The following is a 72089-nucleotide window of genomic DNA, read 5'->3' on the forward strand; positions in this document are numbered from 1 at the left end:
CAAGCCATTGCCCCTAATAAAATGCATTATTTTATGGTGTTTTCACTGATATAAGCATTTGAATGCATACTTTCCTCCAATACGTGGGTTTTTGAACAGATCATTTGGTTGGAGAACAGCATCTCAAAATTTGGGCAAGTGCAGATTTTGAAGAATAGCTTTGTTTCGGTTCGCAGATTGTTTGGGGAAATGTGAATTAAGTAAATTTGCTTTAAATTCCAAATCAAACTGAATTCCTACCCCCACCACCACCCCATGTGGTGTCATTCTTGGACCTATCTTCAAGCAAGCCTTCTGAAGCAGGTTCCAAGAGGGAAGGGAACCTTCCTGGAATCCAAAGGATTTCCCTCCGCCAACTGCTCATGTATTTCCTGTCTGCTTCTTCCCTTTCTCACATAAAGGCAGCAACATGCCTGTCTGAGCCTTTCACCCTCCTGCAGCATACATGCTGAGGGCCAAGGCAAAAAACACACACACAGCAGTGCTGAAGCAATTAAATCTCTTGCCACTGCGCTATTCTGTAAAGTGCCCTGCGAAACATCAGTTTCGTCGCTGATGGCTGCTCTAACCCTTCATTCCTTATTTCCCTTCCTACCCTTTGCCTCTGCAAAGGTCCACAAGGAGAAGCCTTTACCCCACAGTGCTTTTCAGCTCGTGACGATTGAAGTCAATTCCTCCGTTACCTCATCAAATGCTGAAGAGCGCTAAGGGCTCAGGCAAGCTACCTGAAATCTCTTCACCATGTGCTTGTCTGCAAGACAAGAGTCCACTCAAGCCTAAAGATGTGTATTGTTTGTCACTCCTCACTTCCCAGAGTTCCAAGTTCCAGGTGAAGACAGACAACATCAGTTTCTTTGTGACAGGAGAGTGCTGACGCTTCTTTTATATCATACTCTTGATTTGCAGATGTAGAAGCAGAGCAGCTGGAAGCAGGGAGGTGGTATAGATGCTCCTACCCACCCCTGCTCCAAAGCAACAGGAAACTCTTGCAGGTTCCGAAGGCTGCTTCTCATCAGCCAGCTCTCCAAACTCACAGCTCCCCAAACTCTCCCCTGCCCTCACAGGGGGCCTCTTTTAGGGGTGCTAGCAAACCTTGAGAGATGGCCATGCCCATGGCTGGCGAACCTAGAGAGAAGGCTTTGCACAAGAGAAAAGAGTAGCTATAAGATCACCACATTGCAACCCAGAATACTATGTTGTACCTCAAGGTTTCCCAATGAACTGGAAAACAGGGCATCCACGGCTCCTTCCACTGGTACTTTCCTCAGTCCAGTTGTCTACTCTTCCTTTTTGAGGCATGGCATGCCTAGATCCCAATTTCTGTCAAAAAAAAATTCTTGTTGTTCTGTTTTGTTTTCTACATGAGTACTATTTCTTTTCTTTCTTTTCTTCTTTTTGGTGCCTTATCTTACTCTGTCCACTTGTAATTATGTACTTTTTATCTTTCAAAAAAGAATAAAAAAATTAAGGTGAGAGAGGGAGAAGGCGACAGAAACAGGAAAGGGAAGTTCTGGGATGAAATCTATGTTCCTTATTTCCTACTGCATCAGGGAATCCTAGGAATCTCCAGGTTGCAATTTAGCAGCCCTAGACTATGATCCCTTCCAAATGTCCTGTTTATTAAAAAGTCATCCTGACGTGTTTGCTGATATTTCCACTTACTGAGTATTAATTCAGATTTGTTTACAGGGAAGTTAGACAATGGCCACCAATCAAGTGTTCATTCCGCACTTACCTGTGCATTATCCTGTCACTTTCCTTATCTCGAAAAGTCCAATATTTGGGGGAAGTAGATTTTTTATGCAAAACCTCCAAATCTACTTTAGTTGCACAACCTGAATTTCCCAATATATGATTGAATCTCACCTGAAAATAGCAACAGTCTGGAAGCACCCAGTAAAAAGATTACTTGTGGTATTATATATCTTCTGGTGTCTGAATCTGGTTTTTCTTATGAGTTGAATTGCCTTGTTGCAAAATTGGGATTTGAGTTCAATGCACACTACCTATGATCCACTGCTTGTACGAAAAGCTAGAATTAATACACTGCACAATTATTCCATGTTCTTCATGTACTCTGCATTTATAAAACATGAGAGAAAAGGAAGGGAAGCAAAGAGATTACAGAATTCAAGAGAATAACTGAAAAAGAAATGTGTAAATCCATAGAAGACAATGTCAAAAAAGTGCACACTGAAGGGAGGGAACTTACTTTTAATCGAGTTTAAATGGAGAAACAGGTGCCCTGATAATTCCTTTACACAAAGATTTGTTTGTAATGGCATTAGAAAACAAATTTAGCTTTCCCACAAGAGAAATAGAAAGGAACAAAAGCTTAATCCAAAATGAATTTCCTTCTTTCTGCAAAGATGAGATTCCAAAACAGCCACAAGACAATGAAATCCTATTACCGGCACATGCCACTGGGACTGGGGTAGGCCAGCACTCGGTGTGAAAACGCATTTCATGCAAATTGAAGATGTTAATATGTGGTGTGACTTGTAGCATATTCTCCATTCAATAACACACCAAAACAAAAACAAGAATGCAGGAAACTGCCTTTTGAAATCTTTGGGTCTGATCCACAGCTGGTGTAATCTGGCAGAACTCCCAAAAATCATAAATGATGAAAATAAAACACACACACACCTAGTCCATTGTTCCTCTTTCTGACCAGAAGATGAGGGGAGCAGGGGGAGGAAGGCTAAATGCAAATGGTAGATGGAAAACTCAAATATGGGGCAGTCATGTTTCTCTGAGCAACACACTAAGACTGTCACAGGATCAACACAACTTCTGCAAAGTAAGTCCCCTCCCACTCACCTTCTAGAGCCCTGTGGACATGGGGAATGTAGTAAACATTGTTTGCTTGGATTTTCAAAAAGCTTTTGACATAGCCCCTCACGAAAGACATACATACATCATTATACTTATATGCCACCTTTCCACAGTTTAAAACATGCTCAAGGCAGCTTAGTACAGTATGAAAAAAAACCCCTGTAACTCCAACACTGACTACAACTTTATCCAGGCCTTTCGCTGATTGACATCCAATACCCTCTTAAAATATGTTGTGGATGGTGGGGATTATTGGAATGTTCCTGTTTTCATTTTGTGCTTTTATACAGTGGTACCTCCGGTTACAGACGCTTCAGGGTACAGACACTTCAGGTTACAGACTCCGCTAACCCAGAAATAGTACCTCAGGTTAAGAACTTTGCTTCAGGTTGAGAACAGAAATCGTGTGGCGGCAGCAGGGGGCTCCATTAGCTAAAGTGGTACCTCAGGTTAAGAACAGTTTCAGGTTAAGAATGGACCTCCAGAACGAGTTAAGTTCTTAACCCGAGGTACTACTGTATTGTGAATTTATGTTGTGAATCACCCTGAGACCTACGGGTATAGGGCAGCATACAAATTCAATAAATAATAATAACATAGATAGCTTTTTAAAAATAATAATAATAACAAATTCCTGGAGGAGGAGGCCACTGAAGGCTACTAGTCATGGTGGCTATGCTATGCTTTTACAGTTGGAGGCAGTAATGCAGGCTTCCTCAACCTCAGCCCTCCAGATGTTTTGAAACTACAATTCCCATCATCCCTGACCACTGGTCCTGCTAGCTAGGGATCATGAGAGTTGTAGGCCAAAAACATCTGGAGGGGTGAGGCTGAGGAAGCCTGCAGTAATGCTTCTGAATACCAGTTGCTGGAAACCACAAGAGAGGAGAGTGTTCTTGTGCCCAAATCCTGCTTCTGGATTGAGCCATTGGCCTAACCCAGCAAGCTCTTCTTCTGTTCTTAGGGCCAACCCAGCCATTAGCTAGAGTGAGACAGCTGCCTCAGTCAGCAGATGGTGGAGGGGCAGAGTTGGGGAGCTGGGAGGATAGAACAGTGTGTTCTGTGCAGCCTGCCATTCATCCACTAACCTTGTTTGTAATGGAGGAGGCTGTCCTATCACTGCTGTTGAAATAAGATTCAAATGCCACCCTGGTCAATTTCTGAATGTGAAATGGAGAGTACTATTTTCCCCTTTGGCTAAATATTTTGAACCGCTCCTAGCAACAACTTATGAATCCGTTCAACGGAGTGTCCCAAATGGCCGCTGCTAAATCATCACCGTATATTTAGGCAGACCCAGTTTGTAAATATTGTGAGCCCGGCTTCTGCATGTGTGTTCTACAGTTCTGTGAACTGGCACTGGTTGATATTCAACACTAATTAGGCTGTGCTGATTTGCAGTCAGTGTGTGAATCCGCCTGACTGTTTAAAAATATTTGTGTGAGCATTTCGTTTTCCCACTTGGCACCTCTCTCTTTTTGAAAAGGCTGGGTCTACCAATGAAATCCTTGCAGAGAATATAAATGATAGCTGAAATTAAATAATCAAATGGCACCAGCACCTACCCTTGGAAACAGAACAAAATTCGCCAAAATAATGCACTCCATGAAAAATAAAGGAAAAGAGAAATGCTATCAAGTTTGTTCAGCTGGAATATCTCACCAAGAGAGCTCTGCTCCCATAATATTTGGGCCAGAACCATGTCATAAATCTTACGGCTATTAACCCAGTGTCTCATTCATCTCTGCTCAGCTATAGAAGAGCAATAACCTTGTCGCTACAGGAAGTGAGATAGAGGCTTTTAATTGCACTGAGATTACAGGAAAGCTCTTATCTTATAGTCCAATTTGTAACTCCAGATACAATTCTTTGCTCAAAGTCAGTGCCAGTCTATAGTGCCCTGTACTTAATAAATACTTCAAAAGTTTGTGTCCCCTGCAGAAAAAACTGCTACATTAAGTTCTTTTTGTAGAACCCAGTGCTAAGAGATGCCCTGTGGTCGTGCTGCTGAAGAACTCCATCACCACAGTTCTGCCAGGGGCGCAAGATCACTTAGCTATGGCTCTGGTTAGGAGCCAGAGTCAGGAGTAGGTCAGCAATAAACTAACTTCACTAGTGTCAGAAAAGTTAACTCTCTATTCAATGAAACCAAATGAAACCAAAATAGTGCAAGACTAGTGATCCCAGCATTTCTGTGCGCTGCTCTGGTTTGCCAGAAACGACTTAGTTATGCTGGCCACATGACCCGGAAGCTGTCTGCAGACAAAAGCCGGCTACCTCGGCCTATAGAGCGAGATGAGCGTGGAACCCCAGAGTTGTCCGCGACTGGATCTAATGGTCAGGGGTACCTTTACCTTTACCTTAGTGATCCCAGTAGGTCTTGCCCCAACGAGGCAGTTGTGAGGACTGAAAGTCCCTGCCCTCCCACTGCTCTCTAAGGCTCCTCCACCTGTTCCTTCCCCAGCAGCCTAAAGCTCCATCTATTCTCTCAGTGCTTTGCCCTCCTACATGTTCTGGGAGACCAGGGGGAAGAAGAACTGGTTGCAGCAGGAGGGGGAGGAGGGTCCCTGAATTCTTCAGCAACCTGCCTCATCTCTGTCTCCTGCCCCCCCCTCTTCTGCCTCTGATTCTGGACTGCTCTCTGCCACAGCCTCTCCCTGCTCACCAAACCCTGTTGCCTCTACAGCTTCTGACACGCCTCTCCTCCCAGTCCACTCCCTCTTTTCCCTTTGACCACGCATCATCATCCCACCACTAATCCCCTGGCTCTGAGCCTTCTTCCGCTGGGGGTTTCCCAGCTGGTGCCTCCCACCACTCCTCTGCGTCCAGCAATTCTGTGACAGACAGACAAGCAAATGACTCCTTGGAGCCTCTTCCACCATCTATCAGCAGCTGCCCTCTGGGAAGGATTGCAGGGGAGAGACAGGCAGGCAAAGATCACCCCAGCATCTTCTTCAGCTCGAAGGTTGTCCCCCACCCCCACATACACAGCCAGGAATCTATCACCAGTCGCCCTATGGGGAGATTCCCAATGCCAGGAAATTTTTATTGGTTTTACTGTCATGTTATGCGCAAACAACCTAGCAACAGTTATATGTTCAGGATATCATTCTGTGTCAAGATAGAGCAGGTGTCCTTAGATGTTCAGTCTCCACTGCTGGGAATCACAAGTGCGTAGGGTGGTGGTATGTCAGTTTGCATTTCTTAGTGCAGAAAGTATTGATCTGATGTGTGGAGATCTTTCTTATTCTGATTAATACAAGAGGATTCTAGAAGCTACTAGAAGCTTCTCTGTGTGAGAGAAGCAGGCAGAAAGGTCATGATTGTTTGGGTTACACCTTCTGGGAAGCTGGCTTAAACTGGTTCTCTTATCTCTTCAAATTAAGGTCTTGCGGACTATAAATATAGGCCAGAAGGAGCCTGGGTTTTACTTTCTCTTTCTATCTCTCTTCCTTCTGGTGTGGTGTTCTGTGCATAGTATGCTTAGTGCTAAGGTTAGGTCTTATTATGAGTTAAGTTTATAAATTTTATTTTGAGGGCTGCAACTGGATTTTTATGGACTGTGTAAATACTGAATGTTTTGGATTAGTGACCATTACACTCATTTGCCTTCAGCACAAATAAAGCTCTGCTGGATGAAGTACTATTGCCTCTGGTCTATTTTGGGGGAACTCTGCTACATGTTTAAGGTTTTCCTCCACACGTATGACATGGTATGCTCAGGTCCTGTGTTGTTGTTTCCCATGTGCCTCTACATTCCCGTGTGTTGGTCTACATGGGCCACTGGCCTGACCCAACCGGCTCTTTCTGTTTTCTTAGATGTCAATATAAGCTCAGCCCAAACATGTGCCAGCCTCTTCAAATATACTAAGGGATAACAAAGGCCTCCAAAAATTACATTTCCGCTGGGATCATCACATTTGTCTTAGTATTGTGTAGGATCAAGGTCACTTGGTTTGTTGATTGATATTTCCAGGGGTGTTTTTTGTATAAGCAATGGGTGCCAATATTTGGAGTGCCATTCTCTGCACCTGTAAAGAACTTTCCCAAGAGGAAAATAATGTGCTTTCACAAACGACGTGAAGAGCAAAACCCCATTTTCTTTCTTTTGTCCTGGAATAAAACTGAAACGACTGTGAAACTCTTACAGTGCAGTACTGCAGCAGCAGCAGCAGCTCAGTTGGATAATTTTAGACTCTGGACTTAATGGTCTTACAGTGGGCCTTACTTTATAGAAAGTCAGACCATTGGTCCATCCATGTCAGTATTGTCCATACTGACTGGGGGTGGTTATCCAGAGTTTTAGGCAGGGTTCTCTCCCAGCCCTTCTTGGACATGCCAAGGAAATGTGAGCATCTGCATGCAGAGCAGATGCTGTACTACTCAGCTATGACCCCTTCCTCTAAAAAGGTGCCCTCTAGTTCTTTGATTCTGCTTCAAAATGTGATAAACCAGCCCTGCATTTGGGGGGGGGGGGAGAGAAGCTCAGGCTCATTTTGCTGAGTACAGACCTGGACCTCTGCCCCAATGCCTTGCCTTGGTAGCACCACTGTACCGAGTCTAGAGATTACTGAAGACCCAAGTGACAAGCAAGCAACAAGAAGAAGAATGGCAACCCTTAAAGTATTTTATTTTAATGAGAAATAAATCAGTGTTATAAACAAGTGAAACAGGCATACAACCAATAGGTCAGCTTTGTGAAAAGCTAGTTAATTAAATTAAAAATACACACGTCAGGGGTTTTTTTTAAAAAAAGAAAAAATACATGCAAAAAGTCTTAAGGACTATGCAACAAGCCATAAATGCCTAAAAACTAAATGTCAAATGCTACTAACATAAATCCTTCCAGTATTTATTAGCATTGCTGGGCTAAAAGAATATTAAATGATTATCAGTATACATTACATGTTTCTATGCTTAATGAGACTTCTGCTATAACATAACTTGTATTTTGGTTACCCATGAGATGTGAAAGATAGCTTCCTCCATCCAATCGAGTATTTTAACACAGATGCTGGTAGTAGCTGCCATTCTGTCATTTATGTACCACTTCTGTGATCAAACTTTCTCAGTTCTTGCACCTTGACCTGCTAAATGGATGCCAAGGTGAAAACTCACCTTGCTAGCAAGTGTCACCTGCACAATAATCCTACTGGGGTTCTGGATCACTTGTAATGACTATTCAATGGATTAAGAAACCATTATATTGGAATTAGAGCAGTGCATCTTTGGATGTTGTTAGAAATAACAATGACAGAATGAGAGTTGGGCAACAGTGTATTATATTTATTATAATACAAAAACAAAAGTTTCTTAGGCCAATTTTCTTTTCTTTAACCCTGGCAGTAATGAATGACAGCAGGGTGCAATGTGACTCTTCAGTAAGACTCTGGACTGTGGGCCATCATCCCTGATCACTGGTCACGCTGGCTGAGGCTGATGGGAGTTGGGAGTCCAACAACAGCCGGAGGTTCCTCATCTCTGGGTGACATGACATGATTCTGCTCAAGGTCATGTGGCCCAGATTCCTCTGGTTGTTGGTTACTATCTTAAGGCATTGCATAGCAGTGTGATCTCATGAAAAATATGGTATGGTGCCATTGTGACAAGGCAGTTTTGCCAGCACAAATTATCAGGACTGAAATGTAAGAGTGGCAGTAAATTCTGTGCTTTGCTACAAAGTCAGAAGGATATCGCTGGTTTTCTTATGACAGATAGTGTATTCAAATATATAAAAGAAGTGTTTGCTCTAAGAAATATTTGACATATTTCTATTCTATATGAGGATTTTCTGTATAAGCTCATATGGCTGTTCAAGAGAGGATGAATTTAATGAAAGGGGAAGAAAGCAAATTGTAACTTTGTTTCCTCTGGAATTCTGTAAGCAGGTGGTGGTTATTTCAGAAATTTATATTAGATCAGTTTTACGTACTGTATGAAATTAAGTTTTTAACATTTTAAAATTTTTAATTGGCCGCTGTGTAATGGTGTTGTTTTAGCCTTGTATTTCATTTTGTTTCATCAAGGGCAACCAAACACTGAATGAAGTCTCAGTGCATGAACTTTACATGAACTCAACACTGTACGTTGCAGTAATGTTCTGGTCTTAAACATCTACTTACATCTATTAAAAGAAACAACAAAAGGTACATTAGTAAACCAATTCTTCAGCTGTCTTTGACTGCTATTATAACAAATGTAGCGGAAGGGAACAGTTCTTATGGAAGTCTTTATAATGTCAGGAACTATACACAGTCATATTAAAAGAACATTTATAAACAGCAAGCCAAACCAAAGAAAATAAGAAAACAGACTTGAGAAAGGCTTCAAGTTAGGACTTTGCTGATGCTTTGGTCTAAAACCATAGGTTTAGGAAGGGATTATACATAGTCATATTTTGAAGGATAGGAACGTCTCCCGTCATCACTTTTGATAGTATTGGTTTCAACTACTGGGACCTTCTTGGCTTCGTACCCAGTTCCAGACTTATATCCAGCGCTCTTGTAGGACACGGCCTTGTAACTGAAACAGAAATAAAACACAAAGTGGTGTCACTTTGTGGAACTGTCTAAGATAACTGACTACTCAGAATCATCTGTTCTATTCCTTGTTACTTAGTGAAGAATATAATACAATTAGGTAAGCTCCATAAATATCCATTTTCTATTTCACTACAGTAACATGTAGAACAGACTCAATCATTATGAAAGAAACCATTTTATGAAATGCTTAGTGGTTTTCTCATCATGCATGTAGGTAGGGATGGGTGAATCTGACAATTTTGGTTTCTCTCAGGTTCTCTCAGGAAGTATGATGGTAAGAGCTGTTCAACAGTGGAACAGACTCTCTCAGAAGGTGGTCTGCTCTCCTTCACTGGACGTTTTTAAGCAGTGGTTGAATGGCCATCTGTCTTGGATGCTTTAGTTGAAATTCCTGTATTGCAGGGGATTGGACAAGATGACCCTCAGGGTCCCTTCCAATTCTACAGTTTTATTATTCTATTATTTTCTCATTTCTCCAGTCTAATGTACAGTTGTCCACATTCGTTGGGGGGGGAATAAAAAGTTCTCATGAAAAATTACCAGCATTTTAGTACAAAGTTCTCCTGGTATACACATTTTTCAATGCAATTTTGCCAAATCAATGCATTTTTATGTTATTTATGTGCATTTTCCTAATATACACATGTTTCGTCTATACATTACTTGGCTAGAGAACTGTGTTCCAGTTCATGTATTGCTTTGGAAAGTTCAGTTTAGGTAAGTTCACTTTCAAAAGCAAACTGAGTCAATTGTCTCCTCCATCCCTGTGATTTAGTGTGGCCACTCTGCCACCTTTTAAGTTGGAGAATGAAGAAAAGGATCTGTCTTGCCCTTCCACATTACAACAGTTCCATGAATATGTATAGGCACTCACTGGGTCTCTTCGGGTACCAGTCCTCTGCAGGCGATGCACATCATAATGCCTCCAACCAAGGCCAAGCCTCCAGCAACCCATCCCACAAACAGGGCAGCCCCAAATGTGTATCTGGAAAACAAAGTGAGTGATGGTACTTAGTTTACTCAAGTCCACGTGTCTTATTCAAGTCAATATGTTGCTTCTTAGAAAGGATATTTAAAATGAAGTTTTGTTAAGGGATAAGCCATGTATGGGAAACCTGTATCCCTCCAATTAAGGAATGCATCACCTCTGGTATTTAAATTAAAACAAGGGTTTTGTGCAAAGGTTGGCAAATACATTTGCTCAAAAGGAGTGGGAGGGGCATATTGCAGCCATGGCCTATAGTAGAGTATGTCTCTGTCATCGCCCTGCCTCTATCCCCCTTGCCTGTTCTCCTGATCTATCTGACCAATGTACTGGCTTCTTTTGCACCATGTTTTGTAATCCCAACCTACTCATTCTGTGCCTTCCACCCACACGATGTGGACCTAGCTATCCCACATTACTGGGAGGATATCGCTCTGTGATAGAGCATATGGAGGAGGTCCCTAATTCAGTGCATATTCACACCAGACTTTTTCAACACATCCAATTCTCATTTAAAGCTCATGACGTCCTCCAGAGAATCCTGGGAAATGCTGTTTGTTGATGAAGCTGTGGATTGTAGCTCTGTAAAGGGGAAACTACACTTCTCATGATTATTATTGGGGGGGGGGTCATATGCTTTAAATGTGGATCTAGTATGCTTTGAATGTATGGTGCAGATCTGCCTTTAGTTTTCAGTATCTCCAGATTATTATTATTATTATTATTAAAAAAGATAAGGTAACAGGTGATGAAAAACACCTCTGTCTAGCACCTCATAAAACTGTGGCCAATCAGAATATATAATATTGGGCTATATGGACAAAACTGGGCTAGAGACCCAGGATAAAGTAGTTCCCTCTGTTACTGTGTGATCTATGACATTCTTTTATACACTTGACTTGGCATGCATACATTGAATATATTACCAATGAATCTAGTTAATGCTTGGCAAAGAAGATGACACTAACTTATAAAGCCAGTCTAGACTACAAAGCACATCAGTTTTGTATCAGTTTAATAGTGTTGAACCATAGAATCCTGAAAACTGTAGCTTGGTGAAGATGTTGAAAATAGCCCCTCCCAATGAATACAATTTCCAGGAGTGAAGAGTTCATTCCTCTTGTGTAGTTATGCCTTAAGTCTCATCATTATGGCTAGGCATGTCATGAATGAAGCACACAAGTGGCTGCACACACACACACACACACACACACACACCAACACTGAATGCTGTGCATGACCCAGAATTACCTTGTCTGGAGTGTCTGCATCATTCCTGGTTGATACATATTAGCTGTTGCCATCCAAAAGTTTGTAACAAGCATGTTGGCAAAAACAGATACCCCACAGATAGCACAGAGACCTGTCAGAGAGAAGAGATCATTACTTGCTGCCAGAATGGAATTCAAGGTGGTCAAGGCCAGATTTTTAAACTTAATTTTACTTACGAAACAGGAATCCATAGAATAATATCATCAATGCCCAGGTGTGTGAATGCTGCTACCTTTCACTGCAGGTGTGTATCTATACCAAGTTAAATATCTTAAACTATGTTACCCAGAAATGTAGAAAGTAGGATCAGGTGCAAGTGTCCTTGAATCAAAGTGGTAATATTAAGCTGGTGTTGCACCTAAGCAACAGAACACCCAGTTTATTGCACTACTATAGTTCAGGAGAGTCCAAGACATAACGTTTGTTTTGCTGGTTGTGATGCTAGTGCTTCTGTTCCAGTTTCTAACATTCTCATTATACTACATACTGCACCTACTGCATTGTGGAAATTGTTGGCATCCATCTATCTCAAGAGACAATGGAGTGCGCCTCCAGGGGTGAAGTCAAACAGCTGTGCTTGCAGTTCTGAAGTGACTTCCCTGGATCCACTATTGGCCTCATTTGCTCAATTCACAGGAGCCTGTCTCCACATGCAAGGGAAATCCCTAACTCACGGAAGGTTTAGGACCCATTGGCTACCCTCATCTGGTTTAGCTGGCCAGTCGAAACCATTCCTTGGGTGCGGCTGCTGTCACATCCTGACAGTTTTTAGGAACCACAGATAGAGCTGAGCACAGGGTGGGACCAAAGGTGGACAAGCTACCCCAAAGGGGCATGATATGCCCCCCACGAAAGGTACTACCCCTCCCCAACTTCCCATTTCATTACTGAAATATGGGTTTTTTAATTGATATACCACATCATACTAAATTTTAAACAGCAGGAAAGAGCTGTATGCTGGGATACAGCCCCAGATATTGTCATGTGAAAACTGTGGAAAATTACAATGCAAAACTTGTGTGGTTCTCTGTGTTAATAGATTTGCACATTGATTTATTTTTTTTCTGGAAACAATTAACATAGAAATGAGTGCTTAATTTCCACTAGATTCCACTAGAGTTCCAGAAGTGGCTTTTACATTGTGTGAAATATTACATAAAATGTGAAAAATTACAGGCAAGGAAATGTTACAGATAGGTAGCCGTGTTGGTCTGCCATAGTCAAAATAAAAAAATTCCTTCAAGTAGCACCTTAAAGACCAACTAAGTTAGTTCTTGGTATGAGCTTTCGTGTGCATGCACACTTCTTCAGATACCAAGAATCTGAAGAAACTGAAGAAGTGTGCATGCACACGAAAGCTCATACCAAGAACTAACTTAGTTGGTCTTTAAGGTGCTACTTGAAGGAATTTTTTTATTTTAGGTAAGGAAATGTCTGGAAAATGGAATGAAGTGCCATCTGAATGCACTCCAATGCCTGCTTATAAACTTTATTAGTCCCTTGTTGTAAGTTTGTTAAATGCTTTCAACCCCTTTATTTCAATTGTCTCTTCCAGAACAGAATGCACTGTGGAGCCCCAGTAAGAACCATCACTCACCAGCTACAATGCACATGATTCCAGCAGTCAGAGTCATGTTTGCTTTGGCAGAGTCTTCCATATTTCCGACCCGTAAACACTTCAGGGAAAAAATAGCCACTAGGAGGCCAAAAGCACCCAGCACAATGCCCACAATCATCAGAGCTCTCACAGCCTGGAACATCGCTGCAAAACACATGGGGGAAGGGGAGGAATCATTTAAATGAGTAGCAAAGGGATAATACTCACAATTCTTAATACAACCAAAATCAACTCTTATCAAAGGGCTGTGGTACAAAGGAACCATTGGCAAAATGTTCAGGGCAGGGGGGAAAACATGTTGCTAAATGCAGAACTAAACATAACCTCTTGGGCTCAAGCTAATGTAGGCTGTTCAAAAAAAAGAAGGGAAATGCCTGATGATTTGTGAAATAAATATTGAAAGTCCCTTTCAGAAACGTCCACATCCAAAGCTGCTCTCCATGCTTAATGTCTGTTGAGCCAACATCAAGAAGCACACATGTTCTTTTTGAGCAGAACAGGACTTCAGTTTGTTCTCTGTGGATATGGCCCTTGACATTTAGATAATGTGCCTGTGACATCTACTCTCTCATGTGTTTTGTCTTTTTTCCCCCTGCCTTGTAGAAAGCTGGCCCATTCTGACTCGAGTCAACCTTTCAAACCCTTTTCCCTCCAAGAAACATATATACTGCAAGAAGGAAGGTTACAGGAAACCAGGCAGAGGGCCTTCTCGGTAGTCATGCCAGCCCTGTGGAACAACCTCCCATCAGATGTCAAGGAAATAAATAACTATCTGACTTCTAGAAGACATCTAGGGACGCTTTAAATGTTTGGTGCCTTACTGTGTTTTAATTTGTTGGAAGCCACTCATAGTGGCTGAGGGAACCCAGTCAGATGGGCAGCATATGAATAATAATAATAATAATAATAATAATAATAATAATAATAATAATATTTTATTTATATCCCGCCCTCCCCAGCCGAAGCCAGCTCAGAACGGCTAACAACAGTAAAAATAACACAGTTTACATAAAATCACAATCAATTAATTGAAATACATTCTAAAACCAATTCATTCTAAAATCAATTCAGAGTCAAATTATTGGCAACCATTGGGCTAGAGTTCTATGAGGATTACAGAAGGAGGGGGTCAGGCTGTGCCTTGGCCACAGGCCTGGTGGAACAGCTCTGTCTTGCAGGCCCTGCGGAAAGATGTCAAGTCCCGCAGGCCCCTAGTCTCTTGTGACAGAGAGTTCCACCAGATCGGGGCCACAGCTGAAAAAGCCCTGGCTCTGGTTGAGGCCAGCCTAACCTCCCTGTGGCCCAGGATCTCCAATATGTTTTTATTTGAAGACCGTAAGGTCCTCCATGGGACATACCAGGAGAGGCGGTTCCTTAGGTACGAGGGTCCTAGGCCATATAGGGCTTTAAAGGTTAAAACCAGCACCTTAAACCTGATACTTACCTCTTTTTTGTGGTTGTGGTTTTTTTTTTTTTGTTTGTTTAATCTATTTTAGTAATTCCATGGTGAAAGGTTTCTGAACAGGAAGCGATTAACAAGTTATTTGCCATACCATCTAAAGACCCTATTACCCTGTGTTATAAGAAGTCCATTTTGCAAACGGTTACCGACTGCCATACTATCTGCTGCAGCTGGTAAATGAGTCATTCTACACATGAGGTGTGGTCTAATTTGTCAACGCATGAACACTAATATTAACAATCCAAGCATTTTCAGACCCCCATTCATCAGCTCAGGCGGTTGCCGAACAACTCCAGGCACGCCTGGAAGAAGCGGACCATTTGGATCCCTTCCAGTCGGGATTCAGGCCTCATCATGGGACTGAAACTGCCTTGGTCGCACTGGTTGATGATCTCCGGCGGGCTAGGGACAAAGGTGAGAGCTGTTTCCTAGTTCTGCTGGATCTCTCAGCGGCGTTTGATACCATCGACCATAGCATCCTTCTGGACCGTCTTGAGGGGCTGGGAGCTGGGGGCACTGTCATACAGTGGTTCCGCTCCTTCCTCCTGGGCCGTGTTCAGAAAGTGGTGGTGGGGGATGAGTGTTCAGACCCCTGGGCTCTCACTTGTGGGGTGCCTCAGGGTTCTGTCCTCTCCCCCATGCTTTTCAACATTTACATGCAGCCGCTCGGAGAGATCATCAGGAGGTTTGGGCTGGGTGTTCATCAGTATGCGGATGATACCCAGCTCTACCTCTCTTTTAAATCAGAACCAGTGAAGGCGGTGAAGGTCCTGCGTGAGTGTCTGGAGGCGGTTGGAGGATGGATGGTGGCTAACAGATTGAGGTTGAATCCTGACAAGACAGAAGTACTGTTTTTGGGGGACAGGAGACGGGCAGGTGTGGAGGATTCCCTGGTCCTGAATGGGGTAACTGTGCCCCTGAAGGACCAGGTGCGCAGCCTGGGAGTCATTTTGGACTCACAGCTGTCCATGGAGGCACAGGTCAAATCTGTGTCCAGGGCAGCTGTTTACCAGCTCCATCTGGTACGTAGGCTGAGACCCTATCTGCCTGCGGACTGTCTCGCCAGAGTGGTGCATGCTCTGGTTATCTCCCGCTTGGACTACTGCAATGCACTCTACGTGGGGCTACCTTTGAAGGTGACTCGGAAACTACAACTAATCCAGAATGCGGCAGCTAGACTGGTGACTGGGGGCGGCCGCCGAGACCATATAAAACCGGTCTTGAAAGACCTACATTGGCTCCTAGTACGTTTCCGAGCACAATTCAAAGTGTTGGTGCTGACCTTTAAAGCCCTTAACGGCCTTAGTCCAGTATACCTGAAGGAGCGTCCCCACCCCCATCATTCTGCCCGGACGCTGAGGTCCAGCGCCGAGGGCCTTCTGGCAGTTCCCTCATTGCGAGAAGCAAAGCTACAGGGAACCAGGCAGAGGGCCTTCTCGGTAGTGGCGCCCGCCCTGTGGAACGCCCTTCCAGCAGATGTCAAAGCGATAAACAACTACCTGACATTCAGAAGACATCTTAAGGCAGCCCTGTTCAGGGAAGTTTTTAACGTGTGATATTTTATTGTATTTTTGGTTTTTATGGAAGCCGCCCAGAGTGGCTGGGAAGGCCCAGCCAGATGGGTGGGGGTATAAATAATAAATTATTATTATTATTATTATTATTATTATTATTATTATTATTATTATTATTATTATCTTCACTATTACACATAGGGAAACAAGAGTTCCTGGGCGAGTGCTAACGGTACCAAAGGGTGATCACTGCATGTTTTGTGTACAGAACAGGAGGAGGCAAACAGAAAGGCAATGCATGATCTGGCTGTGTATTGTGTTCCACTTTCAGTTCCTCAAAATTCATTTCAGTGGCTCCTGTTTTACCAAGATCAGAAACTTAAAAACACATCTGAACAATAGATGAAAACCAAAAACATAATGAGAATAGATTGGCATATTTTGAAAGTTTGAGTGCTATTTTTAAAATAAAATGACTGGTGTTCTAACATATTATTTTGGCCGTAACTACATTTAATTTTCCTTTAAAAAAATATATTAAAAAAACCAAAACACCTATCCATATCTAGGACCACTTTGTATTCTTAAATCACCTTATATCCCAGCCCAATCACTGCAATCTTAGGGGGAGTCCCTGTTGGTGGTCCCCTGTGTCTCAGATGTACAGCACATAACTATTAGCTGCTGTGCATTCAGTGTCGTGGGCCAAGACTATGGAACTCCCTCTCAACTGAGATTAGACATGCACACTCCTTGAGGAACTTCAAGTACATGACTAAGACTTTTTTTGCTCCAGCAGGCATTTAAAGGTAGTGTTTGGCTTTATGATAAAAAGAAATTCTGGGCCTTGTTTTATGTACACTGCTTTTAGATGTGAATAATTAAGTGGTATATTAAGTAAGTAAGTAAGTAAGTAAGTAAGTAAATATCATGACCAATTTCACCATAAGGTCCCAGGGCAGGTTGCAGCAATTTCAAAATATAAAATTATATCAACTTAAAATCATACTACCATGGTTTCACCCTAGACATGTAAAGTCTGCTCACTTGAAAACTTTATTTCAAAAATTAGAAATGTGATTTTCAAAATGTGAAATATATATTATTCATGACATATCAGATATGTTTCATTTAATATTTTTGAATGTCTGTCTATTCCAAAGTCATTTTATGGTTGCACTTACTGTATTTGCGGCCTATTTGCACTGACCCAGATGTTGAAATCACATCCTTTCTTGATAACAGAAATTTGCCCCTATCTACTTTCCAACAGGCACACACCCTGCCAAATACACTCATTGCTTTGACCACAAAAAGTTCCACTAAAACTTCAGAAACAGAAAAAGGCCAGAATGATACCTGAAAGTTTATTATTATTGCGGCCGAACAGCATACTAAAACCAGAATTTCTGCATAGTTCTTCACAAAAACAAGAAACAACATTTTCTCCTCCCAACATGTTCAGGCCAAGTATCTATATTACTTACCAGTGGGCGGTGGAAGGAGGGATTAAACCTATTTACTGTCATGTGGGAAAATTGTTTCTTTCATTGGTGGGTGTGGACACCGATATCCAAGATATGATATCAAATCAGTTCATTCAAATAAATACACAGTGCCCAAATACACACTGAGTTAGTCTTGGTCTGGCGGGTAGAAACTGCTCTTCTCCTCCGAAAAGGAGTTTGGTTAGTTTTCACTCTGGGTTTCTGGCACCTTTCCCCATAACAATAAAATATGATCTTTTAAAATGATGTGTGCAATTTAATATCCTCTGTGTGACAGTTTTATTCACAACAATTGATTCTACATTTATAAGTACATCACTGCAGTCAATATTAGTCTCCATTTACATTAGCAAGCTGTTTAAAATATTGTTTCTTGCTAGCCTATTAAAAATCATTGGCTTTTGTCACATCTCTGGGGTAGCCTTGCTTGGCCAGCCCCTGTTCCATACCTGGAAGCCCAAGGATTGTGAAATAAGGCCGGCACTCTGTAAGACCCGAACTCTGACTGACGCAGCTCCTCCAGAGGCCTTGGTACTGGAATACAGCTGTCACTGGGTTGTCATATAAGTCCTGCGTACTCCATGCATCCATCGCTGTGGCCGCAATACAGCCAGCGAAGCCCAGGGTTGAGACTACAAAGCCCAACACTTGGCAAATTGTAGTGGACATGAGACCTCCTTTGCAGTCAGAAGCTGCTACACCACTGGCAAAGCTTAAGGAAGCTGCGAAGTCCCATTCACTGTACCAGCCAACAGTGGCTGCCCTTATCAGATGGTTTCCATTAACAGGCTTTGTTGACTCAATGTGTTTTTGCAAGATAGCGCAGTTTCAGTTCTGTTGGTTGGTGTGTGCTTTGGGGTTGGCGGGAGTGAAGACTGGTGCCTTTGTCCCTTAGAAGCCCTTGTTGGCCAAAGAGTCATTGTTGGACTAATGGAGGTCAACCTGCAAGTTGCATTGAACAATCTGTTCATAATGCACATGATCAGCCCCCCTCATTCTTACCCCTGTTATTCAGCTTTGCTTATTCCATGTACCTGACATGTTGCTGATTCCAATGAGACGAAAAGAACTGAGGACAACACCAGCATTACAAGCTATATTTTCAGTGCTTTCCAAAATGACCTGCTCTCGTCAGCATCATCAAAGTGTACTCCACTGTAAACTTTTAGTGATTGTTATATGAAGTAGGACTTTTTAAAAATATATTTTAAAATCACATTGCATTTTGTGACTGTTTGCTTCTTGCTTACTTGGAATTAGATCTCTCTCTTGAACCAGGAAAGGTGTAAAACACATTCCTTGCAAGCACTCTTAAATTGCTCTGTTTTCAGAATAGGAGAAGCGATAACGCTCCCCCTTTGGGAAAGCTATTCAAAGGGCCGTCTACTTTGCTTGAACATAGCAGGCTAGCTGAGAGGGTATCAGGCAAACTCAATGGCTCACACAGATCTGTCCTGTAATTCATTGTCTCTGATCTCTTCCCCCATCATCTGCTACCTAATGGTAGGGCTGGAATAAAATGGCTCTGATGATTTATGTGTTGTTCTTGTACTCTTGCTGTTGAGTTCATCCATTACGAAACAGGGATGAAGACAGGGCCGCTGGACTAAGGTAAAACAGTTCTTTTGCTCTATTTTAGTAGATGAGAGGTTGTACTGGTGCTGATTAACGCCGAAAGTTAATTGGGGGTGGGGTGGTAAGCCCTGCACATTTCTATAAAGCTGTTACACAACCCGATACCATGAATCATTCTACTGAATTAACAATGAGGAAGGTGTCTTGGGCTGCACCCCTAGAATAATAAATTGCTTCCTTAACCTAATCTTTACCAATGTGCAACCCCTTTATCTGTTACATTCATCTAGTACTGTGTTGACACAAGAGGAAATGCAGTAGAGGTCTGGACGCCAAGTTTGATTTTGGTTCTTTCAGGTTTAGAAGAGTTGGGAGGAGGACTGAAAGAATACCAACAAAATATGAAACATTTAAATAAATGTACAATGGTGAGCACCAACATGCCGATACCAAGGACAGAGCATAAATGTCTCCGAACCATAGTCTGAACGGAGTAAATAGTTTGGCTGGTGCCATTTCCATTCCAGTGTAAAACATACCAAATGGTGAATAGCTTAGTCAGTATGCCTGTCTAGTCCCAGGAATAACTATTGTATTTCAGAATGGCAGAACAATCTGAGATGCTACAGTACTTAACCAGGAACAATTTATTGTTACAAAGTGTCTGGAAAATCCAGGGTAAAACTAAGACTGGTGCAATCTAATCGCAAAACATTTATCTCTCATCCCAGCTCGTTTTGGGACTCTTTCCGTGTGTGCCCTGATTTGCACATGATAGTAAGCCATAAACTATGCTTTACTGCAAACAAGCAATGTGCTAGTGCATGCGTCTCGATTACAACCACCCTTCTCTACCCTGTGCCAAGCCGAGAAGAAATAAACTAGCTTAGTGTTACATGCAAACCAGCACTCAAGGTTTGTTTCTCTCTAAACAACCATGAACAGAATCTTAGGTTTGTTCTGGTTATGCCAGTGCTCTGGTTTGTTTCCATGACAGGATGGGCAGATATGATTGAGCAGCATGCACCAGCAGTAACCCGTGGTTTGTTTTAAACCACAGGTCACATGTGAACTGGACCTGAGTGAGTTTATTTCTGAATCAAATCAATTTTGTGCCAAAGAGCCACAAAGTTTCTTGAAATAAGTAATATGGGCATGAAGCCTTTTGCCATAAATGTACTACTACAAGTTACAACTGAAAACACAATAAACCTCTGTGTACAAGAGACACAAGGATGGCCTGACTATACAAACAACCCGAGTGACTGTTTTGGACAGCAACATTTTTAGAAGCCACTGTGAAGCAGCTGGCAGTCCAAAAGCATGTCCCAGGATACCTTGCAATATTTCAGTAGAACCCAGGACCTGCTCTCAGAACATGTGGTAAAGCTGTTTGGGGTTTGAAAAATGTCTAGGGATGACTTTAACAGGCAGGGAACATATAAATACACAGGAGAGGAGACTTTAGCATCCTTATGCTCACTGAGAGATCAGCCTAAAGTGACACTTGATGGCACAACTTAATTATTGGTTCAAGTGGAATAGTGACATACACAAAGAGGTCACCCATCCATAATCCTGCTTCCATTATTTCCCAGATGACCATAACAGCAGAACCTCAGCCCTAATCAAGCGCACTGTGGCTGTGTTTGAACACTTGCCCATGGCTCCATTATTATTATTATTATTATTATTATACCACCCTATACCCAGAGATTTCAGGGCAGTTCACAGAACAAAAAGCCATAGCTGATAAATCATGGATGAGTCCTATGGCCATGTGTTTCTTCATTGCCCCTCCCCTCTCTTCCCCCTGGTTTATTATCCTGTTTTGTTAACCAGCATCAATCCAGAGTTCTCTGGTTCAGACATCACAAAGAACACTGGCATAATGTAAGATGGAATCTCTGTGCCAAAGTCTGTGAGTATAGGGAGGAGTGAAGGAAAGAGAAGAAACGAGGAAGGAGTGGATGGCCATGGCTCTTCTCTAGAGCTTTATGAATCATAGTTTATCAAGTTGTGGATGAACGTACCAATGGTGGTTTCGGTTAGAAATGCCCTCATACAAGCTAAGGGAGAACAGCCGTTTTATAGGTGGTTGTTGGGAAAGGCAGAATGGCTGTAAGAATTAGGAAATTAATTTCGTTTCTCCACTGTGGTAAATGGCTCTGGGGAGCGTTATAAATTTGCCAAGCTGCTCTGCCAGATGCACGGCAGTGAGTTACAGAGGCCTTCTGGACTCCGGGCTCATCAATTCTGATCTAATACACTCCTGCAACTGATTTACTTCAACTCTGACCTAGAAACAAATCCAGCTTTTACCCAGTCATGCTACTCTTATTTTCGACAGACACAATCAATACAATATTCTCATTGTAAATTGAATGAAAACTATCATTAGGAGGGATAATTTACAGGGAGCTTAGTATGTATAGGCTATTATATAAACATGTCGGTAATAACTGCCTAGGTGGGCTGGGCATCCTGGTAATATATAAAATTTAAGAGGCTGGATGTTTAACTATATGCATGATAAAGAACCACACCATCTAGCTGAGCAGATAAACATTGGGTTGCATCCAGTGTAGTTATTGTGCTGGGGAATGTTATTTCACAAGGCAAAACACAAGTACATTACCAAAGATTGTTGTGCAGCAGATTGCCTAAGAATCTACTGTTGTGCAAGAACCAACTGTTGCTGAAATAGCTTCCACTAGTGCACTAGTCCCATGGACTGCAAACCTATCCATTCTTAAGGAAATCAGCCCTGAGTGCTCACTGGAAGGACAGATCCTGAAGCTGAGGCTTCAATACTTTGACCACCTCATGAGAAGAGAAGACTCCCTGGAAAAGACCCTGATGTTCGGAAAGGTTGAGGGCACAAGGAGAAGGGGACAGCAGAGGACAAGAGGGTTGGACAGTGTTCTCGAAGCTACCAGCATGAGTTTGACTAAACTGCGGGAGGCAGTGGAAGACAGGAGTGTCTGGCATGCTCTGGTCCATGGGGTCACGAAGAGTCGGACACGACTAAATGACTAAATAACAACAAGTGCAGCAATTGCATTGGATTTTTGTTGTTGTTGTGTAAGCTAGCAGACAGAGAATGTTGGATATGGGGGGTAGCGGATTTTGGCATTGCACAGGGTGCCACTGAAATCTTAGATGCCAAGGTCCACCACTGCTGGACTACATCTCACATCTTCCCTGACCACTGACCATTCTGTCTGTGTCTGATGGGAACTGGAGTCCAGCAACATGAAGAGGGCTGCATGTTACTCTCATGCTAACGACAAGGTTAGCCTATTAAAATATCTGTTCGATTGTCCAGCGAGCATCAATCTACTGGTCCTATTCATCCCATGATCCAGTGAAGAGATTATTCCAGGAAGATGGGGCAAGGAGTCACCATTATGAACTACTCATCCCAGACATGAATTGTATTGCACTTGTTTGGCTCATGCTGTGTTATAGTACAGGCAACCAGATTCATGCAACTTATTCTTTACCACTGAGTCACACCCTAGCTCCTAGTTTCAGCAGCACCCACCCCTTTTATCTGCCCTTTCCTCAGACAAATGTGTATTTGATCACTGCACCCACTGGAACATTTCAATGTTATCATCGCTGCTCCTACAAAACTACCCGAAACTCATGTTGACTTTCTTTTTCGGTAAATATAGCATACTCCCACAGAATGACATCCAGTTGGAAAAACTGGGGGAAATTAAGGCAACTCCACCCTTTTCTGTACAATACTTCTTATGCTGTGGACTTGAACCCAAAGAGTGAAACTTCAGTACTTGGAGTCTCTGAATGGCTTTGCAGGATGAATTAGAGTTTTCTCTCCAAACACAAAGACTCTTAGTCCAAAGGCCTTGGGGCTGCCTTTGTTCATTTACCATGTCAAGTGCCAATCCACCTTTCTCGGGGCCCACCCAGTGATTAATTTGCATATCAGATATGTTCATGTAATACATCTGATCCTCAGAGTTATAAAGGCAGGGACTTCAGTCTGCATTGGTCCTCTATCTTCACTGGTGTATTCAATTAAAAAAATGCAGCCAACACACTGTAGAAAAGGATCTAGGGGTGTTGGTGATCTGTTGACTCCATAAAAAATGAAATGATTCACCATTCTTGTCCAGCACCCAATTGGCATCTTCTTACAATCAATACAAATGGCACAAACTAGGCTGGAGCTCAAGATACAATGATATTTCATTTGGTTTACAAATAAAGCAGGCACCACACCATTTTCTAGCTATCTTTCAAAGCAGCACCAGCGCTGGGAAGTACCAGACTAGGGAAGAGAAGTTTTGAAAGTTGTGACTGTTATGAGCATGGATACGAGATATATTAATGGAAAATATTGTGGAAGTCATGAAAATATCACAAATCTGGAAGGAAATGGTCATATGATCGTTTTGTGGCATCTCTAATTTGATAAATTATGCTATCTGGACCAGGATGGTAAAATGGGGTAGGTGATGGAAGACAGAATAGGACCTAGCCAGCATAATTGTTGATGGTATATCAAACCTTGATTAGATTTTTGTAAGAGATCAGTTGAAACAGAAATTGAGGATATAGTTCACCAGCCACAGATGCTACTCTGGAGTAGTGCTAGGTAAGACATTATGCCTACTCTAGTACCAATGGCTTGAAGACTGACACAATTAATTGTCATTACACCTTCCCTTTTGCAATATCTTGTACTAGACTCTCCCATTTTAGTAAACTTCTAAGGACAGAATAACTTTAACTAAAATAAATCCCAAGGACTCTTTGTTTTTGGTGCACTTGAGAGCATTAAGGCAGGGTGGGTTTGGGGGTTGGGGAGAAACACTGAAACCAAAATGTCAGTGATACATTTGGGTTGCCTGGCTGCTCCACACCAATCTTACTGTTTTTATTCACTATGACACTATTGTTCATAATATAAATTGCTATTGTCAGAATAATAAATAGGGCTTTATAATGGAAATACTGGCAGCCCCATTAACTATGTCCAAGCGGGTGAGGTGGCTGTAATGTAAAAATGGGTGGGGCGGGCTTAGAGTAAACTCATCCCTCAATCTCGTAGTTTTCCATCCTAGAGAAAGACATATTGCTACAATTTGATTATTTATATTTACTTGTTTTCCCTGAAACATTGTTCTCCATTACTCATTGCAAATGGTGTAAAGACAGCTCTATCACACCCAGAACGCCCCAGTAAAACATGGACCTGCCTCACTGGCAAGGCTCTTCTTGTATGGATATTCCCAGCAATTACAATCATAAAATATACAATAAGTGAGAAAAGTGTTTCTACTTTTATTCTTCTTAACAAAAGACATGCTGCTTTAGTTTTATGTTGGGGGGTGGGTGGGTGTATGCCATTTCTTTTTTCATTAGACTATGCTGATAATGATTACCAACTACCAGCTACTTTGGAGTAAAACTTATTTGTATGTACATTTATATTACATTTACTCACAGAATAAATACTGGTGGGGGGTGCCAGAATCCTCCTCCGCGGCTGAGGAATTTACATGCTAATTGATTTGGTCTGTTAGCACTTTAGGATGACAAGTTAATTAAAAACATGTACACAGTGCTGAATCACACACAAAACCACTCCACGCTTGCAGATTGATATTATTTTGGCCAAGCAGAGCTGCGATAGCTTTGTCTCCTCTGTCTCTCAGCACAAGGTCTATTCCCAAGTGGTTCTTTTTCTACTTTCGAGTGCCTGGGGAAGTGAGGTAGAATATTTCATATTTTGCCTTGCAGCCGGCTTTGTTTTTAACATGAGGTGAAAATGGACTTCTTCTCTCGCCGTGTGACAAGTGATCAATTGTGCCCAGATCCATTAAAAGAATAATAATAATCACACCACCTCCACCTCCACTGAACAGCTACCAAAATAACAAAACAAACCCCCCCACACATTCAAGGACAATGGCTCATGGCTGTGGAAGGTGGTGTACAAGAGCTATTTCATTTTGTTCACAGCAGCACTTATCCTATGTGCGTCTTACCTTACAGAGGACCTGGTCTCTGTTTGAAGGCTGTTCCTGGCCAAGCCTTCTTTAAAGATGAATAACCCTAAGAAGGAAGTGGAGGGGCCTTGCAGTTGCCCCTTGACCATGTGGGGAGGCAGACTGAGCAGGGATGTGGGTCACTTGACCACAGTTTCCCCCCTAAGGTGAGATGTACTATATTACATTTCTATTTCTATTTCAGCATTTATTTCTAAATTCCCATATTTACTTATTGATTAGCACATGCAAAGCTTATGCGAACCTATGTCTTCTTTGGGGGAGTGACTCATAAGCTGCCATCTTAACAGCACTGTTACAACGCATAGTTTTTCTTTGCTTATAAAGTGGAATGGCTGAGGCTGAGATGTGTGACTTGCCCAACTCTGCCCCATCAGATATGATTCACTTCCTACATTTCCAGCCATGTTTTTCATCATTAAGCAACGAAGGGTAGTTTCTAGCGGTACCACATGCAGAATACTACACACCCATTTGCATCACCCACCACAGTGCGCCCCTGCCTTTTGCACACTGGAGTCATGCTACGAGGAGTCATGCTTTGTCAAGCATTAACCCTTGTGTAAGGGGTGCCAACTGGAATAAAATATTTGGGGGGCAGGAGAACCCCACCCCACATAATTGATAATATGGCATGGTGCACACACACTGTTTGAAAGGCAATATCCATCATATTTGGGGGGGCTGAAATATTTTATTGGGGCGACAAAGACCCCTCAGTCCCTAGTAATTGGCTCCAATGCCTTGTGTTGGCCAGAGATGAAGTTATGATTGCTTTAAAAATATGTGTGTAAAACAAATTTTAGCATTTTTGATCTGCTTTTTGCTTGTTTAGCTCCAGGCTAATTATGATTTATTGTAAATGTTTTTAACTTAACACTTTGCAATCTGCTGTGGAGTTTTTTCTGAGTGGTGAAGGGCTGTCTAGACATATATTAAAGAATAAATCAAATAAGTCATTTGTTGGCATTTCCTGTTCAAAAGGTCCTCAACTATAGGGCACCACGTGGCACAGAAAGATCTGTGGAGACCAAGATAAACCAAAAGCTTTAAGGTACAATTTGGGGGGGGGGATTCTTACTTCCATATGTCTCAAAACCTGGGAGCCTGTGAGATTAATTTTTCCTGGGCTAATTCTCTGGATTCCTGTTCCTTGTTGATTCCAGTATTGAGAAAGAGAGAAAGAGACTGAAGGAAAGGGTACCTTGGATACGTTTTCGGCCAAGACAGGAAGCAGGCTTTATAAGGTTTGGAAGCTCCCTCATTCCTACTGCTAACAGCTAGTCTTACATTTACTTTGCTGATATTTATTTTATCAATGCATCACATTACCTACTTTGCCTCGTAGGATGATAACATGCAGTTTTTAACATGGTGAAAGCAAGAGCAAACTTTACTCTTTAGTCAGATCTATCTATATTGTATAATGAATACAATGTAGTGTTACTGTTTTAAAATAGCAATGTGAGCACACCACTACCTGCAGATAAATTTGTAGGAGGCACTGTCGGCAGTTGATTTCAAAGAAATCGTTTGGGCCACTTCAGACATTGCTATTTTCCTCCATGGATATAATTGCTGTAGAGGAAAACATGAGCTGACCATGATGTGTAAGTGTATCATAGGTGCCTTTGACACCCCAAGCACACAGATTAGGTTGCTCCCACACAGCACACTTTTGGCAGAAAACTCATTTCCATTGCTCTTTGCACACACTGATAAATGCATCCCTTCCTAAACTCAATACAGGGAAATTGGAATGTCGGGTTTGCTTGTCACTTTTTATTGTTCCGCTCTCCCCATCGAATATCGATATGTTTACTTGCTTGTGCAAAAAGACATATGTTGGAATTACAAATATTGTAATAAAAATAACAGTAAAGCATAAGCGCAGAGATGCCAGTCTTCCACTTCTGGATCTTCCCCACCACTAATATCTAAGGCAGATGCCAGAAAGGCTCTGTCCAACATTCTTCCTCCTATACCTACATGCTAGAATCTGAGAGGAAGGAAGACTCTTAGGGTAAGGCCATAGCTCTGTGGAAGAGCATGCAGGTTCAATCCCTGCCATCTCTAGGCACTGCTAGGAAAGGATCTGAAACCCTGAAGATCCACTGCCAATCACTGTAGACTGACCATAGGTCTGTCTCAATATAAGGCTGCTTCCTATGTTCCTATGAGGTGGTCACCCACGTCCAGAGACCTACAAAGAGCGGCAAAAGAGGAGTACACTAGGTACTGACTTGACAGATGCTTCTATTCAGTATCCCTCATTATATAGGTAAGTTCAGAAGAGTCTTAACTAAACATTTTACCCCTGGAGGAACTAAACCACAATATAAAACAAATAGAACTAAGTCATTAAGCACAGATAAATCTTAAAAACCCATTATAAATATGCTGGAATTGTTTACCAGTTTTGTACTTCTAGCAGAATACTAGAAGAGTCACCATACTGATGTTACAGGAGACGTATGCCATTATTATTGAGAATCTGTTTCTGGCATTAAAGATTTAGAACAACAGGGTTTAAGTTGTAGACTGCTCTTCAGCAGTTGATAAGGAGGGGATGAGGATGATAAATGTGGAGGGTTTTCTGCATCGCCTGAGCAGCAAGAACAAAGAGGATACCTTTGCAATGGCTCCAGTCAAGAAAAGAAAACACACACAAAAGACTTTCAGAATGTCGCTTTGGGACAGGTGTCAAGCGCTTTATTTCAACCCCAATGAGGTTTGATTTCCCCCTTTTCTCTGGACAAATAGGAAGCAAAGATTATATTTCCAAAAAGAAAAGAAAAAATATTTCTAATCTGATATTAAATCATCTGAAGACTAAACGTTACACTATTTAATAAGAAAGTGGTGGGGGTAAGAAAAACCTAAAGGCCTTGCACAACATGAGGTAAAGATCTAGTCTCCTGAAAGTAGCTTTTACTTAATTGATCGTATATGACTTCTATCTTATATATTTTATTCTTAACTTTTAAAATCCTCCCTTTAGAGGTATCTTTAGAAAAGAAGACAATATCTCTTTCCCAAAATCAACATGACATTGGTCATGTGGACTTGGGATGGTGGAGGAAAGTTTGAACAAAAGCAATATTATACTTTTGAATTCTGAATTTCAAACACACACACACACACACATGTATATAATCCGCCATCCTCTTCCCACATCATTAGAAATAATAGGTCATATGGGGTTTTTGTCATTTGCCTTCTACCTCCTGATCCCTTTGGATAGTTCTGCATCCATGTTTCTGCACCTCTGCCCCCACATCAGCCAGCCTGGCAAATGTTGGTGATGATATGGGCATCAGTGTGAGGGGGAAAATGTGACTATCTCCAGCAGAACATTTCACTATATAAAATGCTGTCCTCTAGGTAGGGAATAGACAGATCTGTCAATGTTGGCTTCTCTCCATTTCTCATTTTTCCCAATCTTTAAGTTCAGTGCTCCACAGTTCCACATCGGTTTGCAACTTTTTAAAGCAAAAAAGTCCTCACAGCAATTTGTCAGTGTATTTATGCAAATTTCTCCTAATATGCACATTTTTGTATGCATTTCCTCCAACATACGCAAGCAATTATCCCCAGTACAATGCAATTTTGTACATTACTTTCACTAAAATATGAATTTCAATACACACATACATATCAACATTATTTCATCGCAAAACCAAGAGAAGGGCACATTTTGAAGGATAGGTGTGTGCCAGTTCATACTGCTTTGGGCAGCACAAATTAAGTAGGCTTGCATTAAAAGGCCCACCAAACCAAATTTCTTCCCCTGTCCCTTTCTCAAAGTCTATGGAAATGAGAATAATGTTATGAGGAAGGGAGCAAGAGCAAATGAGAGGATCTGGTTCTCTCAGGGGCCTACAGCAGTCTTGAGTCACTTCATCCCACCAGCTCTTTTGAATCGCACTATTGAGAGTACAGCATATTCCCTACCTGGTAGTCCAAGGATGGTGAAATAGGAGCGGCACTCGGTGAAACCAGAGCTCTCCCTGACACAAGTGCGCCATAGACCCTGGTAATTAAAGACGGCTGTCACCGGATTGTTGTAAAGGTCTTGGGTGCTCCATTGGTCCATGACAGTAGAGGCAATAACTCCACCGACCCCCAACATTGACACCACAAAGCCCACGGACTGGCACATTGTCACAGACATGATGGCGACTTGCTTTGAAAAGGACTCTGCAAGGTGTACCGATGGTTCTGTGATCGCATCTGAGTACCTGTCAAGCAAAATGGGGCTTTTACTGACAGGAGGCTGCACACGTCACTAACAGGAAGGGAAATTTGGCCTCTGCCATACAGACTTGCCCTGCTCCTGTTATCTGTTTCAGTTAGATTATTTGCCTCAGTCGGTACCAGGAGCCATTTGTTATCCATATTGCAAATGCCTCACTCTCTATTTACCTTTCGAGAATAGTTTTCATGACTAATTCAAAAGGGTTGGCATTAGTTAAGCCTTGCAGGCACCTTTCTGTTACAGAAATGTTGGGCTTACACACCAAGGAGCGAAGTTGGCCGTGTCATTAAAATGTTGTTATTTAGCATAAAAACATTGACATGTCCTCCCCTTTAGGTTTCGAATATAATTTACTACTCTCGCTACCTATTAGAAATCAGGGAAATGTAGCAATACATATGGGGTTTGACCCATTATTCCAGCAATTACCTCCTTTCTTCTGCAAGTAATGTTGCATCTGCCTATCTGCGTGTGGATTCTGGGTGTACATTTATTTATTAAAAGCATATTTATTTATATCCTTCTTTTATTAAGACATTCCTATCAAGGCAGTCAACTGCAGAACTATAAAACAAAACAATAATCCTAAACATCACTAAAATTTAAACTAAAGCAGACCAAATAAATGAAAAAAAAATATTTAATATTCTGTTGGAAGCCACCCAGAGTGGCTGGGGAAATATAATTGATGATGATGGTGATGATGCAGGTCACACAATAGCAGTGGCCATGACATGGGAGCAAGAAGTGAGAGACACTGAGAGTGGTAAAGTGGTAATTTAAAACAACAGCAGAAGGTTGGGGAAAGTAGGGATGGAGGGGACAGAAGGGGAAATAGTGGTCTTAAACAACAGCAGAGGTTTGAGTATTCTGAGTACTATTGGAGGGCTCCATGTCTTTTATCTCTCTCAAACGAGGCAGCTGACGAATGAAAGAGAAGTTTGAGTATAGCAAGAAGGGAGAAACACTGAAAGGAAAGTAGCTGTTTTAAACAACAGCAAAAGCTTCAGTAAAGCCGGGGTGGAGAGGAAAGAGGCAGTTTTAAGCAATGGCAGAAGTTTGAGTAGAGCAAGCAGGAGATAAAACTGAAAGGATAAAGTTACAATTTAAAATAAGGTTTGAGAACAGTGAAAAGGGAGTTAAGAAAGGTTCTGTTGCGTTAGCTTTTTGGAGTTAGCTTCTGTGCTGAACCCATTTTTACTATTTCTCCTTGCTAAAATTTGTTTAATAATTTTAAAACCCTTAGTGACCCTCCCTCCCTGCTCTGCCGTTGTTTAAAATCACAATTTTCATCTTGGGCTCGGTGTTCCTCCAACCCATTTCTATCATTGTTTGATTTTTAAACAACCTGGGGCTTCTCTTTCTCCTTCTCCTTCAGCGTTCTGCTTCATCCTTCTCCAACAGCCTTGCTAATAACACCAGTCCTGAAAGACCTACATTGGCTCCCAGAACATTTCCGAGCACAATTCAAAGTGTTGGTGCTAACCTTTAAAGCCCTAAACAGCCTCGGCCCAGTGTACCTGAAGGAGCGTTTCCACCCCCATTGTTCATCCTGGACACTGAGGTCCAGCGCCAAGGACCTTCTGGCGGTTCCCTCACTGTGAGAGGTGAGGTTACAGGGAACCAGGCAGAGGGCCTTCTCGTTGGTGGCGCCCACCCTGTGGAACACCCTCCCATCAGATACCAAATAAACATCTACAGTACCTGACTTTTAGAAGACATCTGAAGGCAGCCCTGTTTAGGGAAGTTTTTAATGTTTGAAGTTTTATTCTGTTTTATATTCTGTTGGGAGCCGTCCAGAGTGGCTGGGGAAACCCAGCCAGGTGGGTGAGCTATAAATTATTATTATTATTATTATTATTATTATTATTATCATTATCATTATCATTATCATTATCATTATCATTATCATCATCATCCAAAACATCTGGAAGGCAGTTCATTGGTGGAGGAGGGGAGGTTGTCCTACCTTCTTGTGCCACTGCTTGAAGGAATATGAAAGAAGTGTGTCTCCACAGCTCTCCACACCACTCTCCATCTTTCATCCCAGCAAGCAAGAGGCCTTACCACAGTTCATTGACCCATCCCAGCTGGGTAAAATCACTAGAGGAGGGTGCAGAGCCGGACCAATGATATGTGTGTGTGGCAAAGTCCTAGAGAGACTTGGAGGCCTGCATTTGACAACAGAGCCTGACCTTCCCCACCCCTGGGATATATGGACGGAAACCTGCTAGACAGTAGTGGCAAGAAAGCTTCTTTGTATTATTACTAACATAAAAAGAGCAATTAAGTGTTGAAACTTTGAGGATTTTCAGGTAATACAATATTGTGTGTTTCTGTTGTGTATTCTTACAAGAGGCCTTGTCATCCAAGTGTCATATTTATGGATTGATAATATAATATAAATGTGCACATTTGTTTTAATTGCCTCTGAATTTACTTACATATCAGTCCTGCTGGCTGGAATCTTAGGGATTTTTTTTTTGGGGGGGGGGAATAACAGGAAATTACTGGCAGGGAAATTCAGTAATGTTAATAGGCAGCTCAATGTTGACTTGGCTAGGTCTGAAATCAGAACTACATCACATGGTGCAACTCAGCCTAAAGTCAGCAGCTGTAGCATCATGTGTATTCTAGATGAAGTCACTCTTGGTATCGGTCAACACAGGATGAAGTTCTCTCTGAATAGTTTTCTGGTATTGCCTTAATCATAGCTACAAACATGCTGTCTGAGTCTGCCTATTGGTTCTGAGAACACACAACTCTTGAAGGCTTCCCTTTTCAGTTTGTGATAACTGCACCTTGGGTTTGATGTACCAACTTGGGTTGAGTCATGACTAACATAAGTTCCATTGACTTCAATGGGCTAACTCTTAAGCACAATTTAGGCTGCAACCCTAACTCCATTTACCTAGAAACCTCACTGAAGTCAGTAGATGATTAAGCTTGTGCTGCAAGTCTAGATCTAATTTACTATCTTCGAACGTTAAGACACAAACTTTGTGTTCTACTTTGCTAAAGCAAATGACAAAAATGTTATACCTTGTTGGAACCAGGTTTGGGTTTGATCCAGACAAAGTTAGCTGAACTTAAGTTCACATTGGAATCAAAAGGAAAAGTTAGCCATAATGCAAGGCCCATTGATTTCAAGTGGGGAAAGCTGAATTAATTGAATCTGGATCCGGTTCAATAGCCATATTTTTGTTTCGTTTTGTTGCGCTACTTGATCTTGCTTTTCTTTCTTCATCACAGTTTTCATGACCTCTCCTTCTTCTTCCCCGACAATGGGGGCAGGGGGAATCTCCTGTGTTGAGGGTTTGTCTCTGTTGCCAATGATACCTTTCAATGATTTGCCATACAGTGGTACCTTGGGTTAAGAACTTAATTCGTTCTGGAGGTCCGTTCTTAACCTGAAACTGTTCTTAACCTGAGGTACCACTTTAGCTAATGGGGCCTCCTACTGCCGCCACCCGATTTCTGTTCTCATCCTGAAGCAAAGTTCTTAACCTGAGGTACTATTTCTGGGTTAGCAGAGTCTGTAACCTGAAGCGTCTGTAACCTGAGGTACCACTCTATTGTTATAGAAATAGGGGGGATCCTGCTAAACCCTAGAAATTAATAAATGCTAGGATTTGGGGTTATTTGTGATATGAAGGGAGAATATACGGTAAGCTGCAAGGGGATTCCTGGGCTGCCTTATGCAAACCAGCCTGGCTGGCTGAGGGAAGAGCAGGGCTGTTAGCATTACAATAGAGATCCTTCAGGGTCCTCAACAACTCCTTGTCCCAGGTGTGACCAGAGCCTGGAGATTTGGAAGGTTGCCAGGGTAACTGCTCTGGGGGAGGGCAAGTGGCTTCTGGGAAGAAGACAGAGGAAGAAAGGGGATATTCATCTTGGTGAGGGTGAAGGAAGGACTGCCTGCAATGCTCTGGGCCATGCTATAAGATTTGGACCCCCTCCATGCAGATGGAAGGTATAAATAGACAAATAAACCCTATTTCTTAAAGCACGGCAGCCTCCACTGTGCCTTCTGTTCTCTGAAGGGACACAGACCCTGTATGTGTGCCTGTGACCCCATGCGCTCTGGCCACTGCTTGGCAGAGAGAGGGGGCAGGCACCAGGCTTTTGTAACAATATTATTCACAAACCAACTGTAACTTCAAAGACATCTTGGTGACCTATCTAAAGCTGGGCAAATTGCTTAGCCTAGAGAAACTGCCTTCTTCCTGATCCCTCCTGGGATCAAGTGTGGCTGGGTGGCACAGGGGAGCTTCTGGAGGAGTAATATCCAACTGGACAATGGAGAACACTTTGACAGAGTGTTCACATTATTGGCTGATAGGGCTGCATCAGTCACTCATTCACAGACACAAGGTCTAAATTGCAGAACCAATTAACGGCACTAATAGCCCTTGCCTGAATTAATCTTTGAGACAAAAGGAAAGAGAAGTGGAAGTGCTATTAGCAAATCAAGCTGTACCATCCCTGCTTTATTGCGGGAATCTAAGTGTCTGTATTTGGCTATTATGAACTGACTGCAATTACAGCCCTCATTTAAAATGATTAAGTGGTTATAATTATTTTTCAATTAAAACTTAGATATTCTATTTTGCAACATCGCAGGCTTCAATTAAACTTCTTTCTTTTTATTTCTTTCTCCTTTTTAAAAGAGGGCTACTCTGCCAAAAGAGTCCTGGATTCCCCTCTAACCATTAAGAGCCAAATAGGATGCTAATAGTACTTCTGTTTACATTCCTCAGCTTCACTTGAAACGGTAGGCAGTGATAGGAATTAACTAGCAGCTGCAGTACTTGCAGTGCAGCAGAACTTCAGAGATACAAATATCAGAGATGTCAATTGACCGACCAGACAGCAGTTCCACATAGCTCCACTATTCCCTTCTGCATGTTGCTCTGCGATGGCTCGTTCACCACCTGCTTTGAATCAGAGCAAATAAATCAAGCAACCATATGTAGACTGAGATACTAATTTTCAAAAAAGTACGAGCTGTGGACAATGGTGCATCCATTCACTGCGTCAGTGTGCAAAACAAGTAGTGACATCACAGGGATTATTTGTCCATCTATCCCAGTATTATCTACAACTCTAGGCACACTCTCCCATTGTTGCCAGAGACAGACGAAAGCCAACCACAACTCTGGGAGGTACCCATTTTCTGGGATCTCTTTCCCATCATCTGCTACCATTTAGCCCTTTTCACTGGAGATTGTCAAGGATTGAATATGGGACCTACAGTAGGAAGAGCATGTGCTCTGCCACTGGTCCCATCTCTCTAGTAATTATTAAATATGAGGGTTCTAAAGTAGATCAGGAGCACTTCTTGGACATTGAAGAGAAGAAGAGTTTGGATTTGATATCCCGCCTTTCACTCCCCTTAAGGAGTCTCAAAGCGGCTAACATTCTCCTTTCCCTTCCTCCCCCACAACAAACACTCTGTGAGGTGAGTGGGGCTGAGAGACTTCACAGAAGTGTGACTGGCCCAAGGTCATCCAGCAGCTGCATGTGGAGGAGCGGAGACGCGAACCCGGTTACCCAGATTACATGACTACCGCTCTTAACCACTACACCACCGCTCTTAACCACTACACCACACTGGCTCCTACACCACATTGGAGCCCCTTATTATCTGATACCTATACAGAATGGGTAAAATGGACAAAGCTATAATATATTTTCCCTCCACTGGGGTGGAAAGGGTTGCTCTAGATTGCATTACTGACAATAAAGAAGTGAGGCAGACTTGCAGAGCAAATGGCAGGGCATCATGAAAGAATGGGATAGGAGTAGGAGCTTGAGCCCCATTCTGAGTTGATAACTACATCAAGGGTGAGGGACCTGTAGATCTCCAGATGTTCCTGGGTGGCAACTCCCATCCCCCCATCGCCACTGGCCATGCTGGTTGCATGTGATAGAAGCTGGAGTACAACAAGGTTTGAAAGGCCACAGTTTCCCTAGCACTGAACTGCATCTATTCCCAAGATCATAAGAAACCAGAGGTTCTGTTGTACCAGCTGGAGATCATGACCAAGACAGACATTGACAGCTTGACAAAGAGTGCCTGCTAGGCTTGTCCCCTTTCTTCACCCCCTCCCCAGTACACAGTGCATGGTACAACAGAGCCATAGAGGAAAGGCAAAGATCCGCTGTGCTTGGCTTGGAGTTGGGTCCCATCACTAGTCCAAGGTTTGTCTTGTCATTCCATCACTCCATTGATTCATTCAATGAGCCACAGCTTCACAGAATGGATTTGGCCTTGTGATTCACTGCTCTCCAACTAATCCACCTGTAAGAACATCATGTTTAATCTCCCACTGTTCGCTTTCCCCTTTTCCATTATCAGGTCATTATTTATTCTTGTACCACTTTATATAATTCCTTGATAACTTTGGGACTATTTCCTTTCAAAGGTTTCCATACAGGATAATATTCTATATGACTCTTTTATTATCTATTCTCTGAGGCTGGATGCGACAAGATCTCTTAATCTCTCTTTCTGAGTCATGCCCCCTAATCCCTTTATCATATTTGTTGCCTTTCGTTGGATTCCCTCCCATGTCTTAAATAAATAATTAGATGCAAGCAATATGCTAATAAAGCATTGCAGAGGAACACTTCCCATGACTCAAAATCCAGGAAATTGATGTTAGGGCTCACTGCCCAATTGGAGCTTAAGGCTTGCCTTGTTGAGAAACATCATGTTGAAACACAGTTGGGGCAGTTTTCTAAGCAATACAGGCTTGTTGTTTTGCTTTCACTGAAACTGGAATGTGTGTTCTGTTCTGTGACCTGTGCCACCCTCTATGTTCATAGGACTGTGTGTTAGAACCTTACCTCTCTGTGCCTTCTCCATACTCTTGAGAGAGTTTCCATTATGTTGGGCTAAATAAAGGAGCAAAGCTGAGTTCTGGGACTTCGGTAGTTTGAGAGGTGCAGCCCAGTGCTCAAAATACAGAAGGAGGCCTATCAGAAGTAGCCAGGGATCACATAAACTTGCAGTCTTCCTTTGTTCCCTGCCAGTTCTTGACAGATTTGTGAGGCTAGCAGAGGTCACAGGAGCTTCTATCCATGTGAAGCTACAATTTATATCTGAGCACAGTGAGGGCTTTGAAAACTCCATGCAAATGCTGTCTACAAACAAGGGAAGTCTTGGCAGACAGTGGTCATTTGGGGTCAGGGGTGCAAGTGAGTGGTTAAGCCAGAAGTTCTTCTCCAGCTCAGGCTGCTGGTAGGGCATATGAGCATAGGATACTATCATGTGCAGAGACAGATCATTGGTCCATCTTGTTCCATATCTACCCTGACCTGACAGCTGTTGTCCAAGGTTTCAGGCAGAGAGAATTCCCAGCCCTGCCTTGAGATGCTGGGGATTGAAACTGGGATATTCTGCATGTGAGGCACATGCTCTGCCACTAAGCTGCGGCCCTTTCCCATAGCTTCTCCCACTTCCATAACTGCTTCAGTCAAAGCACATTCATTGCCACCATAAGACAGCAGTGCTGTTCTGGTTAGTGTTAACTTGGGTTATTTTTCATTTCCACTGTTTAACCATTGTCTATTTAAGGATTTCTCAAAAACTTGTCTAAAATGTCAAGGCAGTTGCCACAAACATAATTTTACTTAAGACTTTCAACTGCCACCAGTCTTTTGTTTCCACTCATTGCTTTGGCACCATGTAACTGGGTTTGCAAATAAGAAAGCTTTCCTGAGATCTTACAATAGTTGCCTTTGTACTGAACAATTACTTTGGTCCCTCTGCTCCTCTGAAAAAGAAAGTGTGTCTTGGTATTGCCTTGCACTGGTGGCCATAAACTGTCCAGCGCTCCCTTATCTCTTAAAATTCCATTTTGATATTGATATCAGTTATTTGCAAGGCGTGTCAGAAACACCTGATCAAAGCAATCCATCAGTTCCTGCCAATGATTCAAACTTTGGAGAATTGTCGTTGAAAGACTGCAGGTTGAACAAGTAAAAGGACATTTTTTGAGCTGCCACTTTTGAAAACAAAAAAAAAAAGCCCAAACCATCTAGCCTACATTCTGCTTCCTATTGTGGCCACCCAAACCCTTTCGAGATGCTCACAAGCCAGGCAGGAACGCCACCAGCCTCCCTTGCTGTTGGCTTCCATTTTGAAAAGAAAAAAAAAAGCTTGATTGTGCAGAAATGCATTCCGTTGAGGAGATTATACTATTCTATAACTATAAGAAAATTATACTATTCTATGACTGAGGAAGGTACCCTTGCTCAGTGACTGGGCATGTGGTTTGTAAGAGTATGATTAGCATCATCCCTGACCATACTAGCAATACTAGCTGGGGCTGTTGGGAGCTGAAGTCCAACAACAACTAGAGGACCACAGGTTCTCCATGCCCGGTCAATACAGTAAGTGGTGGGGATGAGAAGTATATGGTCAGAAGTGCCTTCACAAGATATGTTGCAGGGCTGTGACCTGGCCATGAAAACAAGTTCTGGGCACAGATTAAGCACTGAGGTGGGGTATAGAGCAGGTAAGTGGCAACAAAGGAATTTGATGTGCATATTAACATTACCATCAAGGTTCTATGGAAATGATAGTACTTATTGTTTTACTTTAAACTAAATTTGTGTGTGTGTGTGTGTTGTGAAGGGATTCTCTCCCCCCCCCCCAGCATCTTTTACTTGATTAAAGAACTGTAACTTATACTGAACCCACTAGATGGCACCAACAACTTAAGTATATCACCATGTTTGCCTCCATCCTTCCTTTCTCCTTTTTTCCAGCAGCTTCTGCTAGGGAGGACTTTCTCTATTATAGTCATCAAATTGAGCTATTTCATTGTCTGGAAGTATTTTCTGCAGCTCTCTGTGCAGAGGCCTTACGATAACAGTCATCTCTTACATTTCAAGGAGAGAAAGCCCAGATAAAGGAGTGTAATAGTACCATCCTGCCCTGTGCCCAGTGGTGTGCCGCTCTCCTATCATTTGGAAGCAGTATGCGCTGGGATTCTGTGTGAAAGGGCGGAGGGTTAATTGATGGAAGGTGTTGAATACCCTCAGCTGAGACTGAAATGTCCCAGCAGCAGCACTGAAACAGAAGGCAAAGGCAGAACTGCTGGGTCACCTTGTTCATTGGGTTGCTGCATATTATATGAATCTAGCTTGCTCTATTCAGGATTGTTCACAGCAGCACAAGGCAGGAGACCATTGTGGCTCCGCTAGCCTACAGTTCCTCTCACAAAGGATGAATTGTGTTTTGCCAGTGGTGCCATCAGGGCAGGACTTTGGGGGCAGAAGTCCAGGGTCCCACTCAGCAAAATGAGCGTGGGGGGGGGGTGTTTCAAATGCAGCAGGCCACATTCACAGAGTTCGAAGGGACCTCGAATAGTCATCCATCCACTCCAACCCTGCCAATAGCAGGTGTTACACATTATCATCCAAAGGCTACTAAAACCAAGGTCTAAAATTGCCTAACTGCTAGGAGTATGCTGTGTGAGTTTGCCAAACGAGGTGAATCAGGGTGATTCAAGGAAAGTTCTCACATTTCTGGGTCAGAACGGGGTTCTGACCTGTTCCTTGAGTTGGTTGAGGAACTCCATAAGCTTCTGAGTCACTCTATGACCTCAGCTGTCCAAAATCTCAGGTAGCCATTTGTTTTTTCCTAAGAAAACAAAACTAGCTGACCCAGAAGCCACCCAGAGAGTGTGGAACAGCTGTATTGGTTATGGTGTGAAAATTTTCATTAAGATGAACACGTCTAGTTTTCAATCACGGTAAATTATTTTCCCTCCAGACACAGTGACTTGAGGGAAGGATTAAAAACTGTTTGTTTTTCACATTTATTTATTTCTTTAAAATGAATTGCCCCTCATACAAAACATCAGGGCAGCATACAACAAAATTTGCAAAAGAGATAAAATACCATTAAAACAATGAAGGAGAATATATGCCTTCTCCTATGCAAGTTACTGGAAAGACCTCCATTGTATCGCCTGTGGACAAATGCCGGCTCCCTTGGCCTAAAAAGCGAGATGAGTGCCATACGCCATAGTCGCCTTTGACTGGACTTAACCGTCTAGGGGTCCTTTACCTTTACCTTTATTCCGGAAGGGCTGCTATACCTAATAATTTCATCCACTTTTGTAAAAGTGCTCAAGCTTGATTTGAAACCATGCTGGTTCAGGGCTGAAGCCTGTTTTGAACCCAGATTATAAAGGATCTAGATCAGTTTAATCCAGAAACACCTGCAGTTGCTCTACCACCTATGACACAGAATTAACTCTGTGAACCAACTGCTGATTTAGCAATTTCCTGTGAATCAATTTTAGGGCTATATGCTGTAGTTTTCTTAGGAAAAGAAAGCCAATCCCCAAATCTGTCTGTAATTTCTGCTTGAGGAGACATTAGAAGGGCCTAGGCAGACACCCATGTTGTATTTCATCCCTTTAATGCAGCAAGCAACTAACATCTGGATCTATATAGCTGAGTCATCAACATGTAGCTTGGTTTAGCTTCTGGTTAGTCAAGCTGTACATACTTAAGGCATTCAAGCTTTCCAGCCCATTTCATAGGTTTTGTTGCTCTCCCTTGAATTCCCTCCCATTTATTGACATAGTGGATGCTGCCCATTGATAATGGCCAAGCAGAATACATCCCATGGATCAGCTGCCTGCCACCAGCAGATGGCAAGGCTTAACTTGTCAATGTCCTGGTCTGCATCTTGGCTGTTTTAACCATTTCTCATGTTTAATCCAGCAGTTAAGAGTCAAAATATCATATATGTTACAGTGTTGGGTTAGCAGTGTGTGGACCCAAGTTCAGATCCCCACTCAGCTATGAAGCACCAGAAGATCTTCAGCCAGTCACTGTCTTTGAACATAACATTCTAGGGCTGTGCATAGGCCTCAAGATTTTCCTTGAATTGTATCTGTGTTTTAAATTTTCTGCACTGTTTCTGAGTCACTTTTGCACTCTCAGCTTCAATCTGTAATTTAGGTTCTGGGCTGCTCTGCCCCTTCCCAACACACACACTATAATGTAGATTCTAAAAAGCAACTGTAACTTTATCCTCTTTTGGCTAAAGCAGATGAAATTTACAGGAGTCCCTACAGAATGGATAAAGTCTGCCAAATTGCAGGCAAATGGGTCCAGAGGCTTTTTGTGGGATAAATAGAAAGGATCCCCTAATCCCTGGAGGGGAATAGTGAGGGTTTGTCTCTTACTTAAAATAATTAAGAGATGGCTGAGTGGTGTGCATTCTTGCTTGTACTTTTGTTGTTGTTTTTAAAACATTGTAGCTTCACACCAGCCTTTGTTTCTAGTGGCTGTTTGTGTCCTTTGATATATTTTGCAGGTCTCCAAATCCAAACAGGTTATAATTGTGTCTAACAGGATTTGCAGTGTGAGGCTAACTGGAACACAGCCGAAGACCTCTGTATTTTGTTTTCTGCTTTTTGTTTTGTTAAAGCAGATGGCTTTAAATAAAAAAAAAAACTTAAATAAAGTGTTTAAAAAATAAACTCTTTCACTGCTGTGCTTTAACGAAAAATAATCCAGAGCTCTTCAGTGCTCCACAAGCAACATTATGGACAATTTCACTTTTTGCAGAGCTAGATAAACATAGATATAATATAGGAAATATCATGTTATCGGTATGGAAAAATCCAGAACCAGAGTGGCATGAGGTTTTATGGGGGCCTTGATCTGATGGAGGGCATGTATTGACATTGCATTTTGAATTGGAGGAGGGGAGGCCACTGGGGAACCCCAATTGACCTTGTTATTTGGCTCACCAATGGAACAGATGCACCCCCCACAATGTACAACACTGGGTTGATGTGACTGAAGAAGAATTGTGTATTAATGTAAAAGAGACACTGTAGCTATAACTTGTATAGGCAGCTGAATAAATGAGAGGATTCTTTTCTGCACCAGAGCCTAGATATGATCCTGAGACGACGTCAAACACAACAATGCACACATACTACACACCTTACAAATATCAACCCATTCTAAGTATCTTTTTGTGAGGCTCACAAATGGAACCATAATTCTATCACTATTACTACACTACAGTATATTTGAAGAAAAATACATCCCCCCCCCCCCGCCGCTTAAAAGGTAGAATGACCGATAGTTAGAACACTGACACCTGGATGGTTGCAGGTGAACAAAAAGAGAAGCAACAATAGCTCAAGTCAACAACCCTGAGATTTATCTTAGCTTTTGTCAAACAGATTTTTCAGGTGCTTCATGAGATGGTCTCAATGAGCTTTCCCCCCACGCCCTTAAAGACTATGAATCTACAAATATTCCTACCAATCCTTATATCCAGGTCGCCCAATGGGTTTTGAATTGGAACCCTACAATAATCCTCTTGAGCTTTTTCATTGTGTGGCCTTGAGTAAGCCTCTCTGCTTTCTATTTGTAGAATAGAAGTGACCTTCCGCACAGGGTTTTGCTACTTTCAAAGGCAAGCATGATAAAAAAAAAAGTGTAAAGCAATTTCCCCACCCCCACTATCCTTGAGTTAGGAACCGGTTACAAAGAGATGCGGAACTCTCTAATTTCTTCTGCTCATTGGCACATTTTTTTGTGATGGGGAGTGGGGTACAAAACCCTACAAATATCTCCTATTTATCAGAAGGTGTTGCATGAGAGTCATAGTCTACAAATAACAGCACAAAGAATAATGAGAAATAGATTTTTATTTTCAAAGGAACAATGGTCTCTTGTATATCTATGTGCTATAAGAATTATTTCATTTTTTAATTCAAAGGATAATGTTTATAATCTATTGTGCAGGTTTACACACACACACACACACACACACACACACACACACACACACACACTGCATGTACCTGCAGAGAGGGTTCACTCCTCAGCCCCTCCCCACACTGAAATTAGGTTTGAAACAGGTACTGGTATTCTGTTGTGTGTGTTTGGTTGTAGTGTGTGGTGCCCATCACAGTTTCTCTCATTTTCAGATGTGCCCAGGAACCTGAAAAGGTGGGTGTTAGAGGTATAACATAGAAGAAGCAGATTTTAAGCATTTTGGTCACCATGCAAACATACTGAAATCATTTTTAAAGAAACTGACGGATATAAACAAAATTACTAGAAACTCATCAGAGGCAGGAAACCAATCACAGAGATGGTTTGCTGGCCTGGCCCTACTATTAGGCAGCCTGTACAGGCAACAGATTTTTAATGTCTTGAAAGATCAGACATTGTTAATTGCTATAACAACAACAACAACAACAACAACAACAACAACAACACTTTTATTATCATAGCAGAGGCATAAGTGCTTCTGGGATTTTCTAAACTACTCATTTTCTGCCTCAGGCAGCAGAATGTTTTGGAATGGCCCTGGGATGGTAAGATGTCAAACAAGCAAATGGATTATTAAAAGAGATTTTTAAAAAGATTTCAGGGGGGACATGAATTAATTATTTGCATTAGTATCCTTAGCAGAACAGGTACACACACCTAAACCATTTTTTCTAGGCATGGAAACTGAAGAACAGAGTCAAATAAAGGTAACCATTTTTTCTAGGCATGGAAACTGAAGAACAGAGTAAAATAAAGGTAACCAAGTTCTAAAGCTAAATGACAAAGTTACAAATCAACACGTCACTGGATCCAGGGGGCATCTACCCAGAGTTATTAAAGAACTCGTATGCAAAATTGCTGATTGCCTGACCACGTGATCCAAGCTAGGTCTGCAGCTATAGACTGGGAAGTAGTTAACATAATACCATTTTTAAGGGATCCAAGGGAGAACCAGGACTCTTATCACTCTAATTTTTGTAATGCTTCACGTTAATTTACCCCAGATAGGTGTTAGATTACCTGATCTGTAATAATTGCTCTGGGTAGTTTGGTAGAAATCATTATTGAAGGCAGAATCATTTCACACATAGAAGAAAAGCATTGCGTGGCAAGTCACCTCCCCCATTGAAATGAAGACACGGACACAATGATGTAAGGTTAATGGGCGTAAATGGCCACAACTTTATTGATTACGAAAATTGAAGGTATTGGCCTTAGTCATTGGCTCCTATCGACTACCCGGCATGGTGACCGGGAAGGGTTGAACAAGAACCGCGGGAGTCCTGTTGAAGTACGCCAACTAGGATCCCACGGGTGTCACCGCTCGGGGGCGTGCCGGGGGCCCAACCTCGCAAGGCTTCGGACAAGGCCACGCCCCCCGGAGTCCTCTACCAGACTACCCCTTCACATTGGGGGAAGGTGATGGCGCTTCCTTCCCCCCCTCCATTTGTCTAACCATTGCCCCATGCCAATGCCTAACCGCCAATACCGAGAAAGTTGTGACGATTGCTACGAGGTAGGCGAAAAAACCAAAAGGCAAGAAATTGCGCCAACTTGGAAAAATTCCTACCAGGCCCCTTGCGGCGACCAACCGGAGTCCATAGCAAGGCCAAGTCTAGCTAAACTAAGGGTGGGAGGGATGGGAAAACCGCTCTGGAGCTGGGGCAAGGGGAAAAGAGGGCGGTCCCCGGGCGTGCCTGGCCCTAAATAGCCCGGGCCACGCCTCCCCCGCCCGCCAATTGGCGGGCTGGGTGGCAGACACGCCCGGGGATTCCCCCAAGTCTCGCGGGGGCAAGGGAAGCCCCCGCGGAAGTGGGAGGAGGATCCTGCCCGCAACACCCTCTCCGCTGCAGGGGCGGAAAGGGCTTTGCTGAGAGAGGATCCACATGGTCTCTTCTGTGAAGAAGCATATAGGCAGAAATGGATCCAGTAGATGTTATATGTTTGGACTTCAAAAAAGCTCACACCAGAGACCTTCGCCAAATGCTCCTGAATAAACTTATCAGGATAAGGGAGCAGGTTAAGTTATTGATGAGAAACCAGTTAAACAACAAAAATCAAAGGAGACTGAGTATGTGGACAGTTCTCACAATGGAGGCACATCAAAAGTGGGGCTTTCCAAAGATGCAGGCTAGGTTGAGTAGTGAGGTCACGATATTTGTAGATGACACCAAATTATTTAAGATTATGAAAACCCAAGTGAACTATTAAGAGTTCCAGAAGGATCTCTCCAAACTATGAATAAGTAATAAAATGGCAAATAAGGACTAACAGCAATTGAAATGAATATTGGAGCAAAAATTTCAGCTATACTGAACTGGCAGTGATTAACTAGTAAAGAGATCTTGAGAGTATGGTTGATAGATCAATACAAACACCAATGCAGTTTGCAGTGGCAGAGAAAAGGCAAATTCCATGCTAGATTTTATTAGGAAAGGGATTAGGAATAAGACAACCAATACAGCAATTGCAAGTCCTCTATATAAATCCGTAATGAACTAGAGATCTGTCATTTCCCCCCCCCCCATGCAGTTTATTGTTTTTCCAGTCTTAAATTCAGTTCTCCACATTTCTATATCAGTTTGCGGTTTAAAACACAGAAACAAAAATCTTGGTGAAAATTCAGCAGCACTTTAGTGCAGATTTTTTCTAATATAAACATCTTTGTATGTAATTCTGCCTAAAATGCACCTTTTGCAATGCAAAAAGAGGCAGCTCAAATTTCAGAGGGCAGCTATGCTTCAATTCAAACATGGTTTCAGAAAGTGTGAAGTAGGTATATTCATTTTAAATGTGAAATGAATTTAATTTATGGTGATCTATATGTGGACTACTGGTTACAGTTCCAGTAACTGCATCTCAAAAAAACTGTCATAAAGCTAAACCACATGCAGAAAATGGCACCCAAAATGATTAGGAAATTGGAGCACCTTCCCTGTCAGGAAATGGTAACATTGGGACATTTTAGTTTAGAAAAAAAGAGATAGCTAAAGGGATATAATAAAGAATTTATAAAAATATGCATAATGTAAAGAATGAAAATAAAGAGAAGTCCTATCTCTCTCTCTCTCTCTCTTTATCTCTGAACATTAGAACTGAGGAACATCAAATTAAATAGATTAGGGAAGAGAAATAAAAGAAAGAGCTTCTTCAAACAATTAACGTATTTGTTTTTTGTTTTGTAAATTAATGTACTGCTTAATTGCAATCGTCTCTAAACAGCATACAAAAAATTCAATGGAATGATTTTTTTAACCCAGTTAAAATAATAAAAGCAAAATTCAGTTCAAATGCCTACTAGAATAATAATAATAATAATAATAATAATAATAATAATAATAATAATAATAATAATAATAATAATAATAATGGTATTCAGTAGGTGCTGGGTTATCAATAGGAAGAGGATCTGGCTGACTTCAACAGGACGTTCCATAAAATTGGATCCACAATACTGAATGTGTAGCTCCTGGAAACTTATGGAATTATTTGGTATAAGATGTGGTGATGGCCTCTCTTTTAGATAGCAAACTTTTCTTTGGCTGGAAGACATTAATAACACAGCAAGGGGGGGATACTTGAAAAAGACAAAGCTTCTGTCTGAAGAAGAATAGATAAGGAGAAGCTAATAATAATGCCTAAAACTACATATTTAGTATATATATTATTGGAAAATGTAAGAAATTGACACCTGCCACGTTTGGAACAAAGGCAGCCATTTATTATTTATTGGAACAAGTTATATACTGTTAAGAATACAAAACAGTATTATTATTATATTATAATATTATATAATATTATTTTCAAGATTTGTTTCTTTCCATATCTTTTCTCCCTGTAATTCAAACTAAGTAGAATTTAAAAACTGAAGGGGAACTGAAGAATTTAAGGCCAGAATCCAGAGCTGTACAGGAGGACTTCTGCTTGTACATCACGACTTCAACATCCCCTTCTCCCACCTGAAGCCACTGTGAGGCCCCAAAATTTCTCCCAGAGGGTCTCCTAACCATCTGGGATAGTTTTTGAGAGTGTGAGAGGAACTGCAGGAAGGATGAGGGAAAGGGAAAGTCCCCTTGCAGAAATGGGAGTCTGTTCTGCTCACACAAAGGGAGTGTTGAATTAGAACCCAAATAAATATTTTACCTTCCAGGCTGAAGAAGGATACTAGTTTCTTAAGAAGACTGCTACCTATCGGACATGCTTGTGCAGAAAGGGATTCCAAGCCATTCTGCAGGACAGAGCAACTTTACTTAGTTCCAACCCTAGAGCCAATCAACCAAGCAGGCAAATTGACAAATGCACAAGCACAAAAGAACAGAATCTGTGTACACTTCATTGCTCTCAGTAGGTGGAAGGATCATTGCTATACTTTGGAGAAAGAAAAAGGGGTCAGTTAAACTAACCATTTTAAAGCTAAGTGTTTTGAGTCAGGTTTTAAGTATTTTAATTGTTTGCTGCAGTTTGTACAAAGAAAGCCCAGAAAATTGTTCCTTTGGGAGAGCATTGTGTCATGAACTTGGTGTTCTGTGGATTAAAGAAGATCAACGAGCTACCTGCCGAGCTTATCTACAAAGGATGCCAGTGAGACTCTTAAAGACTGTGAGATTTGAATTTATCACTTGGTGGATGTTCTCCATTGCCGTGTATTCTAGGTAGATGCTGTTAATGTAATTTTCTGCTCCAAGCTTGTGGCATACTCCATCACTTTCCCTCTGAGCCAATGCGCTGCAGTGGATAGTGGCCTGGACTGGGTGTGTGGGTGTGTGGGTGTGTGTATACACTTACTTAACTGGATTATAGTGAGGGTAGCTGTGATAAGAATTGCAATGCAGTCCGTATAGAGAAGGGAAAAAAATAGAAAATAGTAATAAATGAGCTATACTCCTGCTAGTATGAAAGGTAAATGGTGCCCTTGGAATGAACATAAATTTTGAATTCTTTGCACAAAGAATGAAAACCACATGCCTACTTCTCCCTGAAGAGTTTCTTTGTTTATCTTATCCACAACTGAAATTCCAAAATGGATACTACTATTTTGCAGCACATCATCATTTCACCCAAGCTGCTCCGTCATGTAAATACACATGTCTGTGGGTCCAGCCAAAGAAGCAGATGGAGGTGAGAATCTTTGACAAATGTCCATCCAAATCCAAACAGCCCAGTAATTAATAGATAGGTTGGCAGTAGCAAATGTTTCAATATAAAGACTTGGTTGTCCTGACCCTTGATTCCTGACCCTTGTGTCTGATTCTCAGGGAAGTAGGAAAAGAAATCCATTAAGAGCCAAATCAGATATGGCATGGCTATTTGAACAGAGATGCTCAGGTCTGCAAATGCACGCCAGAGGGCTTTCCAGTTCAAATCAGAGGCTGCTAGGCAATATGGTTGTAGCCCCAGAGTGAAAATAATGACCCAACCGAAATAACAAGTTGCGCCTTCTGCAATCCATTGGACACTCTGCTTTTTCTGTGATTCTCAGCTCCAAAGTGGCCAATTGAGAGGAAAGTGATGGGAGGAGTCTCAAAGCCTGGTTTTGACTGACTGATTGATTGATTGATTGATTGATTGGTGGAATGAACAAATGTATTTATAGTCCACCTTGTTAAGATAAACCCTTCACAAAGCAGCTTACTGCAATTAATAAATACAATATATCAAGCAATTTTGCCACTTGCTTCTTTGCGCATCTAATGGCTTCTATGATTTTCATGGTTTCAATGTGTTTCTTTATTCATACACTTTTTAACTGGGAGGAAATTAACATAACATGTTCTAACTTCTAAGCATTGAACTATTTCGTAAGCTTCTTATCACCTCATTTCACTTTTGGCATAACACTGCTTCCATTTTACTAGCTTATGTTCCAGTAATACACTGGCAAATTCTAGTTACTTAATAAGGAATGCAGATTACTGAATTAAGACATCTCTTAAAGTGTTTACTTAGGAAAAGGTATGCCAGTAACCCATATCAGGTGGGACCGTGGGCAGCATGGGAAGGCACATTTTACATAATTCAGCAAATGAGATATGCATATAGAAGCAAGCTTCCGTACACATATCCCTTGCTGGATGACGTACAGTGGGTCTAAATCAATGAGCAACGGAATGCACATTATTATTGAATTTCTATCCTGTCCTTTCTTCAAAAGGCAAGCGCACACCCAAACATGGATGCCTTCTGTCTACAGCCCATTTCATTCAACGGGGCACACATTCAAATGCATTTCCCCTTTCACTTTGCCATGCTAGTCACCTGTAAATACCTTCTTAATGCATGACAAGAACTAGCTTTGGTAATTTTTATCTAAAAAGTGCAAGCTCCCTCCCATATTTCCACAGGATAAATGAGTGTAATTCACAAAAGCATGTTCATCATTCAGTCACAGCAACAGCTGATGATTTGGCAGCTAGGACAGAGCCTTTGCATATTACACACTTTGGACAATGTTGTATCACCTCAGATCATTCCAGGCATACTCATTAATGCTTCTGTCTGAAGCCAGATCACACCTATGCACACTGCATGCTTGAACCCAGCCTTACACTCATTGAGAGAAGATGAGCTTGGGATTCTAATTCTTCGGAACATATTTGACATATTTACACTGTCTGGCAAGAAGAGGCTCTTTCTCTTGTCTTGAAAAGATACAGGCGTCTCCCCACTTATGGACATGTGGCTTATGCGTGACCTTGTACATGCAAAGTGCTGGGAAATAATTAAATCATTTTAAACTGCAAAAAGGGGCCAATAAAATGACCCCAAAACAGCAGGAAAACTGCAAAAATGGCACGAAAAGAGCAGGAAAACAGCTAGCAAACCCAAGCACTTTGGAGTACCAGTCTACCCCCCTTGTTGTTGTTTCCGCATTGTCCTCCAGTGATGAGGAAGACTCAGAGCCACCATTGCCAGCATTCGTGCGAGTCTGGCAAGTGCTGCTGGTTTTCTAAAGGGATTTTCAAAATAATAATGATAATAATAATAATAATAATAATAATAATAATAATAATAATAATAATAATTTATACCCCACCCATTTGGGCGGCTTCCAACCGAATATTAAAAACAATACAGCATCAAACATTAAAAACTTCCCTAAAAACTTTTGAGGGTTCCCAGCGGTTTAGAGGGTGCTTACAGGCTTCTTAGATGGTGTTCCCCACTACATGTGATTTCATGTATACGCATGGTATCCAAGAGCATAATCCCTGCATGTGGGGAGACGCCTGTATGGGTTGGTTTCAAGATTTACTTCCAGACGAGGTCCTTATAATGCTCTGCGATGCATACATGTTTTGACGCCAGAACACCGTGTGGTATGTTCTAAAGCATAAGCCCCACATATAAGTCATATTAAACACTTGCATCAGAGTAAATACACTTCACAGTTTGATGATATAGATTCAGTTTGTGGCCTTGAATTTTGACATTTAGAATTTCAGGATTTTATGAGTTATAAATTCAAATTTGAGTGGTTTTTGCCCCATCCCCCAAAATGTTTTGGTGTATCTTTCAGTTTCTCAGACGTCTTTTCTCTACCTCCTTTCTTGCTTGGTCAATGCTCAACTGCAATTTAAGAGCCCAAAATAATGTCCAACCCTATGTGCATCTATTGAATTGCTGTTCAAGCGACCTCATGCAGAATTGTGTTTTCTGCCATTTGAGTCCCGGTATGCAGGTATCTCTCATATTCATCATGCCACTTTAGCTTGACAAAAAGGGGTCCTTTGTGGCATCCATATGAACAAGCTTAGGTTTCTGTCTCAGCATTGAGAAGTTTATCTCAGAGCATCTTTTGACTGATAACACTCTCCCCTTTCTGACTCGCTCTTTTGTCTGTTTTGAAATTTGCTTCCACAGTAATGTAAACAAAAGTGTTGTAGTAGCAATATTACTGTGTAAAGATATTAAGCAACTCAACAAAGAGCCCTTATTTATGCATCAGCCTCACCACCACCAGCAACAGCCTTGTCTGTTGTGTCACTACAAGGATGGCCTATTTTGCTTTTGTATTCACAGTTTGTGCTGAGAGTGGCACTTTCATGCAAAAAATGACTCATTTTATTCAAAACACGACACCATATGCTTTGCCCTGGGCTCTCCTGAACTTAGTTGTGCCCAAACTCTTTTATTTAGATTTACTTGGATTATTATTAACTATTTCCCCCTTCTTTTAAACACTTTTATGCATGCCAGTGAGGAATTGGAGGCTCTTGCACTAGGGCTACTGGGGCAAAGACCTGCCAAGGAAAAGGTCAAGCAATTTTTAAAAACATGTCCGCCCCCCCAAAAATACCAAAGCCTACAGTATTTCTTGTCTCACACACATTTTATACTTCCATTTGAACTTAGAGATGCTCCTAGAGACATTTCTATTAATCTCCTGTATTCTGGCCAATCATCTGTATGCTATGGTTACCAGGCGTCCCCGTTTCCCAGGGACAGTCCCTGGATTTACAAATCTGTCCCCGGACAAAATCCGTCCCCGGAATGTCCCCGGGTTTCATTGAATGCCCCCGGATTTATATTTTAAGTGTTGTAGAATTATTAGTAGGGAATGAATGTTGCGTGCTTGGTTCAACGGCACAAGACACATCATATGGGGACTTCCGGCGAGGCAAAATGGCGGGCGCCACAGCGGCAAGCAGCTCCTGAAGCTATCAGGCTGGCTTCGGGCTGCTGAGTCTGCCGCTGCAACCTCCACTACCACAGGGGAACTGGGGACACCTGGGGCATCAACAGGAGGAACTGCTGACGCACACACCCTGCGACCCAAACTGAGCTGGGAGCGAGAGTGCCCAGCCACCCAGCCGACTGCCCAGGGGCCTGCTCTGGGGCCAGGAAAGCCCCCGGAGCCAACACAGGGAGAAGGAGGACAGGAGAAGGAGAAGGAAGAGAGAGAAAGAGGAAGGAGAAAAAAGAGGAGAACCCTAAGCTTGCCGCGCTGCCACCACCACCGCTGAGGAGGAAAGGTAGGAGAGCACCAGGAGGGCAAGGACACATGGCCGAGCCCAGGCCTGACCAGAGCCTACTGCACAGCAGCTAGCGCTCCAAGAGAGCAGGCTGGGGCACAGAGGAAGACCGCACAACAGAGGAGACCACAGAAGAGAAGATATTACTTCTTAATTTTTGGATAAAAAAAATTAATAACTTTTTTTCTCTTTTCAAAAAGAAGAAGAAGATACCTTACTGTATGCACCACTAGCCAATCCCAACCCAAAAATATTGCTATGGCAAAGTGTTCCCACTTATGTTTCTCTGGACAGGAAAAAAAAACCCTGAGAATGTTACTAGGACTGCCAGCTACTTAGCTCCAGTTGAGCAAGTTCCCATTCCTTCAACCTGTGGCAGCCCCACAGACTTCTGATAGATAGCCAGTCAGGCGCATAAACTGTTTTGAGCATGCTCAGAGCTGTCTCCTTGAAGCCCACATCTCCTCACAACTTTCAGGTTATTCTAGGAAGTTTTTGAGTAGCTTTGCCATTTTTGGTTTGCTTAGTATATGTTTCCTGACAGACACACACAGAGAGAGAGCACACAACAATGCACAAAGTGTGATCCTCTTTCTGCAATAAAGGTATCTTTTTTTAAAAAAGTAACCATTTTGGTTTGCTTAGTGGATTGGGGTATATAGTGAACCATGGCATGTGTATGTGTTGCAATAAATTTTGTATTAACTATGCCCCTGCAGTCACTCATTAAAATCTGCAATACCTGCTGGGTAGGGCAGGGCAGGTTGATTTGAGCCATGTGCCATTCTGCAGTACTGTACTTTATGTTATTTATTTAATTTTTATGCCCCACTCTTGCTCCCAAAGGGCCCCAGTGCAGCAGAGTATTCTCCGGAGTGTTTCCAGAAAAGATGTGTGGATCTGCTTCCAACCTAGCTTCCAATCAGAATATCTTGAACGCTGAAAAGAGGGAGATGTTGCTGCTATTGTTTCTTCCTTGCTTTTTTGTGAGTTTGTCATTGAATTTCTAAAATGATAAGTCTGGGCTCTGTGCCTGTCTGGATGTCACACTGACTGACGCTGCATCCTTCCCCAAACTTGGAAGATACTCTTCCTAATCTCAGACATAACAGGCTGATTATGATTACTCACTGGTGTGATGCACTCTGCACATGAGCAGAAATCATTCGTTCAGATTTTTCAGGACTGAGCCGTGCATTGCAAATGTGTTCTGCTGCGCTCTGATGTGCCCTGGCTCAAATTAAGCAATCATTTTTGTCTGTTGGTTGGAATACTTTGTTCTTTCAATTTAGAGAAAAGGTGTTTTGAATAATGAAAAGTTAAACTGATTTTTTGAGAGAGCTGCATACAACAGGAAGCAAGCGTTTCTCACATTTAAAAAGTTGTGTATTTGTTTAGTTTCTTTGGCAATGGATGTGTAAGTCTAATCAATGCATGAATTAAAAAACTTAAGTCATGTGATATGACTTAATTTCTAAGTAGCAGGTATGAAGTTAATCTCATCCACTACAGGAGAGGGACTGTGAACAATATCATGGGACAGGTATTTCTAGGAACAAAGTGGGATGCTCCATGTTGTTTATGTACAGTAATCTTGTTATATTTAGAGTACCAAAATGTGTTTTTTTGTATGTTAATATGTTTGCTATTGTTTTGCTGTGTTATAATGAAATTGTTATGATATTATAGTTTTGCTATGTTATTATGAAATTGTTATTATGCTATTGCTCTGTTGTGTTATTATGGAATTGTTTTTGTCGTGTTTGTTTGAAATGCCTTCCTGTTTCCTAGTGTAAGCGACTTTGAGCATGATTTTTGTGTGTGGAAAAGTGGCATACAAATTGAATGAATGAATGAATGAATGAATGAATGAATGAATGAATGAAGTTCTCCCCCTGTTCATAGATATGCAGAGAATAATTGGGTTTGTAGTGAGCAGTCAATGGCACTCTGCACATCTGTAATGGCAGACTTTCCTAAAGAAGTGCCGTACAAGTCCTATTGCAGTGGTGTCCAAACTTTTTTCAGAGAGGGCCAGATTTAATGAAGTGAAGGGCCGTGAGGGCCGACCAAAGTTGTTAACCTTTTTTTAAGATTGAAGAAGTTGTAAGTTGTTGAGCTTTTTTATGATTTTACCCCAAAGTTCTTGGGATTTTTTAGGATTGAAGTTGTTGAGGTTTTTCTAGGATTTTACCCCAGGAAATGAACTGCCACAGGAGTAAGATTAAAAAGACTGACAGGCCGGATTAGGCCCCTGAAACGGACTGGACATTCCTGTCCTATTGTGATGAAAAGGGCAAGGTTTAAATTGTAGATCCAAATTGCAGACCCAAAATGTTATCAGCCATCACTGCTGTGAGGTCCCCCACCCCAGAACTACACAAATCCAATCCCATTTTTTAAAACGTGGGGTCTTTGAACCCCTTTTGGCTTCCTCAGGTATTCTTCAGATGTTTTTGGCTGATGAGGAAACCTGTACTTTAGATGAAATTTGGCATTTAAGAACCCCTTCCCACCACAAGCTTAATTAGATCGAAGTCCTTTTACAGCTGGTAGGATAAGCTGTGATAAAATATTATTACAATTGTTGTTTTTGAGTGCAGGGCAGGTCCCATAATGCGCTTGCTGCTCTTGCGTACAAGGGGAGATGAAAAAGAAATATCTTCCTGCTCTGTCCTATATGGCTACCCTCAAAGCCTTGTCAGCCACTCACTGCATTGTTTCCAGAGCTCTGTGTTGCTGTATTGGAGTTGTTCAAGATCAACAACCTACTATTTGGCAACTTTTTAAAGGCATGGGCAATAATGGTGGAGAGTAGTAACAAGGGGAAGCTTTTCTGCTTCCCAAGGTAGGTAAAAGCAGCGCAAGAAGCAAAGTGTGCCCTGTCCTCCTATCAACAGCTGCTGTTTCCCCCTCAGAATTACCTTGTTATTCTCACAACAATATTGTGCTACTGCAGTTTAGGTGTTGCGATTGTAACAGGTCCAAGGTTCATCCAATGAGCTTCAAACACCAAGTAGGGATTTCAACCTGGTTCTCCCCAGCTCTGTGACCCTCCGGGTGCAGTTGGACTACAACTCCCATCAGTCCCAGCCAGCATGGCCAGTGGCTGAAAATGAGGGGGAAAGCAATTGAGCAACATCAGTGGGGCCAATGGTTTCCCACCCTTGTTCCAACTACTACAGCACAATGTCTCTCCAATTAATTTTGGATGTTCATTTACCAGTTGATTCATGGGGATCTTTTCGGTCAGGAAACACGGCCATGCAGATGCTGCACCTTCCAATTATTGCAGAAAAGATGGATTGTGGGGTTTTTGTCAGTTTTATGCAGTCCTGAATAATTTAGTTGGCCCTCATCATTGTGTACAAAGTGCAAGATCATTCCCTGCCCCTCATTTCTTTAGAGGATGGGATGCATTTTTTAAAAAAACAAGTCTTCCCAAAGCTATTGCACCAATCACCTGAAATATTGGTAGTAAAAACAGTTCCGGAAACATGAATCCTTCTCACTAAGGGTTATGCTCTCTATCAGCCATTTATTTCAGTCCAGAGCTTCTAGTAATTTGTCCCATTCCGCCCCCCCAAAAAGAAAAAAGTACTATTGTCCCTTGCTTGCTTTTTATTACAAGGGAGATTTTGCTTTCTCCAGTTCTCTAAACCTTCCTAGGCTTTCTCTCACCCGCCTGCCTCCACCCCTCTCTCTGTATGTCTCTTCTTTCTCTCCCCTCCACACACTCCTTTCTAAGACTGAAAGCAAGGACAGGTCACTTGCCTTTTTAAACATGCATTTGGAAGAAATGTTCTGATACACACACGCGCGCACACGCACGGACAAAAGACAAAAACACAAAGGGACGTTTTTAATTAGAAGCATTTTGTTGTGGTGAGGGTTTTCCCCCGCCATTATTATTATTATTCTCCTAGGTTTTTAACTTTAGAGAGAGGCTCACAAATACCTCCTCTGGATTCATGCTGCCAGGCTGCTTTATTCTGCAGCAGGAAGGTTTTCAACATGCCGCACAATAGCTTTTGTTTCAGAAGTATAGGGCAACAAGAACCTTGTATGTCAGAGGTCTGTATTATATCCATAACGATAGATTCGGATGGTGGAACGGAGGTTGGGAGAAAAGTGTGAATGAGCGATTTCTCTATTGTACAGTTGGAGGCCTACCAGCAAACACCGGCACAAAAGAAAGCACATCCTTAAGAGCTGAAGCAGACTCAGGATAAATACCCATTTTGCACATAATGGTCCCTATGATTTAACCTTGCACAGCTGCTATGACACCTGCTTTTCAGAACCATTGTTGAAGAACAAGCTGTGCATTGTCTGCTGTATACATACCGAGCCATGCAAGTTAACATTTCTCTCTTTTTAGTTACTTTTGTTCCTACTCTCTCTCTTTTTTAAAGGCAGAAGCTTTATATGAATGAATAGATTCAAACAAACCTGCAGCCTTGATTGCTACCGTGTTGGCTCCTCTTTTAGCTGTTCTGACACACCGTCGCTGGTGGCACAGGAGACACAGAAGACATGTGCGAAGGGTGAAGGGAAATGGACTACTCCGTGGGCTGTTGTCAGGAGAGGTTGTGGAGGCAGGGGGTCAAAGTCAGCTGTAGGCCGCTCACAAAGGTAAGCAGTGTAAGGTGAGGTACTTCTACAAAGTGAGGCACTTCCACAGCTGTTGTTCAGGACAGTGTCCTGTGAACTGTTCACATGCCTTTGCATGTGAACAATAAAACACGCTGCTCTTTCACCCCACAAAAATGGCAAGGTATTTTACTGAAGTCCTGGGATGGGATTCCAGAGTTCTCAGTTGCTCAGTTTCCTGGAGAGGAATTTGAGGTGCTGGTAATCAAGGCTTTTGATCCCTGTCATTCATTTTAAGTCTACAAAGTCTACAAGTCTATGACATCAGCAGCCCACACTGGAGGCTTCTAAACAATTGGCAACTGCCTGTTTGCATGCAACTGTGATGCCCCTCTCCCCACACTACCTCCAGCCCCCCACTTCTGGGGGAAAGTACAAAAATACACCTCCTTAGGAAACTTGGTTCTAAACCTGGGAACGTTGTTGTTGTTGTTTAGTCGTTTAGTCGTGTCCGACTCTTTGTGACCCCATGGACCAGAGCACGCCAGGCACTCCTGTCTTCCTGGGAACATTAGATTGCTTTTAAAGAGTGCATTTTAGGAGAGATGCATGCTAAAATGCTGATTAATTTTCACAATGACTTTTCTTTTTAAAAAATCAGAAACTGATGTGGAAAACCGAATTTAACACTGGAAAACTGAGAAATCGAAGCTGGCATGTTGTCCGTCTTTGGCCAGTCAGCCAGTCAGCAGATTTAGGGCAGCACAACCAGTTCCCCTGCACTGTGTGCAGCCTAGGAGGTGCCTCAACTATGACATAGTGAAATGAGCAGCACAAAATGTGAGAGGCGGATGGGGGCTCTTCCCCATAATCTCCACTGTCCCCCTTCTAGTTCTTTCCCCCCAAATCAATTTGTTCTTTCTGTGCTCCTTCCCCTAAATTTCTTTTTCTGGTGCCACCGCTGTATGTTCACTATGGTCTCTCTATGAACACGTCTTCAGATTAAGCTCCAGTGACTTCTAGGATCTCACAGGACCATAAGAAGCCACCTTCTTCCAACGTATTGTCTACATTGACTGGCATTGGTTCTGTCCCAGCCCTACCCAGAGGGGCCATGGGCTGAACATCCAAAGCGTGTCCTCTACCATTGGGCTACGGCCCTTCCTTCCTACTCTCAAAACCCCAATTGTTTTTTCATTCGTATCTATCCTGTGAAACAGTAATTGTTTATTCCTTCAGTAATGTCAGCAGTAAAGTACTTCACTTTTGCATTATCTCTGTACTGCCAATTCAGTTTTCTTCCCCGCTGGATTAGAAATGAAGACCGAACACACAAGTACAGTACTTTATTGTTGTTTGAAATGATTGCTGTTATAAGACAAAGGTGCATAAGAAGAAAGATTCTGGGTTTTTGTCCCGTATGGTATTTTGAAAGGCGGTCAAGGAAAGAGTAGCTTATATTCTGAAGGCTGTAAGTAGGTATATCAAGGAGCTAGCCTCTTGCATATGACCTTGGGGCTTTTGGAAGGCATTGTTAAGAGCCAGAATGCTGGGGTGCAGCTGAAGTTAGAGGTAGGTTTGCCATACATCAGAAAATTTCTGACATGTTCTGGTTTTCGGGTGCAAAACCGGTGTCAGGGTGGGGGGAATCGGCAAAATGTCAGGCAACGTGATGGAAAAAGCAGTGGAAACAGCTCCAAAAAAAAAGCTCAACAACTTTGCGGGTGTCAGGAATTTCAATTTTTTGAAATACTATATGGCAACCCTAGTTAGAGGTGGTGAGGTTCTTGAGGTTAGAGATCATAACGTTAAAGTAATTGAGTCTGTGATGCAAACACCATAATGGAGAATGGCATGAGAACATCCCAGTACACCAACCCTAGTCTAGCTACTTGCTAATTTCCACTTTGATGGGTTGAAGTGTTCTACCCACCGGGGGTGGGGGGATCATGCAATTTTGTTCATTTCATGATAATTTTGCAATTTTCATTGACAAACTCCTAGATGTTATCAAATGTCTCTGGCAGTTAAAACTATGATGGTTTTAATAATCAATGGCTGCAGAGCATTAAAAAAAACCCAAGGGCTTAAGACTTATTGCTTCCATTTTCTCAGCTTTCTTAAGAAAGAAGGGGTGTTGCAGAAAATGGTCAAATTTATCATTTATAGCAAAATATTAATGTAGCAGCAGGAGAGTTGATGTGGCCATCTATCTATAAGCATTCAGGCTTCAAAGAAAGCATAAACATGAAATTAATGGTTTGTCTACTGTAAGGGACAAATAAATGCAAATTCAGCCTCATTAATATCAAGTGGGTGACTTCTTGGTTTATGGGGTTTGGATTGATTTTGTCAAAGACCAATAGATTTATTAAAAAATGTCTTTTAAATTTAGCATCCATATACCCATTAGTTGAAAGAAATAAAATTCTCAGCAATTGCTCCCACTTCTCCTCCTCTGCTCCCCCCCTTCCTTAGATGTTGTTTTACTTAAATAAAGTTCATGCATTAGAGCTCACTTTCATGCTGAAATATGTCTCTTATAGGAGCTGCTATAAACGTCAGCATTTTCCACAGCATTAGTTTATGGGCCAAGTGAATTTTAATGGCATCGTAATCTCACTGCAATCAATTGTGGTGCAAGGGGGGAGAGCACTGGGAGTGTCCATTAAACAGAGCTTTGCATCACTTTTAATGTTCAGAGTTCTCACCAGTTTGGGAGGCAGTGAGATGGCAGGAAGGTCTCTCTCCCTCTCTCTCTCTCTCTCTCTCTCTCTCTCTCTCTCTCTCCTCTTTCAGATCCATTGCCCTGATTTGCAATTGGCTAAACAACCCAGTTTAAGTTGATCCTCCCAACTTTTAAAAAAGGGTTTTAAACAAATTTGTAAATGAAATAGCCTTGCCAAGTTATCACGTTTCAGAAGAAGAGCGGCGATGGATTCCTTACTACTGTGTTTTCAGCCAGGTGCCATAATCATTCCACAGGTTTTCAGCCTGGAGGTTGGACCAATCAAGATTGTAGAGTGGCTACTGGCCAGATGAAGAAAGAAGGACATGGTTTCTGCACCTAAATAGTTGTGTAGAAAAGGGGATTTCAGTAGATGTAGCTTGCATGACCACCTGCTGAAAGTTCCTCTTGTACATAACTGTTAAAAGTGTTTTCCTTTTTTCCTGAGCACCCTAATCAAAGAACTGTTACCAGAAAAGCTAGTCACTATGGCAAGGTGCAATACTACTGCTTGGTTTTCTAACTTGCTTAAGGCTATTTGTTATGCTGTTATCTTCCAAAACTTGTTCCAGCCAGGCAGTATTAGAGTGCTGTTAGCTGGCTGTTCCTCTCATCTATGGTAACACTAAATAGAAAGTGGTGGGAATACTCTTCTTGAAAAGCTGGATAAGGTTTGGAGCTGACCACGCTAAGTGTGCCACTTGTACTAGCATGAAATACTCAGAAGACGTCAAGAATTAATGCCCATCACTTGCAAGCTTCAAGATGCAGATATTTGTTACTGATGGACCTTTGCATTTGGGCTGATTGTCATTTGGGTTTCAACCACCCTTTCTGCAACAAATCTGAGGGAGGTGCCAAAGGGTCTAGCCATGCTGGACATGGAATATCTATCTGATATTATGGTCCTGCTGGAAAGAGAGGAAGATGATGGAGAAGAATAGAGATCCATTCCCAATACCACCTGGGAAACTCACAGAAGATCAAGCAAAGCCCAGAAACACTAGATGGGTGCTGATAAACCTGATATTTCCTTGGCTCCTGGTTGCTCTCTGTTTAACTTTGCATTGCTAAAATTATTTTGTATCTTACTTTATGTTAGTTTATTACTGAAAATATAATAAAAAGAAATTACAAAAAAGAGAATTATCATATTTTAAAGTTCAAGCATTCTATATCAAAAAAATTGAACATTTGCTTGATCTTCATTTTGTAATAAATTCTACTTTGTGAGTACCCTCCAAGCTCTACAGTCTCTTTATCAAATAGCAAAGGGGAAAACTGCTAGTATTTCAGCGTTAAGTCTGTGACCTTGGAAAGCTTAGATTTTCCTTCTAAAAGAAGTTCAGCATTGCTGACAAAGGATCTACCTTTGTCCCTATTCTACCTCATGTAGCCTGAAATCCCATTTTTCACCAGGAAGAAAGACCACATATAAAACACAATAAAAGTTATTGTGATGAATTTATACATCTGTTGAGAGTTCCCCACAATACAGCAATGTGAAAAATCTATCCCCTCATATTTCTTATTACCTAAAAGTTCAAACTACTAAAATGCCTTTTTATCCATGGAATCATAGAATTGTAGAGTTGGGTCACCCAGTCCTGCAATGCAATAATCCCTACACATTGTCCAACCCTCAGGAATTTCTCTCCATACAACCTCAACCACATCAAAAAGACAGCAGGGCCACACATACAACCTGTACACACCATCATGCCCTGCACCAGTCCCACGCCCAGCACTGCCCATATGTCATCATCTGAATGGAAGAGGCCTACTGAAAACAAGAAGGCCATCTCCATAAACATGAACTCTATTCCAACTCCCCTGGGCAACCTATATGCATGTCCCCCCTACAGTTCTTTTCCCAACAGGTTGACAGCCTTGGAGAAGGAGCTGTGTTGTGTGGGGCAGTGGGGCAGGGTGAGTGTCTGTGGCCCCACTGTCTCTCTCCACATGACTGGAGAGAAATCCCTCAAGAGGGCTTTTATTACTAGCTATTCTGTCAGAACTAGAGAGAGCTGTGGACACTTAATCCAGCCTACATAGACTTCAGGTCTTCAGCCTGTTCATAACAAGACAAACCTCAAATAAATAACCAAAGAACTATGAGAAGAGTGTTACCACCCAGATTGTTAATTTGACACCGGTGCTTTTGATCTGCTCTTTGAATGACAAACAAGGGGTAAATGTGCTTCCTTTTCATCTTCACTCCTACATTTTAAAGGGCCTCAATAATGTTCCCACCAACCAGATAATTTTCATTTGCAACTCTAATTAATCTGTGAATAAATATGCTTTGAGAGGAGGATAGATTTAAATGAGGGCTGTCTTTCCACCTTTAATCTACACACTCTATTCCTCTTGAGAGAAAATAGCTCTCTGCTTGTTCTGTCTTTCCTGAAGTTCGCACATTTCTCTCTCTCTCTCTTGTCTCTGTCTCCCTCCCTCCCTCTCCCTTTCTTATTATCATAAAATAATGGCTTTAGTAGGTGAATAAAAGGTTAGGCAAGTTTTACAAAAATGGGCGCCTATTCACCCTTGCTACCTTTAATCTACTGCATTCTCCTTCTAATGAGTGCAAATTACCTCAGCTATTTGACAGAGTCTTTATACTGTACAATACTGCCTAGCAAGCCATTCCCAGAAGAGCGTTTTTATATTATTAGTATGAGTATTATCTTTAATCTTTTGTCGTGTGAAAAATGAGGACAACATGAAGCTCGACACAAAGCAGAAAGCAGCAGAGATGAACCATGTTGGCCTCAGGATATATATATAATGGAATGATTTGCCCTCAAGGACCAATCCAGCAGAAAGTTTGACATGTAAGCCCAGCACACGCAAGTGAGGTAAACTTGAATAAATTATAAAATGGCAAGAGGGGTCAAGTTGGAAATCTGCCCTGGTTCAAAATCAGGCTGAAGCAGTGGATTTGGGGAAACTGAAGATGAATACAATATATATAATATAAAAGTGACCCAGTTCTGTATTTGGTAATAGTGCTCTGCTTCCATGGGCTTTTTTGTGTAAAATTTGTGTTTTGTGATGGTACTTACTGGTACAGAGTACAATCACCTTTGTTTTGTTGCTCATGAGATCCATTTTGTGCTGCCACCCACATCAGTATCAAGATATCAGAACCAGCACCTCACTTTTTTAACCGCAACAACAAAACAACAACAACAACAAAGCAATGTGGAAGAGTCAAGGCAAAGCAGATTCACACATGCATGTTCATCACTTGAGGATGTGGGACAGCCTTTGAAGACGGTTCGGAAACATCAGCTGGTACAGAATTTGGCAGCCAGGTTGCTCACCAGGGCAAGCCAGTTTAAGCAGATAGCCCCAATCCTGACCCATCTGCACTGGCTGCCAATTAGTTTCCAAACCTAATCCAAAGTGCTGGTTTTGACCTATAAAGCCTTAAACAGCTTAGGAACACAATACCTCAAGGACCACCTCTCCCCATATGAACTGACCTGGACCTTGTGATCATCATCTGAGGTCCTTCTTCATATGCCTCCTCTGTGAGAGGTCGGAAGCGCAGCAACACCAGAACTGGCCTTTTCTGCAGTGGCTGCCCATTTGTGGAATGCTCTTCCCAGAGAGGCTAGCCTGGAGCCTTCGTTGCATATCTAGGGCCTTTTAAACTGGTGTGTGTGTGTGTGTGTGTGTGTGATTATTGTATGAATTTTTGAATTTTTATATTATAAACCACCCTGCGATCTTTGAAGGAAGGGTGGTATAGAAATTTTTATTAATGAATTAATAATTTCTCACAAAGTCCCAATCTGTGGAAGATTTAAAATGGCATCTTAAAGCCTCCTGCAGGTAAATTTGTGAGTAGTGCGGCCCACTGAGACAGTGCTCAATGCTCACTTGGCTGAGGGCTCCAGAAAACCTGGAGCTTGCCCTTTGTCTGAATATAAAAATAAGAGAGAGAGTTGTGACAATTATGCCCTCACACCGTGTCCATGGGGAACCTCTGGCCTGCAGGTTTAACTAGGCCTGCCAGACCTCTTGATTTGGCCCACACAGCCATTTTGGACAAGCTATGACCACCCAGTACATCTTAAACATCAGGCACAGGAAGTTTAAGCTGTGACTGCAAGGGAAGAATTAGGGGTGGACTCCAAGGCTTAGATTCTTCCTTTGCAGCCACACCTTGAATTTGGCAGTTTTGGTACTTTTTCTGTTATCCGGCCTTTGACTGGAATTGGATCCACTTGGGAATGATCAGGAGCTCGCAAGTGGATCTGATCCATGTCAAAGGCAAGGCAACAGAAAAGGTGCCAAATTCACAAAGCGGTGAATTCAGGACGCAGTTCCAAAGGCAAAATCAGGAATGGACTCAAATACTTAAGTGTGCACTCCTCATTCTTCCTTTGCAACCATGGCTTGAGGTTTCTCATGCCTAGTGTCATATGACATTAGGTGAGCGGCAGGTGAGCAGCCCTGCCTCCCTGTCAATGTGGCCGGCAGAAGGTTGGACACCTTTGGGTGCAGCCCCAACCCTCATCTGGAAAACATTCCCTGTCCCTGTCATATACTTTATGAACAACAAACCCAGGTACAATGGTGTCTAGGTGATACATTTATTTATCACTGCCCATATGCAACTTGTGTTCGTATTTGCATATGACACAATCCAACTTTCTCCTTTTGGCTAAATGAGGCTATATGCCAAGCCACTCCAATCATTCTTCTCTAATAACAAGTTGCTTCGGGCCCTTGCTTTATCCATTATATTATACACCTTCCATTTTCAAAATTTGCCACTTATTATTCTTTGCTCCAAGAATGTCTCATATTCAGAGCTGGCTTTGTTTCATTCTTATTATACACAACATCTATGTTCAAGGTTGCCAGTTATTTCATTATTCAGGCAGGCACTTCCCCCCCATCCTTTTATCTTTTCAAAATAGCCTCAGTTCAAGGTCTTATATTCTTTGTTCCCCCCCCCCCCAAGTTTTGCCATTTCTTTTTCTTAGAAAAACATTTTCCCTTGCTTCACATTCATGTAGAATTGCCATTCAATTCTCTTCCTCAGAGCACCTATCCACAAGGAACGCAGGGCAGCCTCAACGTCCATCCTTTGCTTCTGGTATTTGAAAAGAAACAAAGCTCTTTTTTTCACCCTTTTTGGAGTTCTTAGCAAATTACTGAGTTACAAAACAGATGACAAAACAGTCTTCCAATTAGTGAATTCTTTGTGAAGAATTTAGACAATGTAAAGAGCAAACCTCTGCCCAACAGCGTGGAAGGTAACAAAAGGAACTGAGAATTTGGACCCCGTATATAGCACTGAAAAGTCCCAATGAATGCAACAATCTTGTTGGGTGGGCAGAATATGCCACTCTAGCTTCTCAACAGGCAGGTTACTGTTGCATACTGGAAGCTAGAGGGTGAGGCACCAGGGAGGTCAGTGCAGTGCAAATGTAGAAGCCTTCCTGCCAGTGTGTTTGCACTGTGCTGACTTCCCCACAGCCTTACCCCTCCTAGTAAGCAAAAGAATCCCACCTGCTAGGGAGGCAAGGGAGTGGCTCTGCCCCACCCAGTGAGCCTCATCTGGCAACATGGCTTACTCCTAGGTAAGTGGGAATTTCAGCCTGATTGGATTTTTATACAGTGGTGCCTCGCAAGACGAAATTAATTCGTTCCGCAATTCTCTTCGTCTTGCGGGTTTTTCGTCTTGCGATGCACGGTTTCCCATAGGAATGCATTGAAAATCAATTAATGCGTTCCTAGGGAAACCACCTTCAGGCCAGGTCCGGGGACAGTCTGTCCCCAGACCTCTTCTGAAGGCTGGGGGGGGGGGACAAGGGCTTTTCTTCCTACCCCCAGCATTGTAAAAAACCCTGGGACAGCGGAGGACTTCTCCGCTGTGCGGGGCTATCTTAAAATGCTGGCGGGCGGCATTTTAAAATCGCCCCGGACAGCGGAGGACTTCTCCGCTGTCGGGGCGATTTAAAAGCCCCTGGGAAGGCAGGCAGGGGGGACAAAGACTTTCGCCCCCTGCCCGCCTTCAGAAGGTGTTCCCACCCCCACCCCCCGCCCGGCTTCGCAGCAGCGCTACGAAGCCCGGCAGCTGGGGCAGCTGTTCCCGCCCCCCCTCCCCACTTCAGAACATCGTTCCGAAGTGGGGCGGATGGGGCAGCTGTTCCCGCCCCCCCTCCCTCCTTCGGAACATCGTTCCGAAGTGGGGCGGATGGGGCAGCTCTTCCCGCCCCCCCTCCCTCCTTCGGAACATCGTTCCGAAGTGGGGCGGATGGGGCAGCTCTTCCCGCCCCCCCTCCCTCCTTCGGAACATCGTTCCGAAGTGGGGCGGATGGGGCAGCTCTTCCCGCCCCCCCTCCCTCCTTCGGAACATCGTTCCGAAGTGGGGCGGATGGGGCAGCTCTTCCCGCCCCCCCTCCCTCCTTCGGAACATCGTTCCGAAGTGGGGCGGATGGGGCAGCTCTTCCCGCCCCCCCTCCCTCCTTCGGAACATCGTTCCGAAGTGGGGCGGATGGGGCAGCTCTTCCCGCCCCCCCTCCCTCCTTCGGAACATCGTTCCGAAGTGGGGCGGATGGGGCAGCTCTTCCCGCCCCCCCTCCCTCCTTCGGAACATCGTTCCGAAGTGGGGCGGATGGGGCAGCTCTTCCCGCCCCCCCTCCCTCCTTCGGAACATCGTTCCGAAGTGGGGCGGATGGGGCAGCTCTTCCCGCCCCCCCTCCCCCCTTCGGAACATCGTTCCGAAGTGGGGCGGATGGGGCAGCTGTTCCCGCCCCACCTCCCCCCTTCGGAACATCGTTCCGAAGTGGGGCGGATGGGGCAGCTGTTCCCGCCCCACCTCCCCCCTTCGGAACATCGTTCCGAAGTGGGGCGGATGGGGCAGATGTTCCCGCCCCACCTCCCCCCTTCGGAACATCGTTCCGAAGTGGGGCGGATGGGGCAGATGTTCCCGCCCCCTCCCCCCTTCGGAACATCGTTCCGAAGTGGGGCGGCTGGGGCAGATGTTCCCGCCCCCCGCTTCGGAACAGCGTTTTAAAATGCTGGGGGTCGGCAGCGAACGCTCCCGACCCCCAGCATTTTAAAATCTCCCTGGGACAGAGACTTCTCTGCTGTCCCTTGGAGATTTTAAAATGCTGGGGGTCGGCAGCGAACGCTTCGCTCCCGCCCGCCAGCATTTTAAGATCGCCCGGGGCAGGCGGGGGGGGGGGGAAGGCAGGCGGGGGGGGGAGCAAAGACTTTTGCCCCCCCGCCGGCCTTCAGAAGAGGTCCTCTTCTGAAGGCCGGCTGTGGGCGAAAGTCTTTGCTCCCGACCGCCAGCATTTCCCTATGGGCTTTCGTCTTGCGATGCAAGCCCATAGGGAAATTCGTCTTGCGAAGCGCCTCCAAAACAGAAAACCCTTTCGTCTTGCGGGTTTTCCGTCTTGCGAGGCATTCGTCTTGCGGGGTACCACTGTATATCAATTTCTTTGCTCATGCGACCCTAACTGACATTTAAGATTTGCATGATCAGAGACCCTGCTCCTGCGCAGAGAATGATAATAGTTATAGAATACTTTCCCCAGAGATATTCAGCTGGTACCTTCCTAACTACCTTTGGGGAGCCAGGCTAAGATAATTTTATTCTCTTAAGCTTCTAATGGATAACTGACTAATCTGACTGTTTTTGTGTTCTGTGATTTTTAATATATATATTTTATAGTTGCAATGTAAATATTAATTTTTGAATTTTCTCTTCTATGTGTTAACCATCTTCCAAGCATTAAATCTTGTGTGAAGCTGTATTAATTATAGATGTAAAAAGAAGTAGTAGAGGAAATAGTCTATTATGTATCTTCTCAAACAAGGCAAAACCTTTAAAATCTTGTATGGCAAATTAGATGAGTATATGCAAACACATCCCTTCCTAATTTCAAATCAGTTGAATACAGGCATAGGCAAACTCAGCCCTCTAGATGCTTTAGGACTACAACTCCCATGATCCCTAGCTAACAGGACCAGCAGTCAGGGATGATGGGAATTGTAGTCCCAAAACATCTGGAGGGCTGAGTTTGCCTTCGCCTGGTCTAATATCTGCCTAACCTTTCTATATTTTGTTTATTTAGCTTTATGTTATTGGAGACATGCAGTATTTGGAGCACAATAAATTTGGATAAATAGGATTTTCTATTGACAAGGGTCAATCCTATTAAATAGGATTTTCTATTGACAAGAGTTTACTGACATAGAACTACACAAGTGTCACATTAAACTCGGGTGACTAAGGGCTTCACTCTCCTCAACAGCAAAGGACTTGAATTTTGTTTGTGTGCCTCCACCTCCCTAGGAGATGGAAGACTTGGAGTGGAAAGTATAGGACACTGCAAGTCACACCAGCTCCATCCTTGTCACCTGTATGTTCAGGAGAACATCTGCAAAGAGATTGAGCTAGCAGACCACACAACAATAGAGGTGGAGACAATGTGTGTGATACCAGCCTCCCATTGATAAGTTGGTTTTATTCATGAAAAGCACCCTGGGAAACCTACTTATTCTGGCTCTGGAAGGGAGCCATATTCAACTACGTTAGGCTCAGAGTAGACCCACTGAAATTAATTGCACCTAAGCTAGTCACACCCATTAATTTCAATGGGTTGTATCCCATGCTGCACCAGTGGGGTTCTGCTGACACAAGGGGACTTCCATTTCCTCTCCTCTAAATATGCCCCTCCAAATCTTCTCTGGAGGATCCCACAACCTCCCACACCTGATTTTGAGGGTGTGCAAGGGGCTGGGGAGGACAGGAAAGGAAGTTCTGTTGCATACATGGATGTCTATTGTGCCAGTGGAGCTGCAGTGTTGGTTATGGCCCAAGGGATCTGCTCTGAGTAGGACTAGTGTTGTGTTTGAATGCTCCACTTTTTAACTTACTGTTAAAACATCCCTGCATGTAGAATATTAGATGTGAGGGAGAAGGGCTCTAGGCTAAGCTTCTGCCTCTGACAGGTTGGTTTTCTATGTTCAGGGATCTTTTGGGAGAGGGCAGCGTGCTGCCTTTGCATTGTGGGGGCCTCATCTACAAGTGGTGCATATGGTTCTCTACTGCTTGTGAGAACTTTGGCCTTTGGATATCAAATAGGTGAAGCAGCTAATGAGGATTCTGTTGCATATGGTGAAATCTTGTTGAAACATCACAGAAAATCATACCAATTTTCAGCGTAAGCCTAGCATAAGCCCTATGGTATTAAGGGCAAAAAATGACACAAAATTCACAATTGTGCTCTGTATATATGTCTCCCATACATTGTTTTATATGACCAAGAAGAGAATATAGCCAATAACTCTTTCAGGCTGAGACGGCATGTTAGAACCTTGTTCTTTGTTTGAATTTAAGTCCAATATTGTGGAGATTATGTCTCATCCACTTGTTTATGATGGCCCTCATTGCTCTTGCACCCAAATTGGAGTGCTGCCACAGGGAATGTGGCTTGTTTTATTTTTAATCTTTTCTTCCTTTCTCCACCCACCCCCACCCCTTTTAATTTCTGTTTGCCAGGTTTGGTCGTAGCACAAGGACATAGGGAAAGACATTCTTTCAATTCTTTGGGCATTGTGGCCGACTGAAATGGAAAGCAAGACAAAGCCGCAGAAGAAAAGCTTATTATGGGCAGCCTAGTTGGAAGAAAATGAATCACCTAAGCAGATAGATTTCAATGATCTCGGGCAAGCTATGTTCTTTCTTCTGCATCTAATTGTTCAAGAAAATGTTTAGCTACTGCATAATGTGATCCATAATGGAAGTTATATGAAATAACTAAAAAACGTTTATTCAAGGGTCTGCTTCTGAAAGTATAGCCATAATGCACTTCTTCCAGGGGTTTAATAGAATTTCCTCTGATGGAAATTGGATGGATAATAAATTCTCCTAACATGCATTTTAAAAAATGAAATGTATGTTACCTAGAAGGGTTCCCTACTCATTCAGCAGAAGCACAGCTGTAGAGTAAGCAGAAATAGGAAGAAGCTAGCAATTTTTAAGCTAGGCTCCTGGTTAGATTTCTTCCCATAATTTTCAATGTATTATTCGTTTTAGTTTTGCTAAAATGCAAATCATGTCCCTGGGATCCAGAAATAATACACTGTGGTCTAGACTCAACTAACAGATACTGTCCATGACTTAACTGCACCACTGTCAATCCTATCAATGGTGTAATGGCAAATTCTATGCATGGAATAAGCATATTATCACTGATGATATCAAAGTCATCCTTGTGTCAAACTTTTAACCATCTATAAAAGATCAAAACATAAGCATTATGCTCTGCTATTACAAATGCTTTAAGTAGTGGGAACTAGAGTACTTAAGCATCGTAATCTACATAATAGTCAACAGTAATCAACAATAACACTCGTTTTGATATGCAGGTTTGCTTGCATTTTGTGTGTGTGTGAAAAACTATTCATAGTAAAATAAAGGCTGGTTGTGAAAATATATTTTAATGACAAAAGGAAAGAAAGAATATAAAGCAAGTGCACTCTGCACTGCTTTTCTGTCCTATTACCTCTAGGTTATGTGCTCTCCATTCATAAATGCAGTATCGATGGAGCCAAGGAAGGAAGGAGTGTGATTGTGGAGGTAGAGAAGGCAAATCAGTAGCCCTGTTCAGTTCACAATTTAATCCTCTCTTATAGGTGTTTTGCAAAGGAGAAGCTCCATTGAAAGAATGTCACACATCACTGCATGGTGTGTCATTGGACCTAACATGGATGCTCCAGGGACCCCATCCCTGACTGCTGCATCACAATAAGAATGCCTATGTAGACATCTGCGATTTTTGTTATTTCGTGTTACACTGAAGGAACAAGGAACCTGTGACACTCCAGATGGACTCCAACTCCTATTAGCTCCCACCAGTGTGGTCCAACAACATATGGAGGGCCACAGGTTCCACACCCAACTGAGTTTAGGAATGGATGGATTCCTATCTCTGGGGCACATACATGTTTCCTAAGCACCACTTTATGGAGCGTTTTTGCTCTGACTATTTTTCAGTTCAGTTCTCCCTACAAGTTTTATGCGGTAATTGCTATGCACGCTATCAAGGGCAGATGATTAAACTTGCCCTTTAGAAGCACTTTAGAATAAAGTCCTATTGACCTAGTCACATAAGACGAATGGTTGGCTTGGTGTCTGAGGGGCAGAGAGACCCCACCAGTGCTGACTTGAATATACATAGTTAATTAAATAAGTGCAAATTTGAAGCCAGATGAGGCGAGCTGATAGAAAGCAAGGGGGAAAGACAAAGAGAGAAACAATAAAAATGTCAATTTAAGGTCTGCCATGTAGAATCTGCACAGCTCCTTAGTTGATCAATCTCCATTAATTTTCAATAACCAGGTACTTCCATATTTGTTCCCACTTGTAGCATTGATCAATGTTTCTCCATCCCTGGGTGCTGTTTACATGTGCCTTTTTTTCTTTTTTTGCATTGTGAACATACGCAACGCACGCTCACCAAAGCAGGCCTCTGCTTGCCATTCAGGGGTGCTCTTTTTGTAGGAACTATAGAAACCATTTGAAGGCAAAATGGTGATTATGGCCTTTGTTTTCCCCCATCTTGTTTCCCTGGAACCTTGGCTTGGCCATTCACTGTCAGCTTCTCCTCAGGTTGCTTCCTCCATTATCTCTTCCCCCGCCTCCCTTCAGAAGGTCAGTTAGAAATGAAGCTTCTATTATCTGCAATCTGCCACCAGCTCTAAGCTGGATCCCCTTCTATGCACTGAGGCCTAGTCAAGCATGAAGGAAAATAATTTTGCCCAATCTCTTTGCTCTAACGCACACCGTCCTTCTTGCTATCTTCCCCACAACTCCCCACCAATCTAAAGGGGGAAAGGCCCATTCCACAATGAAAGCACAACAAGATAAAAATCTGTTAGGTGCTGCTCTAAATGTGATTCCAGCTTTCAATACACCTCCTTTCAAATATCACCATAACCACTGTTTATCCTATTTCTGGGTGTGTGTGTTTTTAAGACTCAAACCTGTTAGTTGATGATTACCCATGTTCAATATAATTGCAATGGGCATAGGAAAGAGGACTTGATTAATTTCTCCCCATGCATTATGCATTGCTTTACTACTCCCCCTTTCTCTGAAGCTTTATTATGTATATTTCTTGAATATTGTCACCTGTCCTCTCATTTCTGGGAAAGCTTTCTCCAATAAGTATCTGGGTTTTTTTTAAAAAAAACTTGGTCCTTAATCCGCTCTGAGCACATGAGGGCTTGTTTGTACCAGGAAATAAATGTTCAGAAGATGGGAGAACAAGTATCTATATATTATGAAATGAATATAGTGGTGGCAGCATTTTTTGAACTAGACCAAACTAAGTTGCATTGCTTGCACACTGGAAAAAAAACAGAAACAGAGCTTGCGAAGTTCATTTTTAAAAGGAAGTGGTTTCAATTTCAACATGTCCCCCCAAAAAGGATCTAATTCCAGTTCATGTTTTGTCCCTTTACAAAATGAGCTAGTTTGGTTCACCTTCCATTCCCAGTTCAAGTTAATCTAAATGAGCCTCAGCAGAAAACAAAAAAACCTGTCAGCATTCAGAATGTTACAATCTTCAGTGTTAAAGTATAAAACACACTGAAGAAAACATAAAAATCCACACAGCTGAATGTGAGGTGTTTGATTCATTTACTCAAACAACTATGATCTTTAAGCTTAAAGGCCCAAGGGTCTAAAGGACAAAAAAATGGGGGGAAATGAACTAGAAATCATTAAAAGTTCTACCCAAAATCAAACTTGATTCATCTTCAAGGCACCTGGCAATTATAGGAAGCATACCTCAGATATTTCTGAACTACTTCAGTGAATTTAGTTAAACCAAACAAGTTCACTCCAAGCACTGAGCAGAAGTGACAAAAAGAATCGCTGTTTAAGTGAAGAGTTGTAATGCAATATGATACCCTTTGGGCTTTTTAACGCTCCAGGATTAATACGGAACTACTGTTGATGGGCTGCTCAACAGTGAATGAACTATCTCAGAAGGTGGTGGACTCTCCTTCGGTGGAGGTTTTTAAACAGAGTTGGGGTGGCCATCTTTAGCTGTAATTTCTGCATTGCAGGGAGTAGGACTGGATAACCCTCGGGATCACTTCCAGCTCCACAATTCTTTGATTCTATGGGATGAAATGCCAAAGCTGGAAGGCAAAAGCAGTGATCAACTCCGCACTCTTTCCAGCAGAGCTTCCAAACTGAAGAAGCAACTGAGTCTTCATTTTTAGAATGATACACCGTTTCATGACCTCTTTTAAACAGTTGTAGCACAACAAATATATATATATATATGGGGGGAGCAGAGATG

At 42.4% G+C, this 72089-nt stretch overlaps 1 protein-coding gene across 2 annotated transcripts; it reads right to left on the bottom strand.

Moving 5' to 3' along the window:
* Positions 1-7451: 7451 nt before the first annotated feature.
* On the bottom strand, positions 7452-29590 carry CLDN18 (claudin 18). 2 transcript variants are annotated; one of them, XM_081192446.1, is made up of 5 exons: positions 29313-29590; positions 13235-13399; positions 11617-11728; positions 10255-10365; positions 7452-9360 (listed from the first exon to the last, which is right to left on the bottom strand). In XM_081192446.1, the coding sequence occupies exons 1-5, from the start codon at positions 29530-29532 to the stop codon at positions 9219-9221; spliced, it is 750 nt and encodes a 249-aa protein (XP_081048572.1). In that variant the 5' UTR covers positions 29533-29590; the 3' UTR covers positions 7452-9218. The 2 variants fall into 2 exon arrangements, with proteins under 2 accessions (XP_081048572.1, XP_081048573.1); XM_081192447.1 differs by lacking the exon at positions 29313-29590 and adding an exon at positions 18189-18467.
* Between the last annotated feature and the right edge of the window lie 42499 nt (positions 29591-72089).

Source organism: Podarcis bocagei, assembly GCF_964188305.1.
Source record: "Podarcis bocagei genome assembly, chromosome: 4".
Taxonomy (NCBI): Eukaryota; Metazoa; Chordata; class Lepidosauria; order Squamata; family Lacertidae; genus Podarcis; species Podarcis bocagei.

Coding starts and splice junctions, on each gene's coding strand:
- CLDN18 (XM_081192446.1), bottom strand. CDS start 29,532: ATGTCTGTGACAATGTGCCAGTCCGTGGGCTTTGTGGTGTCAATGTTG. Junction 10,366..11,616: donor ATGCAGACACTCCAGACAAG/GTAATTCTGGGT, acceptor TTTGTTTTCCAG/ATACACATTTGGGGCTGCCC. Junction 9,361..10,254: donor CTGGTACCCGAAGAGACCCA/GTGAGTGCCTAT, acceptor TTTCTGTTTCAG/TTACAAGGCCGTGTCCTACA.